The sequence below is a fragment of the Ictalurus punctatus genome, chromosome 8, assembly GCF_001660625.3.
Source record: "Ictalurus punctatus breed USDA103 chromosome 8, Coco_2.0, whole genome shotgun sequence".
Lineage (NCBI taxonomy): Eukaryota > Metazoa > Chordata > Actinopteri > Siluriformes > Ictaluridae > Ictalurus > Ictalurus punctatus.
In genome coordinates, this window is record NC_030423.2 from 6,977,609 (window position 1) to 7,049,697 (window position 72,089).

Here is a 72,089-nt window from a genome sequence, read left to right on the forward strand (position 1 = left end):
AATTATTTGAAAATTAAAGTATCAATGGGGGAAGACAGTAGTTCGGTTGAACATTACTGTGTCCTGCTATGTGAGACCTCCTCAAAGTTCAACTCTTAGAGTCTTCCATGTTTAAATGCATCTTTATATATATATATATTTTTTACTCTGCAACCTTGATTAAAATGAAATGTAATAAAGGTTAATGTTTTATTTAAGAAAAACTCAAGTAAAAGTACTATGATTTTACTATACTCAAAAAAGTATCATTACAGTGAAGCACATACTCATGTTGTCATGGACTGGAGGAGAAGGTGGATGCAAGTGCAGATAAATTATTGTATGAAGTAAATTTTAATTAGATAAATAAATACAAATAATGCTAAGACAGGTATGAATGGTCAGAAATAGAGAGTTAGCTAGATTCTCTAGTCGGATATAGCATGAGAATACTCACCCTCAAAGTTGTCGATGTAACTCGAAATATTACATACAAAATAATAAAAAAAATTATTGAAGCCCTTCTCCTTCTTACTGTTGGGTTTCACAGCTGACTGCCTCACAATATGATTAACATCATTCACGGTAATCTGGGGAAGCTTTTGTAAACAGTGAGTGTAATATGTCATACTCTCCTGCGCCATGTTCACACAGTTATATGCTGTGATGAAATGATGAAAACAGCTTCCGCTTGTTATAAACATTAAAACACTTGTTATAATGAAGTTCAATTTATAATTTTAACTTGCCCACTGTAGGTTCTGACCAGTGTCTATGAAGCTTTGAGACAATAACTGTATAGTAACTGTACACCTTTATGTTGTATTGTCTGTTTTAACTTATTTCATTATTATATATGATAATTTTATTATTATTAGAGATGCACCGATGTATCGGCCGATAATTGGTATCGGCTGATAAAGGCAATTTTTCCAATGGTCAGGGCCAATTATATCCTATCAATCAAAAGAGGGCGGGAAAACACATCAATTTTATGCTGTGTGTATGTCTTTTGTGTGGAACGACAACAAAATTGGAGTTTGTAGGCCCTGCACTGCTAAAATTTTACACCGCATGCTGCAGCAGTAAACAGAAGTTTCGTTGTCGAGTCTAATTCATTTTTTTCCGCAGTGCTTGCGCTGCTTGCGTTGAATTACACTGCAAGTACACTGTTGATTTAAATGAAGATGAGTTGACAAGTATATATTGCACAGAAAAATATATTTGTAGATTTAATACATATTATAAAATATTTGTATTTCATATCCAGTTAATGTTAATATATAAAAAAGTTTATATTATGTTTTACCAGTTTGTTGTTCAGTGATGAAGTAGAGATGCTTTTGCTTGTGGTGAGTGAATGTGAGCCTAGGAGTTTGTTTTTTTTCAGTCATTCAGGCAATTTTTTTTCAGTATCATATTTTTTTTTTTTCAGAATTCAGTCAATTAATTCTGTTAATATGAATTAATAACATTCCGTAAGTTAAGAAATCTTACTTTAATCTTCAGAATTTAGTTAATGTGTTAATATTTATTTGAGACATTTTGAGACATTTGAGTTTCATTTTCTGTTTATGAGACCTGTTACTATGAAACAACTTGTTGAGAACTTTCAGAGTATAAAGTTTTTATTTGCATTTCTTTCATAATTGTGGAATTAATTATTATTAATTTAAAAGAAGGCATAAAAGGCAGAACTATCAGTATCCGTATCGGCCGATATCACTCTGAATAATCGGCTATCGGTATTGGCTGAGAAATTTAGTATCGGTGCATCTCTAATTATTATTCAACATGCTGAATTTAGCTTTCACTTTGCCTATTGTCTCAAAGCTTCATAGACGTTGGTCAGAACCTACAGTGGGCAAGTCATGGGCAAAAATAACCAAACAAAAAACTAAGATGGTACAGTACAAATGGAAATTGAAAGAAACCAGGGCTGTTTTAAAATCATAATGGTAGAATTTGTACAACTTTGAGAGAAAACATGTCAATGTTGCAGTCCGTGCAGTGTGATATGATCAGTGTTTATTTTTAAAAGGAGCATAGCCCTCTGAAGCTGAAGTGGCATGACCTGTTTAAGAGGGTGTAGTGAGCCTAGATAGCGGTGGGCTGAGCACAGACACACAGGAGGCCGTTTCTGAGGCAAACGTGCATAGTTTATTTAAGTGCAGTGAGGGTGTGAGGTGCAAAGTGGGTTGGAGTGCTCGGGTGCTGGTGATGTCCACGGGGCTGCCGGGGCCGTGCTGGGGGTTTTCCAAGGGGCCGATATCCCGTTCTGCAATCAGCCAGTGCCGCGGGTGCAACCAGGGGGTGAAATCCTCAGTTTCCTCCAAATTCTCTACAATAGACACAAGACAGATTATCATGCATGCCTCGGGGGCTCTCTGTCCCTTTGTGAGCGGAGAATCGTCCTTTTATACTTTTATATGGTGGAGAATTGCCGCGCTGTTTATCAGCCGTGTGTGTGTTGGCAGCCCCGCCCCGCAGCCCCCCGCTCTCCGGCTGTCCAAAACATTGGTGGTGCTAAAGCAGAGCTGTCTCTTCAGCACCACAGTGGCAGTCACGGGTGGAGCGCTCTTTACTTCTTGTACGCCAGCTGTCGGCCTGTCGCCACGGAGGGTCAATTGACACAGTGTTTTTAATGTTACAGATAAAAGTCAAGCAAGATATAAGAGGCGCATCATATCCACATCCCCCCAGACCTACCTGAGAGGGCCAGACCAAAACAGGCACCCCAGAAACAGCTGCTTCCTCGACCTCCAGGCTTCATGGAGCCAGCTCATGTTAATCCCATTGGGCCTAGCACTTTCATCATGCTTGCTCCCCAACCTAATGAGATGCTCACATCAACCCAGCAGTGTTCCTCCAGCTTCTGCCATCCAGCCACATGCATACAGTATATTAGAAAAATGGAGGCCAAGACTTGCAAAAAACTGTGGTCACTACAGGACAGCAGAGACTGGACCTAGCCAATACAAGGGCACTATTTACTGTCCAAACACAGAGATTCTAACAAAAGAGCAGTGGCTGGAGTAAATAAAAAAAGAAATAGAATTAATTGCCTTATATAGTAGTGATGGAAATCTTTGAATCTCATTCAGCAAATCTTTTTGCGACTCATTTTGTTCATTATAGCAGAATATAATTAAAATGTTAAATTCCCCAACACATCTAGTACTTACGCAAGCATTGATCACGTTTGAAATAAAAAATAAACTATAGGCTAATGCAACCAAGGCCAAATTATAAGAAACAGAAATGATTAATTAATAGTTTATCCGGTCTTCAGGCAATGCAGTCTGTTAGTTCACCTCACCTTCTGATCCAAGTTGTTCTTTTTGTCACGTCACACATCTTCGGGCTCGAGTCGTTTGTTCATCCCGTGACCGCCCCATAGGCTGAATGCAGTGGTGCTGTGACGGGATGAACAAATGACTCGAACCCGAAGACTCTAGAGATAAACTAATTATTTCTGTTTCCAGTATTACATGGTGCACTGCCTAGGGGGTGGTCACTGGAAGAACGAACGACTTGAACCCAAAGACTAAAGACATGAACTAATCATTTTTGTTTACTGTACAGAACCTATGGGGATGTTGCAGTACATGTGCAGTCAAATGCATGTTCATGAACAACACGTCACAATCCCAATTCCAAAACAGTTGGGATGCTGGGTAAAATGTAAATAAAAACAGAATGCAGTGATTTGCAAATATCATATACCCATATGTTATTCACAATAGAACATAGAAAACATATGAAATGTTTAAACTGAGGAAATGTACAATTTTAGGAAAAAATAAGGTAATTTTGAATTTGATGGTCGCAACATGTCTCAAAGTCATGACTGGCACTGTGGTGCTGAAGAGACGTGCGGCATACTATGCCCTCGGCATAGAGCACGCGGCATACTACGCCCTCTCTCCGGAGGAAGCAGCAGACTATGAGGAATGAAGAGGAAGTGAACCCTTAGCCCACCTAGAAGGGTCCCGCCACCCTTGACCCGCCTGCCTGCAGGACGACCAGGGTTGAGCCCATGCCGATAGAGCCGGACCGGGGGACGCCAAAGAAGGCCCAGAATCCCTGGCTGGCAGGGTGTGCCCACCACACGCTGGACCCGCAAAAAGCACCCAAGCAAGTGAAGGAAGCATGAGTGCAGCAGGCCTACATAGCCCGAGGCGAGGACGACACTGTGGCAAGAGGTGAGCCACACACACCCTAACCCAATCTCATCTGTGTTTCAACAGGTGAACTGGCAGGGGAACTTTGGCCGGGAGCAGAAAGAGGATGACCACCTGAAGCATTGCTGGGCCCAGGTGTGTCAGATCGAGCGGGTCGACCAGAGTCCGGACCAGAGACTCCCCTTCTCCTACCTTCTAGTCAGGGGAGGCCTGCTGTACCACTGGACCAGCCGCAGAGGGAAAATCGTGGATCTCTTGGTAGTCCCCAAGACAAGAACGCAAACACTGATGCACCGGCGCCATGCCCATCCACTCAGGGGCCACCTGGGGGAACAAAACACCCTGGAGAAACTGAAAGACCACTTTGTCTGGCCGGAGATGGACACAGAGGTCCGGAGCTTCTGCCAACAGTGCCCCCAGTGCAAGGAAGCCCCTGCCGGCGCCCCTTATCCCTCTTCCCATCATAGGCATCTTCTTCGAGAGGATCAGCAAATCCGCCCCGGGGCATGAGTACATACTGGTCATTATGGACTACGCCACCCGGTACCAGTGCCACTATGCAAAGCCACCTTCCGCAACCTCATTAGAGAACTGGTGCTCCTGTTCAGCTGTGTGGGGATTCCAAAGGACATTCTGACAGACTAAGGTACGCCTTTTTTTGTGTCCAAACTAATGTCTGATCTGTGTCGGCTGTTGCAGATAAAACATCTGAAGACGTCCGTCTACCACACGCAAATCGATGGGCTCGTCGAAAGGTTTAACCAAACCTTGAAGCGGATGCTGCACCGGGTGGCAGATGTCCTCATCTACTGGGAACTGGGACCTCCTCCTGCCTTACGTCCTCCTCGCCATCTGGGAGTGCCCCCAAACATCCAGGGGCTTCACTCACTTCGAGCTCCTCTTTGGACGGTGACCTTGAGGACTACTGGACGTGGCATAGGAAGCATGGGAAGAACAGCCCTTCCTGTTCTGCTCAGTCATCGACTACGTGCAGGAGATGCAGGGGAGGATCGACCGAGTAGCCCGTGAAATGGTCTGCAGAGGCAGAGTGGGGGTTCAGAGCCCTGAAAGAGGCTCTCACCAGTGCCCCAGTGCTGCGTAACCTGGACTTTGCCCTTACATTCACCGTACACAGCGATGCATCCGAGACCAGGCTGTCCTCTCACAGACCTTCGACAGAGAAGAGCACCCGGTCCTCTACATCGGCAGGAAGCTGTCCCCAGCTGAGAGAAGTTATGTTGCCATGGAAAGAGAGGCCCTGGCAATAAAGTGGGCCATCGAGGAGCTGCGCTACTACCTGGCCGGTCGGCACTTCATTCTGGTGACAGACCATGCTCCACTGCAGTGGATGGCCAAGGACAAAGACGTTAAAGCCAGGGTAACACGATGTTTCCTTTCGTTGCAGGATTTTTTTTTCCAGGTCCAGCACCGGGCGGGAACCCAACATGGGAAAGTTTGTTTGTTTAAATAAAACGTTGTATATCTGCGATTGCTTCCGCCACAACCTTGAATCATGACAGAACGTAAGACCTTCAACGGAAGCAGCAGATCACTATCACTGGGTGTCACCATGCCACCTATGTTCACGGAGTACTTCGCTACGCTACAACAGGAGGAGGAGCACCAAACTGCGCTACGTAAGCAGCAGGTCGCCAGGAATTACCTGGGTTTCAATCTACCACCTATGTTCACGGAGGACTACGCCACACCACGCCAACAGGAGGAGGAGTCCGGGTACAAGTGGGAGTCTGTGGTCGGGGCTAGTATCATCTCCCACTCTCCGTCCCCTATAATGGATCTAGTTCAGCAAACGGAGTCAGCGGAGAATGAAGGTCAGCTTCCCTGCTCATCTGAGGACGCCGCTCAGCTTTTCGGGTCAGCTGAGGACGCCGCTCAGTCACCTGGGTTGGTTGAAGACCCAGGTGCTCCCCTCTCTTCTCTGTCTTCCTGCTCAGCTGAGGTTGTCGCTCTGCCATCCTGCTTCACTGATGACGTCGCTCTCCCTCCATGTTCCACTGAAGACGTCGTTCCTCTTCTTTGCTGAGCGCTGTATGTCACTCCCCCTTCCTGCTCCACGGAGGACATCGTTCCCCCCTCATGCTCCGCGGAGAGCATCGTTCCTCCCTTTGGCCTTGCAGAGAATCTCGCTCCTCTCCCTGGCCTCACGGAGAACCTTGCTCCCTTCTATGGCCTCATGGAAATCTTGGAGCTTCCCTCGGGCCTCGCGGAGAACATCGCTCCCCTCTCCTGTCCTGCAGAGGAAGTTGTCCTGCCATGCAGACGTCGCTCTGAGCTCCAGCCCCGTTGAGGACGTCGCTCTGCTTTCCTGTTTTGATTAGGATGTTGCTTTGCTTTCCTGTTTCACCGAGGACGTCGCTCTGCTTTCAGTCCTACTGGGGACATTTTGCCCAAGGGGCCAGGACCATCAGATGGAGGGAGTGCATTTTTGGGTGCTCCGGGAGAAGCTTTCTTGCTGGGGGGGGGTACTGTCATACATCAAGGAGGTAACTCTGGACTTCAGTTCCCATCAGCCACTGCACTGTACTACATGTCACATGACCACCTGCACCAGAATCACGTTTCTGTTAATTAGCACACTTATATATAGCCATTGTTTGCACTACTTCTCTGTCTTACGTTTGTCTTAGACTACCGTGTTCCATGTTACCGTGTTTTGTTTCTTGCCACAGTATTTTTCCAAGTTGTCATAGTGTCTTTGTTTTGTTGTTTGTTTGTTTAAATAAAACGTTGTATATCTGCGATTGCTTCCGCCTCAACCTTGAATCGTGACATTATGTATGGAAGTGTAATGTGTAAATAGTTGTAGTATTTTTTGTTTTTTTGTTTATAGTCTTATATACACATATCTTCATATTTTATAATAATTTATCACTTGTGTTTATTGTTATGGTGTGTGTATTGTACTGTATTATTCTTAATCTGGTGTATTTGTTTGTTTATCAGTGGATTTATATCACACTTTTGCTTCAGTAATCACTCTGTGAGCCTGGGTGGTTAACATCATAATTTTGTAAAAAGACTTTCATAACAGTACATACATAGAGAAAAGCCATATTATGCATTGAATTAAATCCCCAATATCATTATCAAACTACACAGAAGCGAACTGTGGTGATGAATTATGTAATTATGCCATTTTTATAACAGCAGCAACATTTCTGCTGTCATTCAGTTGTTATTTCAATATTTGATTGATGTTTGTGGTGGGACTCGAACCAAGGTCATCTTGTTGGCAGGTTTAACTGAGTTTTACATAGAAAGCTCTTTTTCTGAGGAAAAAATACAAAACAGATTCATATAAATCACTTGTTTCTCTTTATTTTTTCTTTCTCTTCCTCATTTTTCTCTAATTGGTCCTATTTCTTTTCTCTTTTTCCTTCTTCCCTTTTGTCCCTCATCTTTTTCCCTTCTACCCCCCTCAAATAAGGATAAGGGCGTCTGCCAAATGGCATAAATGTAAATGAAATAAATGATTAGCGAGAAAATAGTGGTAAAAATTTGCAGCGTCTATACCTCCATGGGTCTTTGAGTTCTGTAGTGTGGTAAGTTTAATTCTGGGTGGTTTTTTTTTCCAGTAAAAGTTTGAGATAGTTAGATCCAAGGACTTAAACAATTGGGGAACTACAGGTTGAACAGGGATCATTGACATTAAGTAACTGATAAAAACACAATTTCAATAACAGCCATGCTACAGGTTTCATGCTTGTGCAGCCAATATCTAAGAATATTGCTCTCTGGAAACTGAGGGCAAACACAAGCTATGTATCCACTGCCTCAGCACTGATCGTGTCAAAGATCAGATGTCCCCTGCACTAATTGCACAATGACACTGATGCCAACATGGCCCACTGAGCTGAGAAAACAACTGAAGTCTCTCTCAAAGCATGCCATGTCTACAGCTGCATCTGGGGGACATTTCCTAGTTGACACTGTAGTACAATATTCAACTTTGGCTCAACCAGCTCCCACACACTGCTGGAAGGCTACAAACAGTTTGTGACAGTCACCCTCAGAATGGTGGTGACCAGGATTGGACTCAGCCCAGATTCTTCTTCATCACAAACTTTTAAAAAAGTACTTCTAAATAATCTCATGCGTTTTATTTTCTTGTACAGGATGGCACACTTCATTAAGAAATGTGAAAATTGGAGAAGGAAGGAAGAGTTTGGTTTTGATTTATATTGATTTATGTTTGTTTGTTTGTCCGATTACTTTTGAGCCTGTGAAAATGAAGGAACTATGTAAAAAATGCTGTAATTCCTAAATGGTTAATGTGATATTTTTGTTTTGATACCCATTGAATTAAAGCGGAAAGTGTACACTTCAATCACATCTTAATTTCTTCATGTTAAATCCGCTGTGGTCGTGTAAAGAGGCAAAATTATGAAAATTTGTCACTGCCCAAGTACTTATGAACCCGACTGTATTTTGCTAAAATGGAAGGAAAATACAACAGATGTGCTTCTTTGATACTATGTGCACATGAACACCTACAGATGGTGAAAATGCTGCTTAAACCATGGTTCAAATTCGCATTGGCTAGAGGTCTGAAATTGTGTGGTATCAAACACACTCCGTCCATGGAAAAAATTCAAGGTATCACTGAAGCAGTCATCTGCGATTGGTGAGATAAGCTTCACATCAAAACTGTTTTGAACGAGGTCAAAGAGAAAACAAAAGTATAAAATGAATAAAATTGGGATTCTTTGCTTGATGTAATTACAGTGTATCATTTGCACACTTATATACAAGAAGTTTTATCGGTCATGTTTGCCAAACCCTTTGAATGCAAAATTAGTCATGTATCTCAACCTATATAACTGATATGTGTTTTATGTGTTTTAAAATTGCTTAGAAATGAAGATGTTGATGTCACTAAAATCTTTGATTGCCTCTTTGAAAGTTTAATGCATAAAAATGTAAACCTTGCTCACATCATATGAGTTCTGAGGTAAAATCCTTAATCTATACCTGTGTTTGATCATTCTTCTATTGACACTCCAAAATGACTGTGCGATTGATGAAGAGTATGTATTATATGCCGTCAGACCCAGGGTCATACGGTGGTGTAGAGAATTTGCCAAGAGCTATTGTCGAGAAAATAGGTAAAATGATGCTGAAATAAAAAACTGGTTAGCTGAGCAGGATGCGTACAGTCTACATAAACAAATATTTACTATGTTGAAAAGAAACAAGGTTTTTGTAAAGAGCACCAATGAACAATGGCAAGCTGATTTACTTCATATGAGCAACTTGTCAGTAAAGTAATGACAACACAAAATTTATGATAACATAGATATTTTATCCAAATATGTCTGGGTACACGTGTTAGAAGACAAGACAGGAACTGACTAAAGCCTTTGATTCCATTACAAAGGAAGGTATAGTCCCCAAAAAACTACAAACTGACCAAGTGAAGGAGATTTTTAACAAAAATTTCAAACATCAATGAAAAAAACATAACATTGTTCACTTTGCTACAGGTATGGGACAAAAAGCAGTGGTGTGTGAAAGGTTCAACAGAATGTTAAAGACCAGGATGTGAAGATATTTTACAGCTTTGAACACAAGAAAATACACTGAAATAGTCCAGGATTTGGTTCAAGGTACAATCACAATGTACCTACTCCCTGTAGGTCTCACGCTGGAGCCCTGACGTGACCATTGTCCCCCCCCCCCAAAAAAAAAAGTTCTAGGCCAGCCTTCGGTTCTGGACTGGGCAGCGTGACTGGGTTTTCAGCAGGGCAGGAAGGTGGAGCGTTGTTCCGCGCTACGGGACAGAGGCGAAGCGCTTCCTCCACATTGCGGAATAACTGATCTACTTCATCCTCCCACTGTTTCCACTGCAACTCCTCCTGCTGCCTCCTTAGCGCAGCTTGGTACTCCTCTTGCTGCCTCCTTAGGGCAGCCTGGTACTCCTCCTGCTGCTTCCTCTGCCACGCGTAGTACTCCTACGGTGTTGGGAAGTCCCAGTAATACCAAAATTTCCCGACACGGTGGTCTCCTGCTACTTCAATAATTTCGGGCGCAGTATTCTGTTACGACACAGCATGATATGCAGGAAGTAAGTGCAGGAGCAATGTCTTTATTCATACACAAGCAGACAAAACACAGGGAGCGCGGTCTATACTGATCAAGGTTAACTAGATTACACGTTAAACTAAAGTCTAGGCATTGCAAGAGCACAGGGCACATAACGTATTCGCCAGGAAAACAATCATTCAGCTACTGATGTGACCATATACGAATACTCGTTAAACATTACTAACGTAAACCAATAAAACTACGCAAAGTGCACAGCAACACGAGGCATTAAATAACAAACATAATTAAACTAAATCACAGACACCTGGAGTAAATCAACCATTGCTTGCACACAGGGAGAATCAAAACAAACGAACCACACGTGTCCATATATATGAGTCTCGTGCACGTGCACTCTGCAGCAGTCTTTGCGCTTCGACGCCGCAGCGCCATCTGCTGGCGGGAGCGTAACACACAATTACCATTCCAGCATCAAAATGAAGCCTGTCGAGATCAATGATGCCAATTCCTTCAGAGTATTTAAAACCCTCTACCCTCTACTATTTCCATCTAAATTAATGAAACTAAAATAGAAGTTTAAAGTCGGTGATTTTGTTAGAATGTCCCATTTAAAAAGACAGTTTGAAAAAGGCTATGAACAAAAATTTATGGATGAATTTGTGACAATTTCTGAACAGATACAAAGAGATCCCCCAGTATATAAATTGCAAGATTATGATGGTGAAAAAAATTGTGGGAACATTTTATGGACCTGAGTTTCAAAAGATCATTATTGGGAAGGACAAAGCATACAAATAGAGAAAATCCTGTCTGAAAAGAACCAAAACCCGAAAAATGTTTATCTGGTAAAATGGTTGGGGTGGGCTGATAATCTTTAATTCCTGTGTCCAGTCAAGGATGTACATAACAAAATGATTGCCATGAACAAAACATCTGGGTGAAGCATGTAACCCTGTTCCCCGATAAGGGAACGAGATGTGGCATTTAGCATAACACTATGGGAGCGCCCTTGCGCACGACTGGCATCTGAAGTTTGTTTAAAATCATGCCTATTTATAGGCCAGCCGTGATCAGGTGACGTGGCAATTAAGCGCGTCACGTGATATTTATATGGCACCTGTGTACCGTGCCGTCAACCTCTATTATCTGAAGTGAAGATGCAATTCGCAGGCCTACCCCAGTATGACAAAGCTACCCAATGTCTCGTTCCCTTCTCAGGGAACAGGGCTACATGCGTAACCCAGACATTCCCTTTCAAAGGGAACTCCACATTGCGTTTCGCATAACACTACGGGAACAAGAATACCCACTCCGTCATACAGAGGGTATGGCCTGTACAAAAAGACCCAAGCCCGAGGGTCAATGCAAGACAATCAAGCCAGGGGCGGAATGAATATCTAGGCTGTAATATCAAATGAATGTGTGTGGCGTAGACCACCCTGCAGCAGCACACACATCCTGCAAGAATACCCCGTTGGACAAAGCCTTTGAGGAGGCGACCCCCCCTAGTGGAATGAGCCATTATGCCCAGAGGCGTAGCGAGACCGCGCGTCTTATAAGCGATGGAGATTGCTTCCACTGTCCAATTAGAGATGCACTGCTTTGACACAGCATCACCTCTACTGTCGTCGCCAAGCAGACCAGCAGCTGCTCCGACTTACGCCACTGGCTGGAGCGGTGGACGTAAGTACAGAGAGCCCTTACCGGACACAGCAGGTGCATCCTCTCTTGTTCCGGTGTGAGGAACGGAGGAGGGCAAAAAGCCTGCAACACCACTGGGTGGGCAGCCGATGTAGGCACTTTAGTAATATAATCCAGCCTAGGATACAGGAAGGCCTTGGCTAATCCAGGGGCAAAGTCAAGTCAGTTCCTGCCTTGTTTATGGTGTCAACAGTTCAGAAATGATAAATCTCTCAAGGCCCACCTTCACTTTGGATGCAGGACCTACAGAGTTTCACAGTCAACAACCAGAAAACCAGCGTTTGTATAAAGGTATATAATTGCCCCTCACAACACACACACCTCTCTGTCTCACCACTATTAACAAAACAACAACTTTTTACAAACTCATCACTGCAACACATTTAGTCATTACAGTTTGTCTTTCACTTAGGCCACATTTTGGCTAAGTTGTTTACTTTCACTAAGTGTACCTTCCAGGCAAATCACTGTTGTTTCTGCACTGTTTTGGACTAGTTTCTTACCTGATGATTAGTGTAAATGTGAAGGCTATTTTGAGTGTGCTTTTATTATTATTAATATTATACTTGTTTCAATAGTATTTAAGTATTTGGTTTTGCATTCTCAACACCTCAATGAAACTCAAGCCATGGGTGATCCTTAGTTCCAGTTGCCAAGTAGAGTGTGCACACTGCACATACATCACTGCCATTGCAGAGTCTTGCACACATGTTGGGGCTCTCCTGTTTAAAATTGAAGTAGCAGTCCAGATAGGGGAGGCCAAGACAGTCACTGCTGTTACAGCCTTCTGGGTGATGCTCACGAGTGTAGACAAGGTCCAAGCGGAGGTGGGATACTTCTCCTCTGCTGGAGCTAAGAAGAAGGTGCTCAACAAGTGCATCAATGGAGAATAAAGAATGTCAGGGATACAGACTTGTGTTGGTTGCATGAGTCCATATGGGCACAAGCCCACACTTTTGAACCTGTTCCCTCTACTTCAGTTTTTGCACACTCACAGCAAGGCTGTTTGTCTTTATGAAATGGAGGACTACTACCATCATTGTGCAGACTCTGTTAAACCACATGTAGTGCCAAAATCCCTACTGTACCTTCATGACCCAAGAAAGGATGGATGCAAACTATCTGTCCTGTTCCAGCACTGTGAGAGCCTCACACATGTGGTAGCGGTAACTGAGACACAGACGGCCACAGTAGAAGCTGAGATTAGACAGCAACATCAATCACATACATTGAAGAGAGTTTTGTGACTTTGTAGTGTAGACACAGAAAGACTTTGTTGAGGTTTGGATTTCACCAGATGTGGACTTCTGGACAACACTTCTGACAAAGGCACAGGAGTTCTGCTACCTGAGTTTCGGGCATATTACTACACCTGAGCAGCCTCCACATTGTATCATTTAACCAGGTTACAGCCAACTCACACAAGAAGGCCAAGAAAGGATAGGATTGGGTGGGGAGAAGCTCTGCAGGTCTGGTCCAAGGCCAGCAGTAAAGAGAGGAAGGAACTGGTAGTGTTTGAGATGATAAGGATGAATGACGAGGGCTATAAGATCAAGGGACACTGGGGAGGGGGGAGTTGGGCTGGACAATGTGCATTGTTGGCAGAGATATCAGCATGGTGGACCTGTGGAAAATCCCAGAAATATATGGGTAAGGCTTAGTTTTCTAATCAGAGCAACATACAACACACTCCCTTGCCCACTGAACCTGCATAAGTGGTTTGGCAGGAAGAATGCTGGCCTCCTCTGTAGCAGTCCAAATGCAAGTCTTCAGCACATCTTGTCAGGCTGTAAGATTGTGCTCTCCCAAGGGTGCTACAGGTGGTGACACAATCAAGTCCTGAGCAGATTCATTTATGTGCTGGAGGGGCACAGACAGGTCAAAAGCAGAGGTCATCTTTCACCAGTGTGTCAGCACATACAATTTGTCAGAGAAGGTGGGGGCAATACAAGTGCCACACCAAGAGTTCCAGCAAGGATAGTTTTTTTTCACCCAGGACTGGAGAATGAGGGTCTATCTTGGCAGGAAGCTCTAGTTCCCTAGTGAGATCATTAACACAAGTCTCCACCCTGATATAGTGATGCGGTCCAGTGGCACTAAGACAGTGCTCCTCATTGAGTTAACTGTCCCATTGCGAGGAAGGAATAGAAGCTGCCTTTGAGAGGAAGAAGCTGAAGTACTCGGATCCAGTTGCTTAGTGTAAGGAGGCTGGCTGGAATACCATCATCTAACCGGTAGAAGTAGGATGCCATGACTTTGTTTGAAGATCAACTGTTTACCTCTTGAAGGATATGGGAGTAACTGGAGCAAACCAGCAGAAGGTCCTGAAAGGCCTGGCTGAGGAGGCAGAGAAAAGCAGCTATTTTCTCTGGGTGAAGAGAAAGGAGAAGTGTTGGGGTAGTAATACCTAACCTAAGGTCTAGTTGCAGGTGGTGGCCGGGAGATGTCCCTGCCACTACTCTGCCACCAGGAAATGTTCCGGGGTTAAAGGAGCAAAACATTGTTGAGCTGCACTGAGCATGCATTAATGGTGTCAGTGGGGCTTGCTGTAGCCTTAGTCACTGGGGAGGCTGTATGGTTTTGGTTGTGTTAGGCATGAAGGTAAGGCTGAAGGAAGAGCAATAATCCTATGGGAAACTGGAGAAGGTGTGACAGGCAGTAATGCCATGCCAGGTCAGCATCTACCTGTGATAAAAATACAAAAACAATTTAAAAAAACAGACAGAGCCTTTAACCATGAGTCGCTCAAACAAAAGAACGCCCTCCTAGAAGGCACTTACTTGTTGTATTTGCACTATGTTGATACTGTGAACTTTTCAATGCAATAGGTTTTCATTTTATGTTTTGTATTGAACTTTTTTTTTTTTTACTTATTTATTGCCTTTTTTATTTCCGTTGTAAGTGGCAGTTTACTTTCTTAAACTTTTGATAATAACCAGAAATGTACTGTGAAAGCAGATCCAATTAAACGTTCTTAAAAGTCTGATGACCTCAACCCAACTCGGCATGCTTTTCACTTACTGAAGGCAAAATTGAAGGCAGAAAGCCCCATAAATAAGAAGCAACTGAAGACAGCTGCAGTTGCAGCGGTAGGCCTGGCAAACCATCTCAAGGGAGGACACTCAGCATTTCATGATACCCATGGATTCCAGACTTCAGGCAGTCTGACTGCAAAGGCAGACTGCAAAGGATTTGCATCCAAGTATTAAAAATAATCCTAATATTTATGATTGTTAGTTTGTCCAATTACTTTTGCGCATGTGAAATTGGAAGGGCTCTGGTAAAAATGACTGTAATTCCTAAATGATTAATTCAATATTTTTGTTAATCCCTACACTTCAATCACATCAAATACACTCAAAGCAAATATACATAAATTCGGTCACTGTCCAAATACTTATGGACTTGACTGTACATGGAATTAGACTTGTTAAAAGATTGACAGAGAACCATTATTCAATTCTTCCTCTCTTTCCCTCTCCCTCCCTCTCTCTTTCTGTTGAGCTACACATGATGATTCTGAGATACCAGTGATCCTGACCCCTTCCGCTCTTCCAGACCTGCCTGATACATCCTGTTGCTGTACTTCTAGTTGGAGTTCTCATCAGTTGGAAGTTACATGCTGCTGCTGAGGATGGCCCCACATGGTGCAGCCTAAAGATCATTGAGATTGCTGAGGATGGTACCACTTAAAAATCATACCCAGATAGCAAAATTTGTCTGGTCCACTTGTGGGCCACATACTTGTTTCAGTTCTGGCACAGTATACACATGGGTCCCTGGCCCAAAACTGGCCCATACACTGAAAACTGACACATACAATTTCCTCTGGCCCAGATCCGGTCCAGACACTGTAAAGCCAGGTCTGGCCCAGACACTATAAGACAGATCTGGCTGAGAGTCGGCTTGGTCCCTGGGGCAGAAACTGCTAAATGTACTTCATTTCAGCAGGGAAACACAAATTCAACCATTTAATAAGATTAAGGGCTTTTACTAAACATTAACAAATACACTACAATACAAACATTTATTAACAACACACTTTTAAAAACACAAAATAACAAGTAAATATAGTTACAGTACATTTAAAGAGAAAATAATGATCTCTCTCTCACACACACCCAGCTACCAACACACAAAAAACACTTAAAAACATCAAGGACTTTTATAAACAATTAAAAAATACAATATGAATGATATGAATTCATACAATATGAATATAATATAAATATTTATTAACAAATAACAAAATAATAATAATAATAATAATAATAGACAAACGGGTAACACGATACATGCCAGGGGGCGTGAACTTTTGAACAAGACGATTGGTGTAAATTGTTATTAGTTTGTTTAAAGATCTTATTTTTTTTTCATTTAGTACTGCCCTTCAGAAGCTAAATAAGATGCCTACATGTCTCCCAGAAGACAAAATAACAATGTATACGGATCATCCTGTTCAAAAAGTAATGTATTGTGTTACCTTCTTGAGCATCAGTGAATATTCAGATCCATGAGGCTCTGAAACCCAACTCCCTTCGGCCAAGAAGAGAGCAAGCCATGAGCGGAGCTGCTTAATTGTAATGCGTTCACAGTGTGCACAGTCAGACCTCTTGAGACTGGCCTGGTGTGCTCCAACCTCAGACACTTTACACAGAAAGTGTGTGTCCCATAGTGATGAAATGGGAGCAAAGCATAACACACCTACTGAATTCTCTGTCACTCATATTTTTTTTAAAGAGAGAGAAAAGTAAAGTTTGAAAAAAAAAAAATTATAGTGAGGAAATGAAGAGTCTTTTAGAAGATAATAAGGCTGATGGTGCAGTTCCCAGGTGCCCTTTTTTATATCACACAACGTGCTTAATTGCCACGTCACCTGATCACGGCAGGCCTATAAATAGGCTTGATTTTACACAAGCTTCCGATACTGGTCATGCACGAGGGTGCTTCCCACAGCGTAGCACTCACACATTGTTGAGTTCCCTTTGAAAGGGAACAGACTTCATGTAAAAACTGTAATAATTTTTTCCTGGTTACACAACTGCAATTTGACCATGTTGTATTAACACATTCATAGAAGGGACTTATTTATAATTGTACTTTCTAGTGTAACCAGATGAAGAAGGGTTCCCTTTTGAGTCTGGTTCCTCTCAAGGTTTCTTCCTCATATCGTCTCAGAGAGTTTTTCCTTGCCACAGTAGCCTCTGGCTTGCTCATTAGGGAGAAATTCATATATTTGTAATCTATATCCTGAACTTATATATTTCTGAAAAGATGCTTTGGGACATTGTCCATTGTTAAAAGCACTATACAAATAATATTGAACTGAATTAAACCATTATTAAAATGTAATTGTCATATCACAGCAAACCAATGACTATATCTCCCATCCTGCACTGCGGCCTACAAACATGGCCGCCATGGGCCGCAATTCCCAGAACACACATTCATTCTAATCACACACACCCACAATTTAAAAGGACTTTCAAGGCATTCACTTTGCCAAGTATATGCTAAGTTACATTTTGTCTCTGCCATTACCAAACCTTGATACCCTGTTTGTTGATTCTGGTTTGACTTTGTTCGTGTTTTAGATATAAAAGATATAAAATTACAACACCGCCGTCTTCTTATACTGACATTCAGTTACGTAGTGACAAACTGCTCCAAGTGGAGAATGATTCAGGGCTAAAGAAAAGATCTTCAGAGCTACAGCCCCAAATACCCAGGCTAGCTACACCCCTGGCAGCCACATAAAATGTGATTTATTTTATAAATGCATTTTACTTAATATAGTTTTCTTAACAATAAGTTTGTAATGCAAGTAATGTAATTTTATTGACATCAGTAACTGTAATCAAATTACATAATTTTTTTTTTAATGTAATGTGTTAGATTACTGTGTTATCAGAAAAAGTCATTAGAATACAGCACACAGTTACAAAGTTACACGTTATACTCAACTCTGGTTGCAACTGAACCCATGTATTTTCTTTGTATAGTTTAAAACAAAGTGTCTGTTTAAAAACTGCTCAACTTGCCCAGAATTGTTAATGATATCATATTCTGGAAAAGTGAAGATGTTTGACCAGGAAACATCATTAAAACAATGCACTCATCCTTTTATTTGAAAAGAAAAGAAAAGAAAAGAGCCTTGGTGGTTAGCCACAAAATTGACAATAAGGGAAAACCTGGCACCTTATCTTTTATATGCACTCAACATTAATTATAACACAGTTTCAGTCTAAGACAATGTCTCTGCCAAATGCATCTTACTTACCTCTAGGTCAGGGTGTCCAAACTTTTTTCACCGAGGGTCACATACAGAAAAATATATAAAGGGCTGGCCCACTCACTAGAGATGAAGTATATCGCCTCACCTCTAGTGTATTAAAGTTAGTAATATCAATCAAGTGTAGGTAAATTATGCTTGATAATTGAATAACAGCCTACATCACAACTTTCCATTAATGGGTTTTCATATTTATGTTACAAAAATATGCAGTTCATTCTCAAAACAGCAACCTCAGATTGCTTCTTAGTCAGGATAGTGATCCCCTTTCACAGTCTTGTATAAAGTGGTAAAAAAAAAAATAAGGGGGAAAGGGTATGGCTATATTTGAGCTTATTATACAAATAAGTTATTGGGCTTGTTCATAAACATCAACGTTTATTAGAACATTTATTTTAATTGACTGAATTTATTAAATAATTGAGCTTATTGATGCATGAATACTGTGTAATATATTTTTTTAACTCACCTATAGTGGGAACAGTGTTACTACCACAATGTTCCCACTATAGGTGAGTTAAAAAAAAAAAAAAATAGGTCCCCATATTCAGCATCAACATCAGATAGAAAAGCTTGAAATTCTCTGTGGTACAGCCTACAGTGGACTGTCACATCCTCAAGCTGGACTGTCTTGCACAGAGGGCTTCTTGGTGGATGATACAGTGCATCTTAACAGCCTCACCTCCACTTTCTTTCACACTGGCACACACCATAGAGCCCATTCCTTTGCGCTCGCCTGTCGTAGCTGGAGCACCATCCATTGTAACTCCGCATACCATTTAAGTTCCATCTTGTCAGTTGCATTTGACACAGCCTCAAAAATGTCCTTACCTGTTGTTGTGCCCTTTAGACTCCTAAGATCAAGCAGCTCCACCTTAATGCAAAAGTTATCATCAACTCCCCACAAAAAATTAATAACTGTGCGATGTAAAGGAGTAAGCGGTTGAAGATGGATGGATGGATGTCTGTGGCATCTATGCTCTCATCACATGCAACGAGTAAAAATCAAAAGCACAAGCTTTATCTGACACTTGATGTTTTAAGTTAGCTGACAAGTCTTCAATTCTCTATACAACTGTGTTTCTGGACATGCTCACATTGTTGAATTCCTGCATCTTTTCTGGGCACATTATTCCTGCTACTTTAATAAGACACCGTTTTATTAAGTCCCCATCTGAGAAAGGTTTCCCATGTCGGGCAATGAGTTGAGCTACCTCGTAGCTGGCTATTGTGGAATTTTCTTGTATTTTGTTAGCACCGGAAAATACCGTCTAAAGTGTCCATAATGTATGAATGGGTGTGTGAGTGTGTGTGTCATTGTGCCCTGCGATGGATTGGCACCCTGTCCAGGGTGTACCCCGCCTTGTGCCCGATGCTTCCTGGGATAGGCTCCAGGTTCCCTGTGACCCTGAAAAGGATAAGCAGTATAGTGGATGGATGGATGGATGGATGAATAATGTTTTCCTGTGTATGGATGTTAACTGAAATTTAGTTTGACAAGTTCTTTGTTGAACAAATAAAACCTAAAGATTGCAATTCCCTGAAACAGTTTTTGCTTTAACTAAGGAAAAGATGACTAGTTGACTACATTTTAAATTGCTGGTAAATTATCACAAAAAAAATTGTAGGAATGCAACCCCAATCCAAGGGCTTCCCCTTTCTCTCTGCAATAGCTCAGCAGTAGCCTGCACTTGACTGTGGGGCCTGGAACTCTGCTATAATGCCACTATAATCTTAAGTTCAGTCAGCAGCCCATGTTTAGGTGCATCAAATAATACCTGCAGCAATGCTAGGCTGATCTGTATTGCCATTACCTCTGCCAACCAGCTGTAATAGGCCTAACCGAACACTGCCTCTGTGTTTGGTTGGGCCTCCTACAGTTACCAGGGGCTATCCCTCTCACCAGCCAGCATTGTGAATGGCCAACCCCACAGTGACTAGCTGGGCAGTGCATAATATGCAGTACCCTGATTGTGCCTGATTTCCCTGCCATTCTTTGCTTCCCACCAGCTTTGCCTTCTCTTCATTCTCCCGTTGGCCAGCGTTTGGCCAATCTCTCTCAGTAATTGTTCCACTTACTCCAGCTGGTCAGACCAAGAGTATTTTTTGGTTAGCCACAGATTTGGCTCAATAAGGCAAAATATCTGCAGGGGTAACAAATCCCACAGAGTTTCATCAAAAGGGATAAACCAATAATAAAGATAAGCTCTGTTAATATAACTTGTTATCTTGTGCATCATGGTTATGTAAATTAGCACACATGCTATATAAACTATGATATAGGATAACTAATTTCTTTAACTGCCATGCATAAATAAGTACCTGTTTATTAGAAACACTATGCCAGGTAAAAAAAAAAAAGGCTGAAACAGATGCAAGGGCAGTTTTAACTTCAAAAATCCAAAAGTGCTCAAAAACTTAATCCAAAAACAGGCAAGGATCAGAGGCCTGTTTCACGAAGCGAGTTGAACAAACTCAGAGTTACAAAATAAGTTTTGAGTTGATAAACCAAACAAATCCAACCCAGGTTATTAAAGGGTAACAAATTTCATGATGCTGATTATCAACTTTCTCAGTCAACCCAGATTTTAACCCAGAATCAAAGTTTACTCAGCATGCGTGTGCACATAAAAGCCCGACATTTGCAGCAAACAGCCAATAGCATTCAACATGGAAAAAAGAAGTTGTGGATACTTCTGGTTGAAGAGCAATAAATTATGTGAAAATATGAGGAATTTCAACCTACACTAAACAGAAAAATTGTGGCTGTCAATGCTTGTGAAAATTGCTGATTGTGTGAATGTGTAAGTTTACTTTTATAGGCTCAGAAATAGAATAAAAGGATTGGAAATTTATAACCCCAACATATTTCATGTAATTTCATTTAATATATATGTAAATTATTTTAATTACATATTAAGAAAGCAAATATAAATTTGTGACAATATATTAGGACAGGAATAATGTGACCGCATGCAAATATGTGCCACCCAGAGTTTGCTCAATCTAAACTCAAACTTACCTGGGTAGCCACCTAAACTGGCTTCATGAAACAGGTTGGAGATTAGCAAACATCAACAATGGGTCAAAATCCCAATCAATGAGCAAACAAAGTCAGAACCAGAATAATAACATAGGAAATACAGCTTGATAAGTTCAGGCAGATATCACACTGAGTGTTACTTTGCAGTGAGTGATTGTTTGTGAGGCCTTTACATAGGGTGTGGTGATTGTGTTCAAGTGTGTGCCACTGGTAATCAGGATACTGTGAATGTAACAAGGTCCATGGCTGTTGGGGAGTGTAGTCTTGGGTGGCCATGTTTGTAGGCTGTGGTGTGTTCTGAAAAGCATAATTGGTGGTGGATGTGGGAGTTGACCTGACACACTAATTTAGCTTATTTTGACATTGATCTGAACTTCACAAGACTTCATGTAATGACGGCACACATTTAAAAATGTTAGATGCAATCTGACCTCAGCAGCTGTAGAGCACTGAATTGTCTCTTCGAAGATCATAAGCATAATAATAAAGCAGCCAGCAACATAATTTATGGTTGAATTAAAAACATTCCAAAGCATCATTAGACAATGTTCATTATTGTTGAACGTTGAGCATTTAGTTGAACTTGAACATTTAGTTAATTACAACAGTGCATAGTATGTACACTTTGACAGAATGTTAATTACTACAGCCGACACCAAAGAACGAGAGGCAATAAATGCCTGAGCCAATGACAACACAAAACTGCTAATTAGCTTTGTGCTGCCAAACATAGAGAGTAGCAGCTTTTTGTATTGCGAAATTTGCATCTAAACATCTAAATAAAATAATGGTATTATGCTAAGGGAATGTGTGTGTACTGAATACAGTGTGTGTGTGTGTGTGTGTGTGTGTGTGTGAGAGAGAGAGAGAGAGAGAGAGAGAGAGAGAGAGATAATGTAGTAAATCACTATTAATCACCTGTGATTTAGATCTAGGTTAAGAAGGCTTTTAGTGCTTAAACCTTAAAGAGGGCATACATCCCTTATTCCCCTCCCCAACATAAATCTCATATATTCTGTTGATTTATCACAGCAATTAAAGCCTTTTGATCCCCTCACGATTTACACAAAGCCACAGCAAATATTTCCAGTGCAGAATGGTTGGGTTCAATTCAATTTCAATTCAATTTTATTTGTATAGCGCTTTTTACAATAGACATTGTCTCAAAGCAGCTTTACAGAAATATCAACATGGTATACAGATATTAAAGGTGTGAATTTATCCCAACTGAGCAAGCCACTTAGTGGCAACGGTGGCAAGGAAAAACTCCCTAAGATGTTTTAAGAGGAAGAAACCTTGAGAGGAACCCGACTCAGAAGAGAACCCATCCTCATCTGGGTAACAAAAGTTAGTGTGAAAAAGTTCATTATGGATTTATATGAAGTCTGTATGGCCTTAGGAGCAGCCGTAGTCCCAGCAGCAGTTGGGTCAACTGAAAATAAATCTTATCTATGGAAAAACTGCCTAAAGCCGGCATTATACAGCAAATGTTTTTTTTTATCCTACATTATTTCTGGCTACAACAGTATTCTTATTGTTGGTGATTTTAACATCCATGTATGCTGCCCCTCTAAGCCTTTGGTTCTTCAGACTCTCTTGGTCAGTGTTGGGTCCCACTCATAACCTAGGTCACACACTTGACTTAGTTCTTTCTCATGGCCTGCCTAAACTGTCAGTACTTAATGTTAAAACAATGCATTTCTGTCTCACTGATAATGTTACAACATTCGGGGGTCCGAACTCCCTCCCAGACTTTCCAGCCTGCCCTAGCCTGCTTGCCCTTGTGGCTAACTCTGTATTTTGACTGATGTTCAGGTTTTGACTCTGAGTTTTGTTATCCCTAAATCTGTTTTGTATACTCTTCACTTGTGTGTGTGTGTGTGTGTGTGTGTGTGTGTGTGTGTGTGTGTGTGTGTGTGTATATATATATATATATATATATATATATATATATACATATATATATATATATATATATATATATATATATATATATATATATATATATATATATATATATATATATATATATATATATATATATGTTCAATTGGTTCACTGGCTGTAGGGGTGTGGCTGCCATTTATTTTGGGAGAGGATTCCTTTTGTCTCTGTTTCTTTGCTTACGTAGTTAGCTAAGAATATTTGTATTTTCTTTTCTTTCCTTTTAGGTAAGCTAGCTACCTAATCATACAGTTCTTTTGTTTATTATTTTGGCCTTGGCCCACCCTGAAGATACGCCTGTTCTGGTTAGTTTGTATAGTTATATGTATATATTGTGTGATATAATACACCACAACCTTTTTGAACCACCTTGTTTTGTTGTTATTCCTGGCTCCCTCACTTACAATTTAAAGGTCAATCAACTTGAATCCCCAGCTGGATACTCTGTGCGGCCCAACCTAGACTTGGCCATAACTGATTTGGGGGCTCATCCGGGATAGATTCTTTATTTATTTGTGTTTTGTGTGGTGAGTCAGGTTGTGTTGGTGTATTGTGCCCTTTGTAATTATGGCTTTTGACTTGATTAGGTTTACATTGTGTCCTTCGTTAGAATACTTTGATAGGTGTAGGAAGGATGATCTACTCCTTATTGGAGACTTTTTTCATGTGTCACTTCCCCGTACGGCTAGAACGCCCCGTGGGCCTACCCAGCCTTTTCTGGTTACCGGCAGGGCGGAGGCCGTGACCGAGCCGGAGGATGAGGTTGTGGTAGGTTGTGAGCAGCCTGAGGCTGGTGCAGTGTACCCCGGTAGGCAACTAGCACTAAAAGAATTTGAGTTGGAGATTAAACGGCAAGAGTACCAGACGCAGCTACTACGAGAGTGGGAGCTGGACACTGAAGGGAGAAGGTTCGACCTGGCAGCTCAGCAGTGGAAGCCGGTGCCGCTGCCACAGAAGCTTAACTCCCCGAGAGCAATCTGCCCGTATCCCATTGAGGCAGAGCACCCCAGCCCGCAGCCGACTCCAGTGCCGTCCTCATCGATGAGTCCACCTATCTTTGATGTTAGTCAACACATTGGGTTAGTGCCTGTATTTAGAGAAGATGAAGTGGATGCTTATTTTGCTGTGTTTGAGAGAATAGCCATGACATTGACTTGGCCAAAAAGTTTATGGACATTGTTATTGCAGTGTAAGCTTTCTGGTAAAGCACAAGAAGCATGTTCTGCCCTAACCTTAGAACAGAGTTTAGATTATGATACTGTTAAGGCTACGGTTCTCAGAGCATATGAGCGTGTGCCAGAAGCTTACCGGCAAAATTTTAGGAACACCGTTAAATCCGTGCACCAAACCTATGTGGAATTTGCTTATGAGAGAGCCATGCTGTGTGATAAATGGTGTTCAGCTAGTGGCATGAGGAACTTTGATCAGTTTAGGGAACTGATATTGTTGGAGGAATTTAAGTCATGTTTGCCAGAATCACTGGTGGTACATTTAAATGAGCAGAGAATTGATACACTGTTGAAAGCTGCTATTTTTGCAGATGAGTTTGCCTTGACCCATAAAGTTGTGTTCAGTCCTCCTAGCAGGAGGCTCACACCCCTCCCATTTCCCATCACCTGCCTCTCCTGCTCACCAGCGGCTGAGCACAAAGAGCACAAAGTTCATTATGGTTTAATATGAAGTCTGTTTGGCCTTAGAGGCAACCGTAGTACCAGAAATCACAGTGAGTGTGTCCATCTGGAATCGGAGTAGATGAGAGCTCAGTCCAGAGGTAGGGCATCCGAACGGATCAAGCAGGTCCGGAGAGCAGAAAGGATCAGAATCTCTAGTATCTCCATAAAATCGTGTTCGGTTCAACAGAAGGAGAGAGGGAGAGAAGAGATTGTTAGGACTGTGTTTAGCATAATAGAAAGTCTACTCATGGTAAGCTTGAGTACACAAATACGTTTTAAGACTAGACTTAAACACTGAGACTGTGTCTGACTCCCGAACACTAATTGGAAGACTGTTCCATAACTGTGGGGCTCTATAAGAGAAAGCTCTTTCACCTGCAGTGGCCTTCGCTATTTGAGGTACCGTCAAAACCTCAGACCTGCATCTTTTGATCTAAGTAGGCGTGGTGGATCATAGAAAACCAAAATGTCGCTTAGATACTGTGGTGCGAAACCATTTAGTGCTTTCATCCATCAATTTTCTACTGCCTACTCCTTCTTCAGGGTAGCAGGGGAACCTGGAGCCTATCCCAGGGAGCATCAGGCACAAGGCGGGGTACACCCTGGAAAGGGGGCCAGTCCGTCACACTCACACACCCATTCATACACTACGGACACGCCAATCAGCCTACCATGCATGTCTTGAGACAGGGGGAGGAAACCCCCACAGCATGGGGGAGAACATTCAAACTCTGCACACACATGGCCCCAGTGGGAATTGAACCCGGGTCCTGGAGGTGTGAGACAAACGTGCTAACCATTAAGCCACCGTGTGTCCACCCATTTAGTGCTTTATAGGTTAATAATAGTATTTTATAATCAATGCACGATTTCACTGGGAGCCAATGCAGTGTTGATAAGATCGGGATGATGTGGTCATATCTTCTGGTTCTAGTGAGGACTCTAGCAGCTGTATTCTGGATTAACTGGAGTTTGTTTATGCATCTACTGGAACATTCAGACAGTATGGCATTACAATAATCTAGGCTAGAGGTGACGAAAGCATGAACTAAAATTTCTACATCATGAAGTGACAATATATTTCTTATATTCAAAATATTTCTGAGATGAAAGAAGGCTATCCTAATAATATTATCTATATGAGCATCAAATGACAGACTGGAGCCAATAATCACTCCAAGATCTTTTACTGCTGGACATGACGAAACAGAAAGTCCATCCAGAGTTACTATGTGATCAGAAAGCTTACTTCTAGCTACACCTCATCTTAGTACACGTATTTCTATCTTATCAGAATTAAGAAGATGTTAATAAGCATCGAACGTCTAATGTCTTTTACACATTCCTCAACTTTTTAAGCTGCTGTCTGTCGTCTGGCTTTGCTGAAACATACAGCTGTGTATCATCAGCATAACAGCATAGCAGCATTAGCAGTGGAGGCTAATTCCATGTTTATGAATAATTTGACCTGGAGGTAGCATATATAAAGTAAAAAGCAGTGGGCCTAAAACAGAATCTTGTGAAACACCAAATTTAACCTCAGTATGCATGGAGAAGTCGCCATTTACATCTACGAACTGATAACGATTGGTCAAATAAGACCTGAGCCAGGAGAGGACCGTTCCCATTAATGCCAACACCATTTTCTATCAAGGAGAATAGTATGAACTATAGTATCAAAAGCGGCACTAAGGTCAAGTAATACAAGCAGCGAGACACAACCCTGACACAAGACACAAGCCAGTAGTAGGTCGTTTACTACTTTAACTAACGCTGTCCCTGTGTTATGATGAGGTCTAAGCCCCGACTGATACATTTCATGAATGCTGTTCCTATGCAAGTACGAGCATAGCTGCTGTGCTACAACCTTTTCTAATATCTTGGAGAAAAAGGGGAGATTTGATATAGGTCTATAGCTGGACAGTTGAGAGGGGTCAAGGTCAGTTCTTTTAATCAGGGGTTTAATAACTGCTAATTTAAATGATTTTGGTGCATAGCCAGTGCTAAGGGAAGAATTGATTATATTTAGAAGCTGTTCAATTACTCCAGGACAAATCTGTTTAAAGAAACATTTAGGTAAAGGATCGAGTATGCAAGTTGATGATTTCGCTGAAGAGATTAATGAAGCTAGTTCGTTCTCTCTAAGGGGAGTAAAACATTTTGAGGATGAAGATTGGGACATCCTCAGCCTGCTGCTCTCCGGGGAAGTGCGCAACGCCTACTATGCCCTCTCTCCGGAGGAAGCAGCCGACAATGGAGAGGTGAAGAAGGAGATCCTGGCGTGGTGTGGGCAAAGCACCAAGAGGTGGCTTCAACCCGACCTATATACCACCAACAAGGTTGCAGAAAAAGTGGCTATGGACCGATTGATAAGGGCTCTGCCACCAACAGAACACCAAATCATGGGAGTACAGGCGCCGGGGAGGTCCAAGGAACTCCTAGCCACCCTGGAGCATGCTGTAGCCACCCTGGAGCTCGGCCGGGAAGGATGGCAGTCCCGCAGTCTGCCCAGAGTATTCCTGCCCCACTGGCCTGACCGCCAGCGCTTCCCTGAGGGGGAAGGACCCACCGAGGCCCGTCCGCCTATGGGACGCCCAGGGACAAGCCCATACCAACGGAGCCGGACCTGGAGCCACTGAAGAACCAGAGGCTCTCCTCCTCCTACTTCCTCATTAGGGGCAGTCTCCTGTACCAAAGGGCCAGCCACTGAGGGGAGATCGTGGACCTCCTGGTAGTCCCCAAGACCAAGACACAGACGCTGATGCACCTGGCCCACACCCATCCACTCGGGGGCCACTTGGGAACACAAAACACCCTAGAAAAGCTAAAAGACCACTTTATATGGCCAGGGATGGATGCAGAGGTCTGGGACTTCTGCCAACAGTGCCCCCAGTGCCAGTGCACTGTGCCACGGAGGCCCCCGCCGGCTCCCCTTTTCCATCTGCCCATCATAGTCCCCAAATCCGCCCAAGGTCACAAGTACATACTCGTCATCCTGGATTACGCCACCTGATACCCAGAGGCGGTACCACTCTGGAAAGGCACCTCCCGTAACATTGCGAAAGAGCTTATGCTCCTGTTCAGCCATGTGGGGATACCGAAAGACATATTGACCGACCAAGGTAGTTTGGACCAACCAAGGTAGTTTGTACTAATGTCTGATCTGTGTCAGCTGTTGCAGGTTAAGCACCTAAAGGCATCCGTCTACCACCCCCCAGACCGACGGGCTCATCGAGAGGTTCAACCAGACATTGAAGCAGATGCTATGGAGGGTGGTAAATGAGGAAGGGAGAAATTGGGACCTCCTCCTACCCTACATCCTCTTCGTAATCCGGTTGTGCCCCCAAGCCTCCACATGCTTTACTCCTTTCAAACTCCTCTTCGGATGGTGGCCCCGAGGGCTGCTGGACGTGGCCAGGGAAGCCTGGGAGAAACAGCCCTTCCCATTCCACTCGGTCATTGAGTACATGCAGGAGATGCAGGAGAAGCTTGACCGACTGGCCCCAATCGTTCAGGAGCACATGAGAGCCGACCAGGAGGAGCTGAAAAGAGTGTACGACCACCCAACACAACCCCGAGAATTCCAACCTGGTGATCACGTGCTCCTACTGGTGCTGAACAGTTCCTGCAAATTCCTAGCCTGATGGCAAGGGCCATACACAGTCCTTGAGCAGAAGAGGGCCGTAAACTATCGCCTGCAACAGCCTGGTAAGCGAGTGGAGACACAAGCATACCATGTAAACCTGCTAAATAAGTGGGTAGAGTCAATGCCAGTAGTGTCTGCGTTCGCAACCCGAGACACAGGTCATGATGAGGGTACCTTGGACCAGCTGGGTGATGACCTCACTCTCGGGCAAAGACAGGAGTTGTCAGAGTTGGCGGGTCAATTCACGTATGTGTTCTTCACACCCCCAGGGATGATGCAACTGGCCCACCAAGAGATCAAAACCCGGCTGGGAGTGGTGGTGCGACAGCGGCACTATCGTGTTCCAGAGGCCAGCCGCCAGGCTATCGAGGAAGAGATCGGCCGAATGCTGCGGTATCAATATCATCAAGGAATCCAACAGCCCCTGGTCCAGCCCCTGGTCCAGCCCCATCGTAGTCATGCCAAAACCCGACGGAAGGATGCAGCTATGCAATGACTTCCAGAATCTGAACCAGGTCTCAGAATTCGACAGCTATCCCCTCCCCTGAGTGGATGACCTAGTGGAGCAACTGGGGAGGGCCCGATTCATATCCACCCTGGACCTGACCAAAGGATACTGGCAAGTGGCCCTGGCCCCAGAGGCAAGACTGAAGACGGCCTTCAGCACGGCGAATGGCCAGTGGCAGTACCGGGTTCTCCCCTTCAGGCTCCATGGGGCACCTGCAACGTTCCAGCGACTGATGGACATTGTGTCCACATCATCCCTTCGCGGCTGCCTACCTGGACGATGTGGTTATCCACTCCTCTACTTGGTCGGACCACCTGTTCCACCTGGGGGAGGTCCTGAAGGCGCTCTGGAAGGCCGGGCTGACGGCCAACCCCAAAAAGTGTCACTTGGGGCTGACTGAGGCACAGTACCTCGGGTACCATGTCAGCTGGGGCCTACTAAAGCCCCATTTGAAGAAAATTGAGGCAGTAAAAGACTATCCCCGGCCTACATAAAAAAGAACAGGTACGTTCCTTTTCGGGGGATGGCGGGGTATTACCGTCGATTTGTGCCTAACTTCTCCTCTGTATCCTCCCCCCTCTCAGATCTCACGAAAAAGGGCCAGCCGGACCGGGTGAAGTGGTCAGCAGAAGCGGAAAGAGCCTTCCAAGCCCTCACCAGCATCCCAGTGCTACGTAACCCAAACTTTGCCCTTCCATTCACTGTACACACAGATGCATCTGAAACTGGGCTGGTCGCAGTTCTCTCAAAGACCTTCGAAAAACACTCGGTCCTTTACATCAGTTGGAAGTTGTCCCCCGCCAAAAGGAAATATGCAGCCGTGGAAAGAGAAGCCCTGCCGATAAAGTGGGCTATCGAAGAGCTATGATACTATCTGGCCGGTCAGCACTTCATCCTGGTGACAGACCACACCCCACTACAGTGGATGGCCAAGGCCAAGGACACTAACACCAGGGTAACCCGATGGTTCCTCGCGTTACAGGACTTCTCTTTCCAGGTCCAGCATTGGGCGGGGGACCACCATGGGAATGCGGATGGTCTCTCACGATGGGATGCACTGTGGGCCCGACACACGGCGGCAGTAGGCTCGGAGCTGGGGGGGGGTACTGTCACGAGGGACCGACAGCCGGCACACCAAAGACTAAAATCGCTCCTCCCACAACTGCCGCGGTGGTGCTGAAGAGACAGGTCCTCTACAGTACCACCAATGTTTTGGACAGCCAGAAAGCACGTGGCCGTGGGGCGGAGCTGCCGACACACACACTGCCGGTGAGTGGCCCGCGGAACGTGAGAATTCCTCCATCCAGCAGGCGAGGGGAGAGTATAAAAGGGCGCTATTCCGCTCGCAAAGGGAGAGTATTCTCACAATACATGTGCGTGTGACTCTATGCGTGTTATTCAGTGTTTATCAGTGAGAGTATGTTTGCTAATCGGCATTATGTGTGTTTTCTTTTCCTAGATGACTCGGATGCGAGCGAAGATTCCGCCCCCTAGCTGCAAGCGGACGAACGGGGCCTCCGTCACTCGGGAAAACCCCGGCGCGATTCCGGCAGCCCCACAGACAATTGAGACTCTCACCACAAGATTTCATGCCCTCACGCAAGCAACCACACACACACACTCACACCCACTCACACCCAGCAAATGGTTTTGAATAAAGATCCTCCACGGCAACACCCAAAACAGCCTCCCGTGTGTCTGTGCTCCACCCACCGCTGGCTAGTTTCCCTACAACTGATATTTTGAGTGCTGTTAGTATTTTTATTGTTTTTTTTATGTGAGTGTAAAGTATCCATTTACCTACTTATTAGTTTTAGTTAAGAAGTAACAAAACAAATGAAGATGACTGATGGTAAAGGTGTAAGGTTACCATTTGGCATTGATGGGGGTGCAGTAAGTTTTGGATGGGGTAGGTTTTTGGGAGAGGTATATTCAACTCCAGTTAGGGGGGTAGTACAATAGGCCAGCCTGTGTTCTCTTCCACTCACATGTACAATGATTTACCTTTTCCTAGGCAGTACACACCTAGACCAGAAGTGAGTTCCCCAGATATAGAGAACCTTATAGCTCAGTTTGCCCACCAGATTGGAGAGTGTATTGCAAGCCAGTTGCAGAAAACTGTAGGTAAACAAACGGACCAAACTACTCCTACACCTAGTTTGAACATTGGCCAGGGTAACTCTGCATTAAACATGACTGGGGTGAAGTTAGTGATGCAGACAGATGTCAAAGAGCCACCACACTTCAGAGGTGATGGAACTGACAAACATACAGTACATGAATGGGAGGAAATCATGGATGGCTACCTGAAGAAGAGGGGTATACTACCTCAAAAGCACTCCCAAGAAATTATGTCAAGGTTGATGGGAAAGGCTAGAGATGTCGTCAAAGTCACCTTGTGCAGCCTTCCATCTTTAAGGCCTGCTGAAGGCTGAAAGCTTGTTTATGATATACTGAAAAACATTTCAGTAAGCGAACATATTCCATGATGCCTCTGGCCGATTTTTACAACACTCTCCCTTGGGTAGGAGAAAGCCCAATGGACTATTGGATCTGCTTGAATAAAGCTGTGGATGTGGCAATTGAGTGCATGAGGAGGCAGGGATGGAACATTGAAGAGCCCTCTCATGAGGTTACGATGATGTTCGTGAAACATTGCCCTGACCCTGCGCTTTCAAGTGTCCTGAAGTTTAAAACGGCAGAGAGATGGACAGCAAATGATATTCAGGAACATCTCATTGAATATCAGAGAGAGGCCAGGATAAAGCCACAAGGTAAAATGAGTCAACTACTGCAAACAAAACAGTTTGTGCACACGCCCAGACCTCAGCAGTGGAGGCCGTAGCTGCTGATAATTCAAGGGAGCTTGCCTGTGATCAGAATGAAAAGGTGCTCTCATCCTCTTCCCAGGTAGAGAGTGCTTGTTTTCAGTCCCTCATTGGCTTGCTGGACCATGTGCTGGAATAGAAAATTCAGTCAATGCCAGTTACAACAGGCAGGAAGTGAGTGAACTTTCCACAAAGGAGATGCAGGTTATGCCAGTCTCCTGATCATTCAACAACTATGCACTGCAGACAGGAAAACCTTTGCATGAGCTGTTTCAAGCTTGGTCATTGGAGAAGAGAGTGTCAACAACATAAGTCAAGAAATGACGTAATGCCACCACCCGCACAAACACAGCCCAGATATGAGCAAGGTGGAGTAGGTTTAAACTAGGCAGCTCACATTCAGAGAGGGGACATGTGGGCATTAAGGGACCAACCCTCAAAGGAAATGAAGACTTAAAGGAGGTGTATGTGAAGGTTTGCAAAGCAATGCCAGAGGACTACTCCATAATTATTCAGAATATCCACAAAGTTGAGCCGTTTGGCGAATTATTTCATGCACCATTGACAGTCAGTGGTTCTGCTCAGTTGCAAGGATTGCTTGATACAGGATCCATGGCCTATACAATAAGTGAAGAGGCAGAGCAGAGACTTTTAATAGAAACATTGTGACAGAACAGCAAGAGCAGACACAGCACATTAAATACTTGTTAGCTGTGGAGGGCAATGGGTGAGCCCCAAGTGCATGTATGATATGGAATTGGATTTGTATGGGATAAGGTGCCTGGTCCCAGTCCTGATGGTCGCTGGTCAGAAGGATGACATCATCATAGAAACCAACATGCTGAAATATGTGCGAGTCAACTGAAGAATGATGTCAACTATTGGAAACTTCTCTCATGCAATGCACAGGAGTCTTCTGAATGCAGGCAGTTTTGGGAGATGATGGCTGGGCTCATAAGGTGGACGGGACAAGATGTACCAGATAAAGTGGGTACAGTTAAGCTAACTCAAGCATGAACACTTGTTGTGGGGCAGCTTGCCATTTAATGTCCCTATGTCACCTGGGAGCATGGTGGTGGTGGAGTCTACCTCCTCCAGGTGCAGCCCTCGCAATATCATGGTCAGCAGAGTGGTCACGACTTTGTGGGGGGGTGGCTGGATTCCCATGAAAGTTACCAACTTCACAGAAAAGCCACTGACCCTGAAACGGAATTGCAAACTGGCGGATGTCTCCCCTTGAATTGTAGTTGAAGACTTCACTCTGACCCAAAGCTCTTGTCCGAAAGAGAATGACACAGATAAAGTGGCTCGTGATGAACACGTTGACAATACTGCCCTGAAACAGTCTACAGAATGTTGGTCTAGGGGATGTCAACATTGATTGCTGCGAAGTAAGCCCACCCACCAAGATCCAACTGATGAGAATGCTGGAACAATACCAGGACGTGTTCTAAAAACAGCACCTAGATTGTGGAGAAGCCAAGGGTTTTTTACATAGAATCCAGCTTAACGATGACCGTCCTTTCTGGCTTCCATATCGCAGAGTGCCTCCAGCCCACTACCAAAAGCTACGCCAGGTCCTCACTGAGATTGAGGAGCAAGGAATCATTCAGAAATCTGTGAGTGAATTTGCCTCCACATTCGTGATGGTGTGCAAAAAGAATGGTGACCTCAGGATATGCACAGACTTCAGGTGACTGAACGCAAGGATGCTCATCCCCTGCCTCATCAGTCAGACTGTTTAGCAGCCCTTGGCAGAAACACTCTCTTCAGCACCATGGACCTAACATCAGGTTTTTATAACCTGCCCATGCATGAGGAAGACAAGAGATTCACTGCCTTCACAACACCACTGGGCCTGCACGAATATAACACAATGCCACAGTGCCTTTGTAACAGTCTGGCATCTTTCATGAGGATGATGCTAAGTGTTTTTGGTGACCTAAATTTTAGTAGTTTGCTATGCTATCTCGATGACTTCTTGGTGTTTGCCCCTGCCAAGCAAGAGGCCCTCAATAGACTGGAGGTCGTTTTTCAGAGGCTGAGAGAGCACAACCTGAAGTTGAGGCAAAAACAATGCCATCTGTTGCTGCGGTCTGTGAAATTCCTCGGACACATTATTGAGGGTGACGGGGTAGTGGTTGAGGTAAGTAGGTTACCTCCTAGAGCACTCAACTGAAAGTTCAGGATGGAATCCTCTATAGGATCACCAAGGAACTGTCGACTAGACAGAAAAGCTATCAGTTCGTCCTACCCAAAGACTTAAAGGCCAAGGCCCTCTCTGGTGTGAATAACCTTGCGGGGCATCAAGGACAAGCCAGAACCCTATACCTTGTCAGACAGCATTTTTTCTGGCCCCAAATGGAAAGAGACATCAAGGGATATGTGAAAGGCTGCCAGCAATGGATCTTAGCAAAAACCCCTGAATAAGCTGCCCAGGCTCCCCTGGAGAGCATTCGCATCTCTGACTGGTTACACTATGTACTCGTTTGGTTTAATCCAAGTTCCCTTTAAACACATTATGTTACATTCCTGATCAGTAATGATTTCGTTAACAATAAGAGCCTTAGACGTAAGAGATCTAATGTTTAATAGTCCTAGCTTCAGATCAAAGGTGCTGGTTGTGCATTTGGTATGATCTAATTTTATGTAAATTAGGTTACTAAAACAAACTTTTCAAAATTTTCTAGGTATTTGTTTAGCTCGGGGAACAGACACAGTCTCTATAGAATGTACTACAATTGCTGAACTATTAATTGAACATTGATTTTGATAAATGTTGTTATTGTTGGAAGATGTACTTACGGTAGTCACTTGGTGTGTAGCGTCTTGGAGATGTTGTCCAAGGCTGCTGGGGTGCAGGCCATCAGGACAAAACAACCCAGGATGCTCCCAGAACAGATTCCAATTCTTAACAAACAGCAGATTCTGTTCATTACACCAAGAAACAAACCAGTCATTCAAAGCAAGAAATTTACTGAACTTTTCAGCTCCACGTCTGTATGTGGGAAGAGGTCCAAAAACGATGATCTTCGTGGTGGACGATCTGCCTTGTACCGTCTCGATCAGGCTGGCAAAGTCCCTCTTCACATCCTCCGTCTGCCGCAGCCTGATGTCATTCGCCCCACATGCAGCAAGACCACTCCGGTGCTCTCGTCCTTCTTCAGGATTCCTGGTACCTGTGCAGCAACATCAAGGACACGCGCACCAAAAAAACAGTGTACCCTTACGTGGTGGATGAAGCGACACAGACGTTTCGCACAATGGAGTCCCCGGTGATCACAGCATTTGGTCTGGTCTGACAGAGAGGGGCGAAGCGATCTCTGGTTGGGATCTCGATCTCCGGGGGTGGTGTAGCGGGAGAGGTCCTCGCCCGGGGTCTTCCACCACTGGTTCACCCAAGGTCCGTGGTGTGTCGGCACCGGCATGACGGAGACCTGTGCTGGATAAGTCTTGGGTGCACGGTCCCTGCACAGAGAAACACACAGCATAGAGGCATGCTGGGAGTGGTAATACCATGCTGCGTTTCTCCACGGTCTCCAGTTCCAACAGCACCATGTGCAGCTCAAGCGAGTCCTCATCTGCACTCAACAGCGGAGAAACAACAGACATATTTAAAACAACGGTAAATGAGATAAATGTGAAATGTAAACAAGGCTAGCGGTAAGGTGATGCTAGCAGGCTACAAGCTAGTTGCGGATGTTGTAAGATCCAATGAAACTTAGCAACAGCGCAATGTTACGATTGTTTTCATCTAAAATAGCATCAGTGATATTTGTAAGCGTTATAAAAGTGAAAAATTATATTTTTAAAGTATAGAAATTTAGAAAAAATAGCGTAGGCTCGAGGCACACTGCTTCCTGTGACACTGCTTCCTGTGACACTGCTTTTTGTGACACTGCTTCCTGAACTTCTCCATTCTATTCCACTTCCAAGAACCTTAGGTCTGCTAACCTCCTCATTCCTGTCTTAAAGGAAAAGGTTTTCAGGCCTTCTCTGTTGCTGACCCCAGGCTTTGTTGCTCTGCCACTTACAGTATCTCACAAACGTGAGTACACCCCTCACATTTTTGTAAACATTTGATTATATCTTTTCATGTGACAACACTGAATAAATTATACTTTGCTAAAATGTAAAGTAGTGAGTGTACAGCTTGTATAACAGTGTAAATTTGCTGTCCCCTCAAAATAACTCAACACACAGCCATCAATGTCTAAACCACTGGCAACAAAAGTGAGTACTCCCCTAAGTGAAAATGTTCAAATTGGGCCCAATTAGCCATTTTCGCTCCCTGGTGTCATGTGACTTGTTAGTCTTACAAGGTCTCAGGTGTGAATGGGGAGCAGGTGTGTTAAATTTGGTGTGTGATCACTCTCACACTCCCTCATACTGGTCACTGGAAGTTCAACATGGCACCTAATGGCAAAGAACTCCCTGAGGATCTGAAAAAAGAATTGTTGCTCTACATAAAGATGGCCTAGGCTATAAGAAGATTGCCAAGACCCTGACACTAAGCTGCAGCACGGTGGCCAAGACCATACAGCGGTTTAACAGGACAGGTTCCACTCAGAAAAGGCCTCACCATGGTCGACCAAAGAAGTTGAGTTCACGTGCTCAGCGTCATATCCAGAGGTTGTCTTTGGGAAATAGATGTATGAGTGCTGCCAGCATTGGTTGAAGGGGTGGTGGGGGCCAGCCTGTCAGTGCTCATACCATACGCTGCACACTGCATCAAATTGGTCTGCATGGCTGTCATCCCCGAAGGAAGCCTCTTCTAAAGATGATGCACAAGAAAGCCCGCAAACAGTTTGCTGAAAACAAGCAGACTAAGGACATGGATTACTGGAACCATGTCCTGTGGTCTGATGAGACCAAGATAAACTTATTTGGTTCAGATGGTGTCAAGCGTGTGTGGCAGCAACCAGGTGAGGAGTACAAAGACAAGTGTGTCTTGCCTACAGTAAAGCATGGTGGTGGGAGTGTCATGTCTAGGGCTGCATGAGTTCTGCTGGCACTGGGGAGCTACAGTTCATTGTGGGAACCATGAATGCCAACATGTACTGTGACATACTGAAGCAGAGCATGATCCCCTCCCTTCGGAGACTTGGCCACAGGGCAGTATTCCAGCATGATAACGACACCAAACACACCTCCAAGACGACCACTGCTGAGGGTGAAGGTGATGGACTGCCAAGCATGTTTCCAGACCTAAACATTATTGAGCATCTGTGGGGCATCCTCAAATGGAAGGTGGTTAGCACAAGGTCTCTAACATCCACAAGCTCCATGATGTCATCATGGAGGAGTGGAAGAGGATTCCAGTGGCAACCTGTGAAGTTCTGGTGAACTCCATGCCCAAGAGGGTTAAGGCAGTGCTGGAAATAATAATGGCCACACAAAATATTGACACTTTGGGTCCAATTTGGACATTTTCACTTAGTGGTGTACTTACTTTTGTTGCCAGCAGTTTAGACATTAATGGCTGTGTGTTGAGTTATTTTGAGGGGACAGCAAATTTACACTGTTACACAAGCTGTACACTCACTACTTTACATTGTAGCAAAGTGTCATTTCTTCAGTGTTGTCACATTAAAAGATATAATGAAATATTCACACAAATGTGAGGGGTGTAGGCGACAGCTCTAGTGGATTGAGCCCTTATGCACAAAGCAATAGAGATAGCTTCAATTATCCAATTAGAGATGTATTGCTTCAACACAGCATCACCTCTACTGTCGCCGCCAAAGCAGACAAGTAACTGCTCCAACTTACAACACTGGCCGGAGCGGTGGACAGAAGTACAGAGAGCCCTTACTGGACACAGTAGGTGCAATTTCTCTTGTTCCAGTGTGAGGAACAGAAAGCCTGCAACACTACTGACCGGGCAGCAGACGTAGGCACTTTAGGAATATAATACGGCCTAGGATATAGGAAGCCTTTGGCTATTCCAGGGGCAATGTCAAGGCAGGAAGGGGCAACAGAGGGAGCTTGTAGATCTCCTACTCACTTGAGAGATGCCAGGGCCAGCAGAAGAGTTACCTTTAGAGTCAGAAATTTCTCTGAGGCTGACTCTAAGGGCTCAAATAGGGCACCTGATAGACCTTCCAGGACGACAGAAAGATCTGCGTGGTCTGCAGATGCATACAGCCCTGCATACTGCTGTCACTGCAACCTTCTGTCACTATCCATCTTTATTGTGAGTGTTCTGACGGTATGTAGATATATGTACGAAATTGTTTTTTTTTGTGCATAATTACAAACTTATTTTCAAATATATGCATTTATAGTGTGTATATAAACATATATATATATACATTTATAATAATAATAATAATAATTGTATATGTATATTTATACGTATACAATTATATGAAATTACGATTAATCTAATATATGTAGTATATGTAACCGGGCATTCAGTTACTTTTAAAGGGAAAAAACATACAGTAGTCAATGTATTTCATTGAAACTTAACTTTGCCAGCTATAAATCTTACAATTCCTCACCCTTTACCCCTGACTTTTAGTGAGAGTCAACATGGGCCACTAAGAGATGACAGTTGCTCGCCCTCCTCTTCCTCCCCTGCCTTGACCTGCCATGCCCTTCCCTTCTTCTCATAGCCATCCACGCCCATTTAAGTTGCATTTTTCAAAAAGGTTGTGAGGTAGACTTGAGCTGAAAGAGGTGGGTTTCATGACCCTTTAAAGGCCTTATCTGAGCATGTAATGTGTCATGATATGAGATCAATCCACCATTTAGTTATAGTGAACACAGCATTTGGAGATTATTTTGAAAACAGTTTAAGCTTTATGTGATTGTGAAAAGAAAAACTGTAAAATGGATAATTTACCATTGTGTTCTGAATGTTGTCAACTCACAGACCCGCTGAGTCCAGGGTTTCTGCTAGTAATCTTTTGAGAGGTCTGTGGTGGTCAGGTCAATTAGATCTTCAACACAGGGAGTAGGGTAGGAGTCAAACTTTGATACACACACACACACACTCACACACACACACACACACACACACACACACGATGTATGAGACTTATATTTCCAGGACAGTCAGAAAACATTTCTAAAGTACAGAGGGCTCTCATCTGAGATTGATGGCCTTCTGGCAGATGATCAAGACTGACACACAATGTAACAGGCGGAGGTAAGTACTGACCATCAAGCTCCTCTACATCCTGAACCTGTCTTATCATCAAGACATCTGGTTTCTTCACAGGTTGAGCAACCCATTCCTTCAAAATGATGTGTAGCACTCTGTTGGAGCAATATTCTCCCAGGAGTGGAGATTTCATGTGTGGTGTGGCCAAGTTTCTATATATATATATATATATATATATATATATATATATATATATATATATATATATATATATATATATATGTATGTATGTATGTATGTATTGTAGGGAAACTAGCCAGCGGTGGGTGGAGCACAGACACACAGGAGGCTGTTTTAGTTTTGCCATGTGAGATCTTTAATTAGGACGGTCTGGAGGGTGTGAGTGAGTGCAAGTGTGTATGTGTGTGCTCACGTGGGGCCGTGAAATCGTGTGGTGAGGGTTCAGTTGTTCGCGGGGTTGCTGGAGTCGTGCCGGGGCTTTTCTGAGAGACGGGGGCTCCTCTCGGCCGTCAGGCAACGCCGTGTTTACAGCCAGGGAGCAGAATCTTCGCTCGGGTCTGAGGCATATGTCTTGTGCGAGGTCTCTCTCCTTTCGAGCAGAAGAGCGGCCTTTTATACTCTCCCCTCGTCTGCTGGATGGTGGAATTTTCCCATGCCACGCGCCATTCATTGGGCGAGGGTGTGTTGGTGGCTCCGCCCCACCACCACGTGCTTTCCGACAGTCCAAAACATTGACGGTGTTGAAGCAGGGCTGTCTCTTCAAACCCACTGTGGCAGTCATGGGAGTAGCGATTTTAGTTTCTTGTGCGCCAGCTGTCGATCCGTTGCGACAGTACCCCCCTAGCTCCAAGCCTACTGCCACCGTGTGTTGAGTCCATAGTGCATCCCGTCGCAAGAGACCATCTGCATTCCCATGGTGGGTCCCCGCCCAGTGCTGGACCTGGAACGAGAAGTCCTGTAATGCCAGGAACCAATGGGTTACCCTGGCGTTAGTGTCTTTGGCCTTGGTCACCAACTGTAGTGGGGCGTGGTCTGTCAACAGGACGAAGCGCCAACTGGCCAGGTAATATCGTAGCTCTTCGCTGGCCCAGTTTATCGCCAGGGCCTCTCCACGGCTGCATAGTTCTTCTCAGCGAGGGACAACTTCCGACTGATGTAGAGGCCCAGGTGTACCTCTCCATCGAAAGTCTGTGAGAGATCTACGCCCAGCCTGGTCTCGGATGCATCTGTGTGCACGGTGAATGGAAGGGTGAAGTCTGGGTTGCGTAGCACTGGAGCGCTGGTGAGAGCGTCTTTCTGGACTTGGACGACCATTTCACCCGGTCCAGCTGGCCCTTCTTTGTGAGATCTGAGAGGAGAGACGCTACAGAGGAGAAGTTAGGTACAAATCGGCGATAGTACCCCACCAACCCCAAGAGGGCACGTACCTGTTTTTTTGACGTAGGTAGGGATAACCCTTCACTGCCTCAATTTTCTTCATCTGGGGCTTCGTCCTGCAGCATCCAGCTGACCTCCTCCTCAATAGCCCTACGGCAGGCCTCCGGGACCCGATAGGGCCGATGCTGCACCACCACTCCCGGGTTAGTCTTAATCTCATGTTGTATCAGCTGCGTCATGCCTGGGGAGGTAGAAAAAACATCGGTAAACTGACCCACCAACTCTGTCAGCTCCTGCTTTTGAGTGGGTGTGAGTTCTTCTCCCAGTTGGACTAAGGTGCCCTGGTCATGATCGTGCCTAGGGCCTCAAACACAGACAGTACCGGTTCTGGCTCTATCCACGTCTTCAGCAGGTTTATGTGGTATGTCTGTGGGTGATAGTTCACGGGACATGTCCTCTCTAGGACTGTATCTCGGGCCCTGCCACCGAGCTAGGAATTTGCAGAAGCTGCTGGGTACTAGCAAGAGTACCCGATCGCCAGGTCGGAACTCGCGGGGTTGTGCTGGACGGTTGTACACTCGTTTCTGTTCCTCCTGGGTGGCTCTCATATGTTCCTAGATGATCGGGGCCACTCAGTCGATCTTCGCCTGCATCTCCTGTATATACTCAATGACCCAGCAAAATGGGGAAGGCTGTTCATCCCAGGCTTCCTGTACCACGTCCAGCAGTCCACGAGGTCACTGTCCGAAGAGGATCTCGAAGGGTATGAAGCCGTGGATGCCTGGGGGCACTCTCGGATGGCGAAGAGGACATATGGCAGGAGGAGGTCCCAGTTCCTCCCTTCCTTGTCTACCACCCAGCGCAACATCTGCTTTAAGGTCCGGTTGAACCATTCGACCAGCCCATCCGTTTGTAGGTGGTAGACCGATGCCTTTAGGTGTTTCACCTGCAACAGCCGACACAGATCAGACATAAGCTTTGACACAAACGCGGTACCTTGGTCGGTTAGGATGTCTTTTGGGATCACCACATGGCTGAACAGGAGCAGCTAGTTCTTTGGCGATGTTCCGGGAGGTTGCTTTACGCAGTGGTACCGCCTCGGGTACCTGGTGGCATAGTCCACGATTACCAATATATACTCGTGACCTCGGACGGATTTTGGGAGTGGCCCGACGAGGTCCATGCCAATCCTCTCAAAAGGGATGCCTATGATAGGAAGCAGGATGAGTGGCGCCGGTGGGGGCTTCCTTGGGGCCGTGTGTTGGCACTGGGGGCATTGTTGGCAGAAGCGCTGGACCTCTGCGTCCATGCCTGGCCAGACAAAACGGTCCTTCAGCTTCTTCAGGGTGTTTCTGGCCCCCAGGTGGCCCCCGAGTGGATGGGCATGGGCCAGGTGCATCAGGGCCTGCGTTCTGGCTTTGGGGATGACCAAGAGGTCCATGGTTTCCCCCCTGCGGTTAGTCCGGTGGTACAGTAAGCTGCCTTTGACCAGAAAGTAGTAGGAGGGGAGTCTCTGGTTCGGGCTCTGGTCAACCCCTTCGATCTGGTGCACCTTGGTGGTGCTGTCCCTCGTTGCTGAGCGCTAGGGTGGACAGGATGTGTTCCAGGGTGGTCAGTAGTTCCCTGGGTGTCGCGGGAGCTTGCATCCCCATGGCCTGGCATTCTGTGGGCAGCAGAGTCTTCAGGAACCAGTCTACGGCCACCCTCTCTACAACCTTGGTGGCAGAGTACAGGTCTGGCTGGAGCCACCTCTTGTTGAGGCGCAGGAGGGAGTCCATCTGCCCACGTGGCTTGACTCCCGGCCTGTAGTTCCACCGGTGGAACATCCCCGCCTGGATGGGGTTCTGCCCACACCATGTCAGGATCTCTCCCTTTACCTTTCTGTAATCCCCGGCATCCTCCAGAGCAAGGGCATAGTAAGCTGCATGCGCCTCTCCGGAAAGCAGTGGGCCAAGGATGCACGGCCACTCTTCGATACTCCAGCTCTCCTGGTGAGCGACCCGTTCGAAGACTTCTAGGTAGGCCTCAGTATCGTCCTCTGGGGACAAGTGGGGAAGCAGGTCCTGGGCGTGGGGGTGTGAAATCGTGTGGTGAGGGTTCAGTTGTTTGCGGGGTTGCCGGAGTCGCGCCGGGGCTTTTCTGAGAGATGGGGGTTCTTCTCGGCCATCAGGAAACGCCGCGTTTACAGCCAGGGAGCGGAATCTTCGCTCGGGTCTGAGTCGTATGTCTTGTGAGAGATCTCTCTCCTTTCGAGCGGAAGAGTGGCCTTTTATACTCTCCCCTCATCTGCTGGATGGTGTTGTGGATAAAAATGACATAAAATAAACAGGAGGGAGACCTAGTATGAGTAATATGTAATTTTATTGAAAATTCACAGGACTGGTTGGATTCACACTTTAAGATCTCTAAGAGTAACACACTATGGTTTATTAGTCACAGAGAAATATAAGAGCTGAGGAGGGCAGGCTGAGAAACACACACACTCTCGTACAGTCAAGGGCAGGTGTGCAGACATAACACACACAAAGGCCCCAACGCACACACATAACATTATGAGATAACAACATGAGACTAAGGTCTCTCTATAATTGTTTGCTCTCTCTCCCACTTTTAATCCTAATGGTAGTCAGAAAGTCCTCTTTCAAAACATCATGGTAAATTTGATAAGCCTCTTTCAAAACATCATGGTAAATTTGATAAGCCTTTTTTTAAACATCATGGTAATGTAGATGAGCTCTTTTTAACCCTATTGGTATTGAAATCATAGTCTTTCTAAAATATATTGGTTATCTACTGTGTAAATACAGTATAAATACCGGAGCTTGAGCTCCAGGTGTCAGATCACTTCTGAGAATTCTCATTGGTGTGGATCTCGTGAGGTGGAAATAAAATCTGGACTCTTGCTTCTTCTCACTCATGGCTGGTGTCTTTTTTTCTATCTCCAACTGGGTTCACAGATGTGAGTATTTGCTTCTATATTGAATTTTAAGTGTCTTTGGGTAATAGGCTAAATTTGGGCCAGCAATGGTGGAATTTTCCCGTGCCGTGCGCCATTCATCGGCCGAGGGTGTGTCGGTGGCTCCTCCCCGCTGCCATGTGCTTTCTGACAGTCCAAAACCTTGACGGTGTTGAAGCGGAGCTGTCTCTTCAGCCCCACTGTGGCAGTCATCGGAGTAGCAATTTTAGTTTCTTGTGCGCCAGCTGTCGGTCCGTTGCGACAGTACCCCCCCAGCTCCAAGCCTACTGCCACCGTGTGTTGAGTCCATAGTGCATCCCGTCGCAAGAGACCATCTGCATTCCCATGGTGGGTCCCCGCCCGGTGCTGGACCTGGAACGAGAAGTCCTGTAATGCCAGGAACCAACGGGTTACTCTTCAGCCCCACCGTGGCAGTCGCGGGAGGAGCAATTTTAGTTTCTTGTGCGCCAGTTGTTGGTCCGTCGCGACAATATATATATATATATATATATATATATATATATATATATATATATATATATATATATATATATATATATATATGTATATATATATATATGTATATATATATATATATATATGTATATATATATATATGTATATATATATATGTATATATATATATATGTATATATATATATATATATATGTACATAGGCCCCTACACTATGAATAATTATAGCATTATAATTATTCATAGTGTAGGGGCCTATATAGCATAACTACTGGGTTTAGTGGGGCCCCCTGGGTAGTGAGTGCCCCTATAATGGTCACCACCTTTCACCCCACTAGCGACGGCCCTGGAGCATGTGTGTGTGCATGTGTGTACTTAAAAGAGAACACATGCACACAGCAGCTGCCATGGCCATGCCCCACATTGTCCTTGCCAAGATGGGACTGCAGGACGACCCGGAGGCCTTCTTGGAGCTGTATGAGCACTCAGTGTTGGCATGGGGTTTGCCCAAGAGACAGTGGGTGGCCCGTCTGTTGTCACTTCTGTCCTGCGAATGCAAGCTCATGGCCCAACAGTTACCAGTTGCCAACATGCTGGGGTACCCGGACCTGAAACGGGTGATTTTGCACTGGGTCTAAAACCGGCAGTTCAATCTACCCTTATGGAGACCACCTCTCTTCGTCCCAAATCACAGACATTACTAAATTGCAGGTGGAATTTTCTGACATGTTCTTGCCTCTCTCTGGTCACACTAATCTCAAAGAGCACCACATTGTGCCGCTCCTATCAGCTGCCTGATTTTTAGCGATCCGATTTTGTGTGGACTTTTTTCTAAAGTCAACGTGGTGTCTAAATTTGACACATACCCAAGGTCTCACATTGACAAACTGCTTGATCGTTTAGGTGTGGCTTGTTTTTATTCAACACTGGATTTAACAAAGGTATATTTGGCATATCCCCTTGACTCCAATATCTCGTGAAAAAATGGCCCTTTCCACTCCATGTGGGTTTCACCAATTCCTGATTCTCCCTTTTGGATTGTTCAGGGCCCCTGCGACGTTTAAGCGGCTTATGGACAGAATCCTCCGTCCACACACTTCTTATGCCGTTGCCTATTTAGATGACATTATTATCTTCAGTAATGATTGGCAGTGGCACATGCAGTGGCAATGGCGTCAAACCAAACTGGTGACATTTCAAACAGCATGGAAGGAGAGCCTACTGAAATATAGGAAATCTCTTGGGGATGCTAGAAAAATCTATTTCTCCACCTTAATAGGAGACAACAAAAATAATTCTAGATTCCTTTTCAACACAGTAGCAAAATTAACTAGGAATAAAACCACTACAGAGAGAAACACTCAATCATTACATAGCAGTGAAGATTTCATGAAATTTTTCAATGATAAGGTTGAAAATATTAGACGTGAAATACAGGCCATTAAATTAAAACTGGACAGTACTGTAACAAACCCATTACATGACAATGTAGCAATATCAGATCAATGTTTAGAGTGTTTTGCTCCGCTTAGAGAGACCGAACTAGCTACATTAATCTCTTCAGCCAATTCATCAACTTGCATACTAGATCCCGTACCTACATGTTTGTTTAAACAGATTGGTCCAGGAGTAATTGAACCACTTCTAAATATAATCAATTCTTCCCTAAGCACTGGCTATGTACCTAAATCACTTAAATTAGCAGTTATTAAACCCTTGATTAAAAAACCTGATCTTGACCCGTCTCAATTGTCCAACTATAGACCAATATCAAATCTCCCCTTCATCTCTAAGATTTTAGAAAAGGTTGTAGCAAAGCAGTTATGCTCGTACTTAGATAGGAATAACATTCATGAAATGTATCAGTCAGGATTTAGACCTCATCATAGCACAGAGACAGCGTTAGTTAAAGTAGTAAATGACCTTCTACTGACTTACGATCAGGGTTGTGTCTCGCTGCTTGTGTTACTCGACCTTAGTGCAGCTTTTGATACTATAGATCACACTATTCTCCTTGATAGATTAGAAAATGTTGTTGGTATTAAGGGAACAGTCCTCTCCTGGCTCAGGTCTTATCTGACCGATCGTTATCAGTTCGTAGATGTAAATGGTGAATTCTCCATGCGTACCGAGGTTACTTTTGGAGTTCCACAGGGTTCTGTTTTAGGCCCACTGCTCTTTACTTTATATATGCTACCCCTAGGTCAAATTATTCGTAAACATGGAATTAGCTTCCACTGTTATGCTGATGATACACAGTTGTATGTTTCAGCGAAGCCAGAGGACAGACAGAAGCTTAGTAAAGTTGAGGATTGTGTAAAGGACATTAGACATTGGATGTTAATTAACTTCCTTCTACTTAATTCTGATAAAACAGAAATACTTTTATTAGGCCCACGTGTAGCTAGAAGTATTCTTTCTGATCACATCGTTACTCTGGATGGTCTTTCTGTTTCATCATGTGCAGCAGTTAAAGATCTTGGAGTGATTATTGACTCCAGCCTATCATTTGATGCTCATGTAGATAATATTACTAGGATAGCCTTCTTTCATCTCAGAAATATTTCTAAAATAAGAAACATATTGTCACTACATGATGCGGAAATACTAGTTCATGCATTCGTCACCTCTAGATTAGATTACTGTAATGCCATACTGTCTGGATGTTCCAGTAGGAATATAAATAAGCTCCAATTAGTCCAGAATGCAGCTGCTAGAGTCCTAACTAGAACTAGAAGATATGACCATATCACACCGATATTATCAATACTGCATTGGCTCCCAGTAAAATCTCGCATTAATTATAAAATACTTTTATTAACCTATAAAGCACTAAATGGTCTCGCGCCACAGTATCTAAGCGACCTTTTGGTTTTATATGATCCGCCACGCCTACTTAGATCAAAAGATGCAGGCTATCTGATGGTACCTCGAATAGTGAAGGCTACAGCAGGGGGAAGAGCTTTCTCTTATAGAGCCCCACAGTTATGGAACAGTCTTCCTATTAGTGTTCGGGACTCAGACACAGTCTCAGTGTTTAAGTCTAAGCTTAAAACATATTTGTTTACTCAAGCCTACCCTGACTAGATTCTGTTCTACTACTTCGCAGTCATAATTATCTTTTTTCTCCCTCTCTCCTTTCGCCGAGCCCCACACGAATTTATGGAGATACTAGAGATCCAGATCCTTTCTGCCTCTGGATGGAGCTCAAATCTTCTTTAATTCCAGACTGCTGGGACTACGGCTGCTCTTAACACCATACAGACTTCATATAAATCCATAATGAACTTTTTCACAATATCTGTTGTTACCCAGATGAGGATGGGTTCCCTTCTGAGTCGGGTTCCTCTCAAGGTTTCTTCCTCTTAAAACATCTTAGGGAGTTTTTCCTTGCCACCGTCGCCACTCAGTGGCTTGCTCAGTTGGGATAAATTCACACCTTTAATATCTATATACCATGTTGATATTTCTGTAAAGCTGCTTTGAGACAATGTCTATTGTAAAAAGCGCTATACAAATAAAATTGAATTGAATTTAATTGAATGCAGCACCTGACAGCTGCTTTGGGCAGGGCCTTTGGCAAACCCAAAGAAGGGTGCAATTGGACGGGGGAATGAGATGTTTTATGTTTGGAGAAAGGAAAATGCTGCACTCCAGCATAAGAACCTTATACCGTTATGGGCTAAAAGTCCTCCCAAGCCAATATGCAGGACTGATCAACAATTACCATAAACGTTCAGTTGCAGTTATTGCTGGACAAGGGGGTCAAACCAGATACAGAAAGTAAAGGTTCACATACTTTTACCACTTACGGATATGTGATTTTGGATTATTTTCCTCAACAAATGAATGACCAAGTATCACATTTTTGTCTCCTTTGTCTAATTGGGTTCTCTTTATGTATTTTTTGGGATTCTGATGTTTTAGATCATATTTATGCAGTAAAAATTCTAAAGGTTTCACAAACTTTCAAGCACTATTGTATTAGTAGAGGACGCTATATTAGTAGAGGACGCTAGATTGTCTGCAGTGCTGAAAAGGGCTGTATTCAGAAATGAGATAGGGAGCATGAAGTAAATCAAAGTGAAACTCCAAGTAAACCCTGCCTGATATATTTTTGAAAGCCAGCACAGTACCTTTTGCTCTTAAGCCTAAGGTAGATGCAGATGCTCAGTTGATCTAAGAGTCCTTGAATCTGTCTCTCACAGTGATTGGGCCACTCCTATTGCTCCATTTAGCACACCCAAATCAGTTACATCATATTCTCATGAATATGACAGAAATTATGGCATGTAGAAACAAATGGAGACAAGAGTGAAGTTGAGGTTTCATAAGATGCACTATATGCCCAAACATTTGAGGACAAATGACCATATCATTCAGATGTGTTTTCTGAACATCCCATCCCATGGGAAGGAAAGTAACATGGAGTGTTAAGCCTTTTTCACACCGCAAGCTGCAGAAGAGTAGTGCATATTTTTTTCAGTGTGCATGTTAACGAATGAGTGCTTTTACACTGGATGCTGCAGCAGTGTGGCAGCACAGCACAGGAGCAGTGCCTGAGCAGCAGTGAAGTTTGAGTTTTGAGTCGAGTGCTGCTCGAGCTGCTCGTGCTGAATTAAAGCACCAGCACATCGTTGAAAGTCTCTTAAATGAAGAGGAGTTGGCACAAAAAAGTATATATTAAACAAAAAAGCATACATTTGTAGAGTAGTATGTTTTATATTTAATATACACCAATCATGAATGTGAATAGTGTTATTTTTGGCTTGCAGGTACAGCAATAAAATCAGGGGTGGACTGGCAACAAAAAGCATCCCGGGAATTTGCTGTCAAGCTGCCCCAATTTCATACACCAAATTCTAACTAACAAAATGTTTCTCAATCAATGAATCATTAATAAAAATAAAAAAAACACATTCTGTTCATTTGTATTGTTTGTGTTAAGCTAATGTGCAAAATGATGAAACTGTGTCACTGCAGCTAAGATGACTTATTGAATATCTGTATATAGTCTCTATAATGCCTGGGTGAAGAAAAAGGGAAAATTCCTGAATTTCTCAATGGCCAGTCTGCTCCTGAATAAAATTGATAGGTTACTAAAACAGAAAACAATCAAGTTAACAAAACTCATCAACAGCCCACTCTATCACAGATATGCTAAAATTTGCTGCATGGGCATCATCCTCAGTGAAAATCCCATATGGTTCTGCATGGACATAATCTCCCCTGAAAATCCCAAATGGTGCACACTATAATGGTTACGTACACCTGTGACTATGTGCTTCGTATAGTGCTTGAACAGCAAGTAACTGTGACACCTGAAGAAGGATTTTTAGAATTTGTGGGAAGTGTCCTGTGGTGCTGTGGCGGTGAAATGTCCCAGACAGATGGACCTAAAAAATCCATTACAGGAAATCTGTAATTTCCAGTGTGTGGCCACTGTTTCCATGGCAACAAAAATGAAAGCAATTAATGGCAGTGATTGGAGAGAATTAAAATAATCATCATTTTGTGAATGTTACTCAGTAGTCCATCAGAGGTTCCATTCTGTCTAATCATCTCTCAGTTTTATTATATATGTCCAGGTACAGTACAGCCAATTTTACCAATGCTAACTCATTTATCCCTCATCACTTTACATGCTCTATTAAAACAGAGAGCAGCACAGATATTTGAAGCATTAGTGCATTAGTGAACATTTACATAATGCCTTCAGGCCTCATTTGGGAGATGTAAATAACATTATGGAAGTCATTTTGGGAGCACAATGCTTCTGGAAAACCAGAGTACCTCACTCATTCTTCTGTTTATTCACACACTTTCCAGAAAGATTTCCTTCCATATTATCTGCTACTCCAAATCCACAACCTGCACTGTTCATAGTGCATCACTGACAAGACTGAAGACACACTTGCTGATCCTGGTTTAAATGACAGACCTACCTGGCTTATTTATGGCAGGCCTAAAAATCAGAGCTCATTTTCTGAATGTTTAGTTACCACTGATGCTCAGATCTCTCATTCTGTGTTCACACAACATTTGAATGTCCCTGAAACTATGCTCCATGTTGCCATTTTCACTGCCATCCTGTATCAGGAACAGAAAGAAAAGAAAATACAACATGGCAATATATATAACAGGGCGCATGGTGGCTTAGTGGTTAGCCTCACACCTCCAGGGTCGGGGGTTCAATTTCCACCGTGGCCCTGTGTATTTGGAGTTTGCATGTTCTACCCATGCTGTGGTCCTCCCACAGTCCAAAGACATGCATGGTAGGCTGAATGGCATGTGCCCGATGCTCCCTGGGATAGGCTCCAGGTTCCCTGTGACCCTTAAAAGGAGTAAGCGGTTGAAGATGGATGGATGGACAATGTAACAGTGTATAATTGTTTTACAACAATCACCAGTCTCTCCATATCCATTTGAACTCAAGAGGTGGCTCTTTGACAGATACCTAGTGGAGGGAAACTGAAGGGAAATGCTCAAGAGGTATGTGCTGCTTTAACACTTGAACAAAATTTAGATTATAACATTGTGAAATCCACAGTACTCTGTGCCCATGCATTGGTACACAAAGCCTATAGGCATCATTTTAGGTTGCATGTAAAAACTGCCAATCAGATATATTTTGAGTTTGCCTGAAAGAAGTGTTCTCGTTTTGATAAATGGTGTGCTTATCTAAAGTGAATAATTTTGAACAACTCTGCGAACTGATTTTATTAGAGGCTTTTAAACATAGCTTGCCCAATAAGTGTGTGGTACATTTAAATGAACAGAAAGTGCACTCTATTGCAGAAGCAGCCATGCTGAATGACAAATTTGATTTAATGCATAAAACTGCTTTATCATTACCAGTTTGATCGGATCGGTCACTAGGTGGTGTTAAAGTGCCACAGCTTCTTGGTGCCCCTGGAAAACCTGAGATAACCTCTAAACCAGTTACACAAAATGTTTGTTTTGTTGGGAATTGTGCTTGCTTTTACTGTTGTAAGCCTGATCATTTAATCACTGATTATATAGCCCGGAAAATGGGAAATGCAAAAAGTGTTGGGTTTGTTCAGACAGTCCCCATAGTTAATAAAGTGTCTAATAGACTTTCATGTGATAACACTTTGGATCCCTGTGGAAGCAGGGGCATGCTCAAGTGGCAGTTTGAATTGGGGCAGCGCCGGAGAAGGTGAGTGGTAAAGATTCCACACCTGTGCTGAACCTGCCTAATGAATGTTCTATGTTTCAGTGAGCGGTCGGCAAGGATAAAGAGGAGAGACAAGAGTCTCGAGAGAAAGCAAGAGCTGTGTGTATTGAACGCGGCAACATTATTTTAGTAAATATATTTCCAATGAGGCTATTCACATGAAATTTTCATCAGACTTTGGTATTAACTCATTAAAGTCGTTAGGTATAATAATACTTTATTACACATAATGACTTATATGTTGTGAATTATTTATTTTTCTGAATTTCTTGAGTTAATTCCAAAGTCTGGTGAAAATTTGGTGAATGACACAAGAAAAAAGCAATTCTCCAAGGCAAGTTAAGGCAAGGAACCAGCAGAAATCCGTAAGTAATTATACTTCCTATCTGTGCAAATTAATATCAGCTGGGTAATATCCTGATGGGTAAAAGCAAAGAGCTCTCTCAAGACCTTCGGAACCTTATTGTTGCAAAACATATTGACAGCATCGGATACAGAAGTATTTCAAAACTTCTGAATCCTCCAGTAAGCACCACAAGGGCCATTATAGGCAAGTGGAAGCAACATCACTCCATCATCAACCTGCCACACACAGAAGCTCCTCGCAAGATTTCTGACAAGGGAGTCAGAAGAATAGTCAGAAGAGTAGCCCAAGTAGTACTTGGAAAGAGCTCCAGAAACACTTGGAGGCAGCAGATGCCATCGTCACAGAGAAAACAATAGGCAATGCACTCCACTGCTCATGCTCACTGCGCAAGACTCTATTACTAAAGCAAAGGCATGTTGAAACTCATTTACAGTTTGCTACAACTCATTTGCACTAGCCTATGAAATACTGGGAGAGTGTAGTCTGGTCAGACGAGAGCAAAATTGAACTTTCTGGCTGTCATACTACACACCATGTTTGGAAAAGAAATGGCACTGCACATCACCCTTAAAACACTGTAGCAACATTGAAGTTAGGAGGTGGAAGCATCATGGTGTGGGGCTGTTTTTCATCACATGGTACTGGCAGAGTTCACGTAATTGAAGGATCGAAAAATGGAGCCCTTTACCGGGAGAGTCTTGAGAAGAATTTGCTGCCATCCTCCAGGATGATAAAGATGAGACGTGGGTGGACCTTCCAGCAGGACTACAATCCAAAGCATACAGCAAAGGAAACTCTCCATTGGTTTCATAGAAAAAAAATCAAGGTGTTAAAATGGCTCAGTCAATCACCTGACTTGAATCCAATTGAACAAGATTTAAAGATAATATTTTTAGAAGAATGGACCAAAATCACACCTGAATACTGTGGCCGATTAATTTCTTCATACAGGAAGTGTCTTGAAGCTGCCATTACTTACAAAGGTTTCTCCACTGAGTATTAAATAAATTTCAGTTAGTGTGTTCAGTGCTTTTTTCCTGTGTTATTCCACTTTATTACACATGACTTCATTTATGGACGTTAATTTTTGGATTTCTGTATATGTATGGATTTCTTGAGTTAATACCAAAGTCTGGTGAAAATTTCATGTGAACAGCCTCACAGGAAATATATTTACTGAAAAAAATGTTAATGTTTATCGTCACAAGTTCCCCTTTAAGCAGCGCGCTGTGGAGCATGTGAGCGCGCGTTCCCTTGTTGACAATCATGACATTTCGACACGTGCATTTGTTTATGTTTCTGTTATGTCTCCTCCCCGTTCTGTCATTGGTTGTTGTTTCATGTGTGTCTGAATTGCCCTCAGCCGTCAGCCATTACCACACTGATTATGTCCACATATATACCGCGTGCCTCCAAGCACACAACGGGAAAATTGAGTTAGAATAGATAGTATAGTAGATTAGTTTAGAGTCCTTTCCATAGTTAACCATAGTCGTAGTTCATGTCATGTTTCATGTTTAGGTTTGTTAGTTTAGTTCACGTTGGTTTCTCCGCTACCAGTCCCTTGCTGTAGCTTATGTTTCACGTTTTGTATCTCGACCCTATTTTCCGTGACCACGACCTTGATTCCTGCCTAGCCCTGTGTATGCCTGTTTGCCGATCGCCTGTCCTTTTACCTGTTTTTGGATTACGTTTTGGATCACGTTTTGGATTTGTCTGCCTGTCTCTCTCCTAAATAAAACCTGTTCATACTGCACTTGCATCCGTCTGAACTTCCTTACGTCACGGAACGTGACACTTATTTTCCCCTCTGTATTTCAGTCTGTTATGTATCCACCTGTGTGAATTCCATGCATTTGTCACAAATACAGCTCTCACATTTCCAGCTTGTGTAATATATTCATGTGCCTATACATGCGTAATGGATTCAGGTTGCAGCCATAATCTGCTTGCTCACGCACCATGTGGCCTGGCCCTTTTGCCCAAAAATATAGACTGCCAAAAAAGTACAGTTATTTTTAACAAAATATCATAAAGTTAAACAATAAAGTCAATTTGTCACAGCCGCCTTTGCTCATGTTTTCCAAGGGTGTCAATTTTACTGGAGGGCAGTGTATATAGGCACAGTAAAATAAAATCACTGAAATGCAAAAGTAAAATAAAGAGCCCCTTTTGAGTTGTCCCAAGCCTACCTCCATCTCCTCATTTCCCTCATAACCCAGGAGATGTGTAACACTCCAATGTGTAACACTGCCAAAATCCAGGAGTGAGAAAGAATTGCTGTCATGGAGTCCTCACCACTAGTGGAGAGTCACTCGCTTGCTTCCACCAGACTCAACATCAGACACTCTTCAAGCTGCACACAGCTGCTTGCATTTCCAGGCCCTGCTCCAAACCCAGGTGGAGAATCAGCAAGGGCTCCAGAGCCTGGTCCAGCCAGCATGTACTTCAGCAGGCCATTGCAGCCATGTTCCACATCACACTATCAAAGATGGGCCTGCAGGACAACCTGGAAGTTGTAGAGAAACGAGGAAACTAAAACACTAGGGAGCAGTCTGATATGGACTGGAATAATGTATAGGAGTGGAGAGGAAGTAAAGAAATGTGGCTGAACACATCGTTGTCCTCGTGTCTGATTTAATAAATAACAGTAACTGTTTAATAACAGCGAAGCCTTCTGCATGGTGTCAGAAGTTTGTATCAGAACCTGTGAACCAAAAAGAAGAGATAGAAACGTTGGTCAGAGAAAATGGGTGAGATATTCTCATTGACATCACCGGATAACTTTAATTTCGAAATTTTGAAAAATTCAGGCTGAAATCAGGATTGGATAATATATATGAGGCCTTTCAGGTAAATACACTACATGATGGGAGATAAAAGCGATGACATTTTGCAGATGTTAGCATTGAGTGAAGAGGACCGATTACAGTGGTAAGCACAATATGATCTATGAGATTGCAAGATTCAATAGTACATGTCAGCATGCAGGTCAAATGGTAGAAAACTTTATTACAGATGTACATAAACTTGCAGAGCATTGCAATGGACCATTAGAAGAAGAAATTATTATGGACAGAATTGCTATTGGAATCAGAAATTCAAAATTGGCAGAAAGGCTCCAGTTAGACCCAGACTTGACACTGGCAAAAACAATAACACTCATAAGGCAGCACGACTAAGTGAGAATGCAACAGCTATTGCTCGAACAACATGAAAATCCAGAACAAAAAGGAATTAATGTGGATGCAATATCAGCATGGAGAAAGACAATACAGAGTTTTCAACAACAAACAACGGGTCACGTGGATAAACTGGCTCAACAGAATAAAATATATCAACAGGATAAATGTAAAAGATATGGAAAGTCAGGACATTCATGGTGGCAATGTCCAGCTAAAGAGGCTGAATGTAGAAAATGCAAAAAATAGGTATTGCATGGGTTTGTAGAGCTAATCCAGGGTCAAAGTCAAGGCAGGAATTGGCAACAGGGAGAGCTTGTAGATCTCCTACTCGCTTGAGAGATGCCAAGGCCAGCAGATGATGTACCTTTAGAGTCAGACGCTTCTCTGAAGCTGACTCTCAGGGCTCAAATGGGGCACCTGATAGACCTCCCAGGAAGGTACACGTGGTCTGCAGATGGGCCTCATCTGCCTGACACCATGCATAAACCTCAAAGTCAATTCAATTCAATTCAATTCAATTTTATTTGTATAGCGCTTTTTACAATAGACATTGTCTCAAAGCAGCTTTACAGAAATATCAACATGGTATACAGATATTAAAGGTGTGAATTTATCCCAACTGAGCAAGCCACTGAGTGGCGACAGTGGCAAGGAAAAACTCCCTAAGATGTTTTAAGAGGAAGAAATCTTGAGAGGAACCAGACTCAGAAGGGAACCCATCCTCATCTGGGTAATAACAGTTAGTGTGAAAAAGTTCATTATGGATTTATATGAAGTCTGTATGGCCTTAGGAGCAGCCATAGTCCCAGCAGTCTGGAAGTAGAGAAGATTTGAGCTCCATCCAGAGGCAGAAAGGATCTGGATCTCTAGTATCTCCATAAATTCGTGTGGGGCTCGGTGAAAGGAGAGAGGGAGAAAAAAGATTATTATGACTGCGAAGTAGTAGAACAGAATCTAGTCAGGGTAGTCTTGAGTAAATAAATACGTTTTAAGCCTAGACTTAAACACTGAGACTGTGTCTGAGTCCCGAACACTAATTGGAAGACTGTTCCATAACTGTGGGGCTCTATAAGAGAAAGCTCTTCCCCCTGCTGTAGCCTTCACTATTCGCGGTACTGTCAAATAGCCTGCATCTTTTGATCTAAGTAGGCGTGGCGGATCATATAAAACCAAAAGATCGCTTAGATATTGTGGCTTGAGACCATTTAGTGCTTTATAGGTTAATAAAAGTATTTTATAGTTAATGCGAGATTTTACTGGGAGCCAATGCAGTATTGATAATATCGGTGTGATATGGTCGTATCTTCTAGTTCTAGTTAGGACTCTAGCGGCTGCATTCTGGACTAACTGGAGCTTATTTATATTCCTACTGGAAAATCCAGACAGTAAGGCATTACAGTAATCTAATCTAGCGGTGACGAATGCATGAACTAGTATTTCTGCATCATGTAGTGACAATATGTTTCTTATTTTAGAAATATTTCTGAGATGAAAGAAAGCTATCCTAGTAATATTATCTACATGAGCATCAAATGATAGGCTGGAGTCAATAATCACTCCAAGGTCTTTAACTGCTGTACATGATGAAACAGAAAGACCGTCCAGAGTAACCATGTGATCAGAAAGATTTCTTCTAGCTACACATGGGCCTAATAAAAGTATTTCTATTTTATCAGAATTAAGTAGAAGGAAGTTAGTTAACATCCAATGTCTAATGTCCTTTACACAATCCTCAACTTTACTAAGCTTCTGTCTGTCCTCTGGCTTCGCTGAAACATACAACTGTGTATCATCAGCATAACAGTGGAAGCTAATTCCATGTTTACGAATAATTTGACCTAGGGGTAGCATATATAAAGTAAAGAGCAGTGGGCCTAAAACAGAACCCTGTGGAACTCCAAAAGTAACCTCAGTACGCATGGAGAAATCACCATTTACATCTACGAACTGATAACAATCAGTCAGATAAGACCTGAGCCAGGAGAGGACTGTTCCCTTAATTCCAACAACATTTTCTAATCTATCAAGGAGAATAGTGTGATCTATAGTATCAAAAGCTGCACTAAGGTCGAGTAACACAAGCAGCGAGACACAACCCTGATCGTAGGTCAGTAGAAGGTCATTTACTACTTTAACTAACGGTGTCTCTGTGCTATGATGAGGTCTAAAACCTGACTGATACATTTCATGAATGTTATTCCTATCTAAGTACGAGCATAACTGCTTTGCTACAACCTTTTCTAAAATCTTAGAGATGAAGGGGAGATTTGATATTGGTCTATAGCTGGACAATTGAGACGGGTCAAGATCAGGTTTTTTAATCAAGGATTTACTAACTGCTAATTTAAGTGATTTAGGTACATAGCCAGTGCTTAGGGAAGAATTGATTATATTTAAAAGTGGTTCAATTACTCCTGGACAAATCTGTTTAAACAAACATGTAGGTATGGGATCTAGTATGCAAGTTGATGAATTGGCTGAAGAGATTAATGTAACTAGTTCGGTCTCTCTAAGCGGAGCAAAACACTCTAAACATTGATCTGATATTGCTACATTGTCATGTAATGGGTTTGTTACAGTACTGTCCGGTTTTAATTTAATGGCCTGTATTTCACGTCTAATATTTTCAACCTTATCAATGAAAAATTTCATGAAATCTTCACTGCTATGTAATGATTGAGTGTTTCTCTCTGTAGTGGTTTTATTCCTAGTTAATTTTGCTACTGTGTTGAAAAGGAATCTAGAATTGTTTTTGTTGTCTCCTATTAAGGTGGAGAAATAGATTTCAGTAGGCTTTCCTTCCATGCTGTTTGAAATATCACCAGTTTGGTTTGACGCCATTTACGTTGTAATTGTCGAGTTGTCTGTTTTAAGGTTCGCGTTTGATCGTTATACCAGGGTGCAAATTTTTTTTCTCTAATTATTTTCCTTTTGAGTGGAGCCACTCTATCTAGCGTGTAGCGGAGTGTTGACTCCAAGCTTTCAGTCGCCTGATCGAGTTCTATGGGATCAGACGGTGATCCAAATCTAATTGATGTTTCTGCAAGGTTATTTATGAAGCTCAGTGCAGTAGCTGATGTGTAGGTACGTTTTACACGGTAGCGAGGCGAGGTGGAAATATTATGATCAATACGTATTATGAACGAGATAAGATAATGGTCTGAGACAACTTCAGACTGCGGAAAAATGATAATATTTTCTATACTTAGTCCTTATGTTAGTATGAGGTCAAGAGTGTGACCACCATTATGAGTAGGCCCGATTACATTCTGATTAATCCCTACTGCATCTAAAATGGACACAACCGCTAATCTTAGAGGGTCTTCCAGGTTATCAAAATGAATATTAAAGTCTCCGACGATTAATGCTTTATCTACAGACACAACCAGGTTTGAGACAAAGTCTGCAAATTCACTAAGAAATTCAGCATATGACCCTGGGGGTCTGTAAATAATAATTAGAGGAATTTACTTATTTTTTGTGGCTACATAACTGGTATAAAAAATTTCAAAAGAATTAAATTTATGCTTAGGTTTTTGTGTGATGACTAGATTTTTACTATGGATGAGACAAACACCTCCTCCTCTACCAGTTGAACGAGGCTGATGTACATAACTGTATCCAGGAGGACTGGCTTCATTTAATGCTATGTACTCGTTTGGTTTAATCCAAGTTTCTGTTAAACACATTAAATTACATTCCTGATCAGTAATGATGTCATTAACAATAAGAGCCTTAGACGCAAGAGATCTAATGTTTAATAGTCCTAGCCTCAGATCAAAAGTGCTGGCTGTGCATTCAATATGATTTAATTTTATGTTAATTAGGTTACGAGGATAGACTTTCCGAGATTTTCTATATATTTGTATAGCTCGGGGAACAGACACAGTCTCTATAGTATGTATTACCGGTGCCGGATTTTTAATTGAACATTGATTATACTGAATGTTGTTATTATTGGAAGATGTACTTACGCTAGGCAGTCACTTGGAGTGTAGCGCCTTGGAGATGTTGTCTGACAGCAGTTCCGCTCCAAGGGTGCTGGGGTGCAGGCCATCAGGACGAAACAACCTAGGACGCTCCCAGAACAGATTCCAGTTATTGACAAACACCAGAGTCTGCTCATTACACCAAGAGACTAACCAATCATTTAATGCTAGAAGTCTACTGAACTTTTCTGCTCCACGTCTGTATGTGGGAAGAGGTCCAGAGATGATGATCTTCGCGGTGGGTGATCTGCCTCGTACCATCTCGATCAGGCTGGAGAAGTCCCTCTTCAGAACCTCCGTCTGCCGCAGCCTGGTGTTGTTCGTCCCCGCGTGCAGCACAACCGCTCCAATGCGCTCGTCCTTCTTCAGGATCCCGGATACCTGCGCAGCGACATCAAGGACACAAGCACCAGAAAAACAGTGTGTGCGCACCTTACCTTTAGATGAGGCTACACGGACGTTCCGCACAATGGAGTCCCCGACGATCACAGCGTTGGGTCTGGTCTGACGGAGAGGGGCGAAGCGGTTCCTGGTTGGAATCTCGAACACCGGAGGTGTAGAGGGTCCAGCCCGCGCCTTCCGCCGCTGGTTCACCCAAGGCCCGAGGTGTGTTGGCGCCGGCGTGACGGAGACCACGGCTGGGAAAGTCCTAGGTGCACAGTCCCTGCACAGAGAAACACATGGCGTAGAGGGGCTGGGAGTGGAAATACCACGCTGTGTGCTTACCTTTGTTATGTGGGCAGAGGCACAAGATGTTTCCAGCTCAGTTTGTCGCTCCAGCAGCTGGGCCTGCTTGTCGAGTAGGCCGCGGATCTGCTTCTCCACATCCTCCAGTTCCAGCCGCACCATGTGAAGCTCGAGCGAGTCCTCATCTGCACTCAAAACCGGAGAGACAGCAGACATATTTGTTTTTTAAACAGAACAGCGATAAATGAGAAATGTGAAACGTAAACAAGGCTAGCGGTAGGTGATGCTAGCGGGCTACAGGCTACAAGCTAGTCGCAAGCTAGTCGCGGATGTTTGTAAAAAAAAAAAAAAAGATCAAATTTAGCGACAGCGCAATGTTACGATTGTTTTATCTAAAGTAGTGTCAGTTATATTTGTATAACGTAAGGTAAATAATTTTAAAGTATAGAGATTAGAAGAAATTAATGTAATAGCATTAGCTCGAAGGGTGCTGCTTCCTCAGTGACACTTCAGCAATGTTTGAAGTGTTTGAAGTTAGAGGATGTTGCCCCACAGAGGCTCCATCAATAGAGTCATGGCTGGCCAAAATGGTGGGCACGTAGATCCTGATGTGGAAGAAGCCAACCCTGCTGAGAAACGTCCTTATAAGAACTCCAGGACTATAGTTATTGCACAGTTCACTTGGTCTAGCTGATGTTCCTCACACCATGAGACAAAAAGTCGCCATACACCTACAATTTCCTTTTGGATGGTGCTCTAGTGTTAAACATGGTCTCTACAACCTCAGTTGCGAAACCAGAATCTATGAGCTGCTGCCACACAGTGGCCAGACCCACAGCTTCCATAGTTCTGGCTGAGGGTGATAAATCAGCCCTCTGGCTTGAGACAATAGATCCCTGCAGCTGGGAATCTCCCAAGTATACTTTTCTTGCGGTTCAATCTGAGCCCCAAGCTCTTCATCTCAATGTTGAATTGCTAGTTCCCTGGATCATGCTAGAATTAACCAGTCATCCAAGTAGTTTAGTACATGGATGCCCTGGAATCACAATGGAGCACTTGCCTTCAAACGCAAACCTCAGGAACATCCTGTGACTGGGCAATATTTTTATGTGGAAATATGCATCTTTTAGATCTATTTTCACAAACCAGGCCTCAAACTGAATTTGTGAAACTATAAGTTTGAGCATCAGCATCTTGAACCTGTTTGTCTGAAGAGTAAGGTTCAGATGATGCAGATCTACAATTGGCTGCATATTCCGATCTTTTTTGAGGACCAGAAATAATGGCTGTAAAAACCTCCCACCCTCAGGGAATGGGGTACATGTTCTATGGCCCTTCATCCAAGAGGGATCTTACTTCCTGTGCTAACATCAGGCTCTGATCTGTTGCTGACTACTGTGTTGAGCACACCTCTGAACTGGGGGGGATCGAGCTCTGAACTAGACCCGGTAACCCTTTTCTACGGTAGACAGAACCCATGGAGACACATTTGGGAGTAGTTTCCACGCTGCCAGATTGTCTTTTTGTGATGTTAACTTTTCCACATTCTATTGGAAGGAAAGCATCAGATTTTCATTGCCCTGTGACAGCTCGCTTACCAGAGAACACTGAAAACTTGGGACAGCCTTGGCTAGGGGAAGCCCTACAGTTGTACTGGAGGCTAACTTCCCTGACAACCTCATGTCCCCAGATCCATCCCTCCATGGCCCCTCAGGACTGCTCCTCTTTTGTCTGCTTAGCCTTTATGACCATTCTCAGATCAGACCTATTCTCAGATCAGGCCTACGATAGGCTGTGACTGTGGCCGCCTGGTTCCCCTAGCTGTCTGAGGGGGGAGACGGACCGCCACACTTGCTTTCTGTGCCTCCCTCACACTACACAACAGGGAAGGAACTGGCTGAATGCCGCTGTATTTTGAGCTCACTCCGCAGGTCTGCTTGGTAGGCCTGCAACACTGCCATTGTCTGCAGTGACCCACAAGCAAGTGCAGTGACCCACTACCACATAGGCCTTGTCCACTAAAACTGCGGTGGCCTTACATGGCTTGGATGGCAAAGCCGGCCCCCATAAATTACCTGCCTTTGATGGAGAGAGTTAGCTCGCAAAATAATCTGACATCACGGGGTTATAAATACGGCTTACTCATGGTTTACTCCCAGAAGCATAGAAAGTCATGCACTTCTGGAAAAGGGGGAGTTTTCCGCAGTGTGAGGGAGATTTATTTTTACTGGGGAGAGAAAACTCATCCAGCCTTAGTAATCACCAAGCAGTGCTCAAGCAGGGAGGAATTTATTTTAATTTATTTATTTTTTTTGGCTTTCCATAGTAGAAGGAGGAGTTGCAACATGAGCTCCAAAATCCAGTGAAGAGTCAGACCCGGAAGACAGAGCAAGAGATAGAGCTGCACTCGTCTCCAACTCCTTTTGCAGATCCATATGAGATTCCCAGGACCCGGGTCCATGAGGCTCCAACTCCCTTCAGCCAAGAAGAGAGCGAGTCATGAGCATAGCTGCATAATTGTAAGGTGTTTACAATGCACACAGTCAGACCTCACAAGGGCTGCCCTGGCGTGCTCCACCCCCAGACACTTTACACAGAAAGTGTGCCCCACCCTCCGTGATGAAATGGGAACAAGGCGTAATACACTTTCTGAATTCTCTCTCAATCACACTTTTTTTTAAAGGGACAGAAAAGTAAAGAGATTTTTATTTTCATTTTTTAAAAGATAGAGAGGAGATAAAGTGTCTTTTTTCAAGTGTTACACAATCAACCAACATGCAGTCTCGATGAAGATAATAAGGATGACGGTGCAGTTCATAGGTTCTGTTTTTATGTCTCACGACGTGATTAATTGCCACATCACCTGAGAGAAAAACTCCACACACTATGACAATTCATACAGGAGAATTTGCTACAGGTGCAAGAGTGTCAATCCCAGCTGTATAACAGGGGTAGTCAGCTATGGGAATTTTCACAGGAAGACAAAGTGCTTGTATTATTACCCACATCAAGCTCCAAATTGCTTGCCAAGTGGCAAGGGTGAGTAAGAGAGGGCATGGCAGATTTACCACCTCAATCTCCTTAAACCATGGAGAGTGGTGGTCCTTGTGGCTTTGGCGACAGTCATTCCAGAGAGAGAGGAGCTAGGACTGGAGGAAAATCTAATAATGGCAACTCAATCCACCCTAATCCCTTGTCGAATCCTGCTTTCACTGTCCCAAATCACTGAGGTTGCCAAGTTGCAGGTGGAGTTTTTAGATTTGTTCTTGACTCTACTCAGTTACACTATTCCTGTTTGCCTGAGCATGGAAAACAGGTAGTTCAAGAGGAGCTCCTGGCCATGCTCGATATGGGGATAATTAAGGAGTCCAACAGTGACTGGTACAGTCCAGTGGTCCTGGTTCCCAAGGCAGATGGCTCGAATCTAGTTCTATGTGGAAAAGTCAATGCAGTGCCTAAATTTGATGCATACCTAATGCCTGGCAATGACTGCTCAATCGGTTTGGTACGGCTTCTCTCTTGTTCTCTCTCTCTCTCTCTCTCTCTCTCTCTCTCTCTCAAACACACACACACACACACACACACACACACACGCATCAGCTCCTGTGTCAATTTTGAATTCAATTTTTTAATTAACAATTTTCAGTTGAACTGTCCAATGCTCCTCATGTGATTCCTTATTAAAAGCTCCCAATAACAGGGCATTTTCACATTCTTTTGTGATTTCTCTGACTACTTTTGTTTTGCACATTCTCTGCCAATGTCCTCTTTTATTGCACTTATTGCATATACCTTTTGTTGCAGGGCATATTTAATCTTTTCTGTGCAGTTTTCTACCACATCTACTGCAATTCTTCGTGTTCACAAGGGAAGCTGCACTGTTCTGAAGCGACTGCATGTTTCCATGCAGGCCATTCTGAAAGATTGTTGAAAGAAAACCTTCCCAGAGGATTAAACTTTATACTTCTTTTCTTTAGGGTTACACTGCACTTATTTCCACCACTTCTGACACCTTGTCATGGATTAATGGAGTGTATTGCAACAGCAATGAAACTTTATGCTGTTATCTCTCATTGGCTCTTACATTACACTGTTGCAAATTTAGATGTGAAAGGCAAGTTAGAAATACAGTGTGCTCCATTAATATTGGCACCCTTGGTAAATATGAGCAAAGAAGGCTGTGTCTTTTTTGTTTAGCCTTTTGATCTTTTGTTTAAAAAAAATTCACAAAAATACTCTGCTCTCATGGATATCAAACAATTGCAAGAAAAAACAAACTTTGTTAATTATAGGCATACAGCAATTATTGGCACCCTTTTAGTCACTACTTTGTGCTACCTCCCTTTGCCAAGATAACAGCTTTGAGTCTTCTCCTATAATGCCTAATGAGTTTGAAGAATACATGGCAAGGAATCAGAGACCATTCTTCCATGCAGAATTTTTTTCGCTTTTCAAACTGCGAGTGTTTCTTTATGTAGCACGGTAAGTGATTTGGCTATCCTATTGGCTCTGCTCGGGGTATGGTTTCGGCAGACCAATGGGGTTGGAGCTACCTGATTATTTAAGGACCCTTATATTGGTAAGTGTATAGGTGTCTTGGTGATTCCGAGTTCCTCGCTCCCCTGACATTTCCGGTTCCCATTCCCATTCAGGTATGTTCAGGCTTTGTTCACGGTGTAATGAGGTGAAAGTCTCAAGGCTAATTTGTTTTTATAGTCTTAGAGGGGTGCTGGTGGTGCATGCATTGTGGCGAGTTGGCGCCGGAGATCACCTTCAGTGATCGTAACATTTAGCCGGTGGCTGAATGATATGTATATGTATGTCGAGCCACGGTACCTGTGAGTAATCATACCACTTTGTGTCTGGTGTTTTGTTCAACCCAATGGCAAGTGCACATTTCCCTTTTTCACATTGGGACTTGGTAGATTTAGGTTGACACTCTGATCTTTGTGTTAAGGTGAGAGTGGGGAGTCTCCTCTAAGACAAATCCCTTGCCGAAGACACTACATGTGACGCTGCTGCTGTTTTGCTTTACATGTTGTTTTGTTTTATGTACTGTTTTATGTTTTGCTTTAGTTACTGTTTTGTTTTACCCGATCTGTTTTTCTTCATCCGATTTGTTTTGCTTTACTTTAGTTTTGGGATGTATGTCTGGTTTATGTTTTGAAACCACATGTAGTCTGAGAGGCTTAGTGGTAAATTAGTGTTTTCCAGCCTCAAATCTGTTTCAAGTTGGTTGTTTCACATAACCATATTACTATTGAGAGGGTATACAGTATCTCACAAAAGTGAGTACACCCCTCACATTTTTGTAAATATTTGATTATATCTTTTAATGTGACAACACTGAAGGAATGACACTTTGCTATAATGTAAAGTAGTGAGTATACAGCTTGTATAACATTGTAAATTTACACTGTTACACAAGCTGTACACTCACTACATTGTAGCAAAGTGTCATTTCTTCAGTGTTGTCACATTAAAAGATATAATCAAATATTTACAAAAATGTGAGGGGTGTACTCACTTTTGTGAGATACTGTATGTTAAGCCTTACTGTCTCCATGCTATGGTTGTTATACTTGTCATTTGTACTGTTTACCATAATTCTGGTTCTGCTTAAGTGCTGTCAACTGCCTCTATTTTGTGTGGTGGTGTCAGTGGGCCTGGTGTTATAGCCACCACACTATGGTGTCTGTAATATCTGTCTTTCTTTTTTTGTTGTTTAGTGTTTCTGTAATTTTGGGTTAACCGGTGTCTTCTTTCTCTCCAGGAGCCAGTGAGTCTTGGTGGGACAGGGGAGGCTAGCGGCATTTATTCGGTGGTGTGTGCATCACAGTGTGCTCAGTGTGCCAACACAGCAACTTCCTTATGGTGTAGGTAGTGTTTGATGATTTTAGTGTGACTTGCAGTCGGATTGGATGACCTCCCGAGCTGTAGCTGGCCTGACTTGTCCCTGCCAAGCCTGGGCCTGGAGAAGTGCTTAGTTTTAAAATACTTATTGTGCTTCATGGGAAAGCGATTTTATATTTACATGTCAAGTTTTAAATGATGCTTAAGTGTTATAATAAAATATAATCTTTATATTCGTACTCGCGTCTCACTCATGTTCTTTCCCCCAATTGGTGAAACTTATCTGTGTGCCTTTATTTGGGAGTATTTCCCTGGTTCTCCCCGAGGGTAGCGTACTTGGATTTACTAAATTTGAGAGAAAGGTTTTCCCTCCACTTGGGAATGCCACATTTATAATATGTTGCAGGCTCATTTATTGAGCTGTTTACATTGAGGCTGTAACAGACTATAACAATGTTGGGCTTGTTTTTGAAGCTGCATGTCACGATCTCCACTCCTGGCAGCGCGTTCTGAGAGATGAGAGGGTGCGTGCATGCATGAGCTACATGCACGAGTACTCAGCGAGCGCATGCCTTTCAGATGTTGACAACTGTGACATTGTTTCTGTGGACACGTGCATTTGTTTTGTTTCTGTTCTGTCACCTCCCTGTTCTGTCATTGGTTGTGGTTCGAGGGTGTGTTTTCAGCTGCCAGTACTCAATGCCGATTTTGTTTGCTATATATACTGTGCGCTTCCCAGTACACGGCACGAAGTATTATAGTTATTATAGTTAGATACGTTGTTTAAGTTACCTTGATAAATTTAGTTAGTTTATGCTTTAGATTAGTTCATTAGTCCATGCTGGTTTTTCTGCTCCCAGTTTATAGTACTAGTTAATGTTTCTTGTTTTGTGTTTTTGACCCTGTTTTCTGTGACCGGGTCTTTGATTCCTGCTTTGCCCCATTTATGCCTGTTTGCCGATCGCCTGACCCTTTGCCTGTTTTGACTATGTTTTTTGGATTATGATTTGGATTTGTCTGCCTGCCCTACAATAAATACGTCTTTACCTGCACCTGCTTCCTTACTCTACTCCCTTATGTCTCACGAGATGACACTGCAGTTGCTTAATTGTCTCGCGAGTGTTGGCAACACTGGTTGAGACATTGTTGCGAAACGTAAGTGTCTGCGCACATGTCATTTGATTTACATGTCTAAAATAGCTATTATTGATTTATTCTTTATAAAAAATATAGCCTGTACCACATTATTGTGATTTGAAAAACAGTTGTGATCATTATGATTGCAGATGAGTATTCTAAAGTATTTTAAAAATAATTGACAGAAAAGACATTGGAGAAGACAGTCATGATATTTTTAAAGTCCCCATGAAGTGCCTTAAAACACGCAGCGTTGTTTGATGTGTTGACAATGGCTTTTTCTCAAATATGCATTCTTATGCGATCTTTCATCCTTGTGAATTTGTTCTATGTCATTATCCACTGCCAAAGTTCAATTGCAATACTCAAGAATGCAAGTACCGGGGACGCATGAAATTACCCAGATTTGTCTTGAGATCATGGATGCATCAGATGCAGACCCGAGCACAATGAACCCGCTTGACGTCCCAGAAGTCACTGCTGCAAAACAATAGAAGATGATGGAAGCCTGACCCGTACCTGTAGTTTTTCACATCTTTTTAACGTCAATAATCTAAATCGAAATATGCATCTAAAAATAATGATTTTGATATATGATTTAGATTGAAATATATATGTGGTTCTTGAAAAGTCCAATTTTCAGAAGTATTTTAAGTAAATTACACTAGTTTCCATCCTGAGGTAATGGTAAACACGTTAGCTTAGTTTTTAGTTAACGTGAGCCCACAGTTGCAAACAGTGAGCTTAGTACATTTAAACATACTTAATTTATTTTGGTTAATTTGGTTATTTGGTTAACAGTAAATCTTTTCAACCACCTGAAATATTTTAATTAGGTAGCACTGAAGAGAAGAGGACCCTGTCCCACTATTAGAAATGTGATGGGAGCTTTAACATTTTTACTTTTTCCTTAAGTTTCTTGTTTTTTATTCTCATGTTGGAAAGGGTTTCAAAGTATACCTTAAGACAGTGGTTCCCAAACTGGGGTTACACGAGGTGACGGAGTGGGTACGGGAGCAAAATGCTGAGACATACTGTTCATTTAATTCCGCCTCACTAAATAACATTAAAATTCGAATCCATTTTTTTTTTCTCTCATGGACAAAAAATAAACTTGTGTCCCCTCCAGTGTACAAACAGCAAAATTGCAGTGTTCTAAAGGTCAAATACATGACATCCAATCAAATTATCTTGTCTTTTGCAGTCAAAAGTGCATCCACTCACAGTCATGAATCAGTGTGCATCTTACCGCATGTCATTTATCGCCAGCACACGGCTATATGATGACATTAAGTAATAGCCTGTAACATTAAAATGGAGAAGTGGCTACAAAGCTATCGCCCCTATAGTCCTCTGACAGCAGTGGCCCAGGTCCCTCTAATACCACATCTGTAGCAAGCGTAAGTGTACCCACTGTTACTAGCCTAGTTCACAGTGATACAGACAGCGATGTATCCGAAGTTGAAATGCCACCTCTTCTTCACCAGCAATTCGCAGAAAAACCATAAAAGAGGCTCAAATATCATCAGAAATATATTTCTTTGTGCTTTACATATGCTGGCAGTGAAGAAAACCCCCAACCACAGTGTATATATGTGCAAATGTACTCTTTCATAAATGCATGAAACCAGCATTTCTGCGCAGACATTTAAAAATAAAGCATGCTACTTACTTTTTGCTAAATAAACCTTGAGAGTTTTTAGAAAGACATTTAAGACAACTCAAGAGTAGTAAGACCTGTATAACAGCTTAGGAAAACCTAAATAGGAAGGGTCTGGAAGCATCCAACATGGAGAGTTGCAGAGTGGCTAAGACGGGCAAACTGCATACTATTGTGGAGGACTTAAGTCTCTCTTACCCTCTCCACACTCACATAAACCACCAGCCACTTGTACCACACTCAAACAATTGCTCAGACCCTTCATAAATATGACATCTAAATTTTGTTTAATTTCTGTAAATGTATCTAATTACAGTATCTCACAAAAGGGAGTACACCCCTCACATTTTTGTAAATATCTGATTATATCTTTTCATGTGACAACACTGAAGAAATGACACTTTGCTACAATGTAAAGTACTGAGTGTACAGCTTGTATAACAGTGTAAATTTGCTGTCCCCTCAAAATAAGGTTTTAGTTATCACGCTGGAATACTGCATACTGATCATGCTCTGCTTCAGTATGTCACAATACATGTTGGCATTCATGGTTCCCTCAATGAACTGTAGCTCCCCAGTGCCGGCAGCACTCATGCAGCCCCAGACCATGACACTCCCATCACCATGCTTGACTGTCGGCAAGACACACTTGTCTTTGTACTCCTCACCTGGTTGCTGCCACACACGCTTGACACCATCTGAACCAAATAAGTTTATCTTGGTCTCATAATCCATGTCCTTAGTCTGCTTGTCTTCAACAAACTGTATGCGGACTTTCTTGTGCATCATCTTTACAAGAGGCTTCCTTCAGGTATGACAGCCATGCAGACCAGTTTGATGCAGTGTGACAGGCTGACCCCCCACCCCTTCAACCTCTGCAGCAATGCTGGCAGCACTCATACATCTATTTCCCAAAGACAACCTCTGGATGTGATGCTTAGCATGTGCACTCAACTTCTTTGGTGGACCATGGCGAGGTCTGTTCTGAGTGGAACCTGTCCTGTTAAACCGCTGTATGGTCTTGGCCACCATGCTGTACCTCAGTGTCAGGGTCTTGGCAAGCTTCTTCTAGCCTAGGCCATCTTTATGTAGAGCAACAATTCTTTTTTTCAGATCCTCAGAGAGTTCTTTACCATGAGGTGCCATGTTGAACTTCCAGTGACCAGTATGAGGGAGTGTGAGAGCGATGACATCAAATTTAACACACCTACTCCCCATTCACACCTGAGACCTTGTAACACTAACAAGTAATTAATGGCTGTGTGTTGAGTTATTTTGAGGGGACAGCAAATTTACACTGTTACACAAGCTGTACACTCACTACATTGTAGCAAAGTGTCATTTCTTCAGTGTTGTCACATTAAAAGATATAATCAAATATTTACAAAAATGTGAGGGGTGTACTCACTTTTGTGAGATACTGTAGGAATAATGAGTATGTATACATAACTAGTCTAACATAAAATTTATCATCTATGAACTTTATTTTAATTTGATTACACAAATTACTTTCCTTTTGTGAGAGCCATTTGTGAAAGCCATAAAAATTCACTTTATAAATGTATCCATAAATCCATCTGTCCATCTTCTATACCGCTTATCCTTTTCAGGGTCACGGGGAACCTGGAGCCAATACCCGGGAGCATCGGGCACAAGGCAGGGTACACCCTGGACAGGGTGCCAATCCATCGCAGGGCACAATCACATACACATTCACACCCATTCATACACTACGGACACTTTGGACATGCCAATCAGCCTACCATGCATGTCTTTGGACTGGGGGAGGAAACCAGAGTACCCGGAGGAAACCCCTGCAGCACGGGGAGACCATGCAAACACCGCACACACAGGGCCACGGTGGGAATTGAACCCCTGACCCTGGAGGTGTGAGGCGAACATGCGAACCAGTGATAACCACTAAGCCACCGTGCGCCCATAAATGTATCCATTTCATTTAAACTGTATTTGATCATATTAAGTTTATGTTAGGTCTACTCATGCCACAAGCTCTATTACTCGTAGTGCACTGAGGCCTACAAACATGGCTGCCATGGTCTGAAATTCCCAGATCTCACACAGCTGCATCCAATTCACAGCACAAACACAGCCACAGTACAATGGGACTTTCAAATCATTCACAGATTGTGAAGTATCTAATTGATGGGTCTTCTTGCTCTTAATTGGCTTAATACGCAATTTATGATTCTGTACTTGCATGTTATATATTTCACTGTATTTCTTAAATATTGTACTTTGTGTTTAGTGTACATTGTATTGCATACACATAACATACAGTATATATTATATATTTGTATATTCACACTACTTATTTCTATTATATTCAACAGTCCAGAAAAGAAATGTCACTCAAACCACACTGTTGCAAAGAAACTGTAATGAAACTAAACTATCAAACATGCCACTCTAAGACCTTATATAAGTACATATAACATTTCATATGAACAGTAAAAAAAACATTATGTAACCATTATGTAAACCATTATTTAATCCATGCAAATCCGAACTCAACATTAACAATTCACCATCTTATTCTAATGTGAAGGACTTATATAAAACATCTGTAATAAAAATAAAAGACGTTACAAAATAGTTTGAAAAAAGTGCATGTTTGTGCAGGACCGCGGATAGGCTGAAATTACCATCAAATCTTGTTAAATATTCATCAACGGAAATAGGCAGAGTGCAAATATATATATATATATATATATATATATATATATATATATATATATATATATATATATATATATACACACACATATATATGTAGCAAATTATTCGTCATTTTGCAACATGAATACCACATGCCAAAATAACTTGCAGTGCTTGACTGCTCATCTTCACGTAGCAAGTACTCCTGGTACCAGTTGGTTTGTTTGCCATCTTGCTTGACAGCTAATAAACGTACTTCATCTGAATCCAGTCTCCAGTTTGGTGTAAGTGTTGAGTGTAAGTTAGACCTTTTAATTAGTTTATAGTTTGAATCTGAGCTAGCAGGGTCAGTGTAGGTTGGAGAAGTAAAATATCCTGCAAGAGCAACAGAAGCAGTAGAATTGAAGTGGTACAAAACTTTTTGTTCACCAGCATCTTCCATTGTCTAACTAAGAGTTTTTGAGCACATAGAAGACACCATATTAACACCTCAGGTGACCTGGAGAAATATGAAAATAAAAGTCTCAAGCCAAAGGCCAATGAATCCAATCCAAAAATAAGAGTGCTAAAGAAAACAAGGTTTTTAATTCAAACCTGACTCCTACACCAAAAGTAATCCAAAAGTAATTTCACTAATTTCCTCTACAAAATCAATTTGTTTCCTAGATCCCCTACGTATTTCCTCAAAGAAATACTACCAGAAGCAATCAAACCTCTACTAAAAATAATCAAGCCCTCCTATAGAAAAGGCTATGCCCCTAAAGAATTTAAACTAGTAGTTATCCTTGATTAATAAAACAACTTTGGGCCTTGTATGCTGTGTAACTATCTGCCAATATCAAACCTCAGTTTTATCTTTAAGATGTTGTCCAAGGTTGTAGCACAGTAGTTATGCTCATACTTGTGTAACCCCTACCTATGATAAAAATTACTTTAGTTTATTAAATCTCACTGAATATATAGGCAGGGCCCAGGGTATAAACTAGTTGATTTTTGAAGGACAGTGGACTTTATTTACAATCAAGCAAAATGTATAAATGATCAGCTGTGCCACCATGTATGAATATGCAGTCCTCTCCAAAACTATTGGAATGGTAAGGCCAATTCATTTGTTTGTGATATACACCAAAGACATTTGGGTTTGAGACCAAAAGGTGGATATGGGAGTATAGGATTTCAACTTTTATTTCCTGCTATTTACATCTAGATGTGTTAAACAACATAAAACATAGAACCTTTTGTATCAGACCACCCAATTTGTCAGCAAGCAAAAGTATAGGAATAGATAAGTAAATATGAAGTATGAAGTAAATAAAAGTAAATAACACTTAATATTTGGTTATATATCCCTTGCTTGCAGTAACTGCTTCAAGCTTGTGACTCATTAAAATCAGCTAATTGTTTGTTTCTTCTTTTGTAATGTTTTCCAGGCTTTTACCACAGCCTCTTTCAGCTGTTGTTTGTTTCGGGGGTGGGGTTCTCTCTTCAATCTCCTCTTCAATCTCCTCTTCAGGAGGTGAAATGCATGCTCAG